The sequence below is a fragment of the Oncorhynchus masou genome, chromosome 1, assembly GCF_036934945.1.
Source record: "Oncorhynchus masou masou isolate Uvic2021 chromosome 1, UVic_Omas_1.1, whole genome shotgun sequence".
Classification (NCBI taxonomy): Eukaryota; Metazoa; Chordata; class Actinopteri; order Salmoniformes; family Salmonidae; genus Oncorhynchus; species Oncorhynchus masou.
The window spans coordinates 47,436,148-47,508,236 of NC_088212.1; the positions used below are offsets into that span (position 1 = coordinate 47,436,148).

Genomic DNA, 72,089 nt, shown 5'->3' on the forward strand with positions numbered 1-72,089 from the left:
AGAGATACCCTACTTATTCCACCAGATTAATAAGATAGAGATTTACGATCTAAATTGTGTGGAACTGTTCATTCTCTGATGTTAGTCCACATCCACATAGTTCAGTGTCCATCACTTCCATGTGGTTATTAAAAAACAAATTGAACTTGAACATTAGCCTACTTTTACCATTTGACATTGCACCAAATACTTTGTTTTTTTCTTTCAATTAATGATTTAATTAACAATATTGCTCCCCAGAGGGGAAACTGAGTTTGACACATGCAGGGACAATACGCACTAGGGCTGGTATCTTTCAAGGGTTTTAGTTAATTCGAAATAATGCCATTGTTCACTAGAATCGTTTTTCATTAATTGGGCTATTTTGTATTTAACAATATGGTCTATATACTAGAAACTAATGGACACATGGACACCGATATAATACATTTATAATATATGAATACAGTTATTAAAATATAAATGATCAAAGTTACAATAGATTGCCATTGATTTTATGTTAATTGCCAAAATCACTGAAGGTTCCAGAGACTTTCTAAATTACTGGTAGCTTTGAAGCCCTAATACAGACAAAAAGTTCCAGTCTTCATGAGTTCTCTACCCTAAATGTAGCTCATTTATATGACCTAAAATATGAACTCAGATATTTAAAACTGCTTTTGACAGTGGAAAATAACTCTTCATTTGCAGGCTCTTCACTGAAGACCCCTGGATCCTGAACCCATTTCACCTAGGAGCCCCTACCCCCACCTTCCTCCTCGCCCCAGCCCCACAGCCTGTGGGTATCTTCCTGTACCTGTGTGTGTACCTCCCCCCTCCTCACCTTCCCACCTCCAGAGCCCATAGTCCACCATGCTGTGGACTGTTCTCCTAGCCCTGCTGGTTCTCCTATTGCTGCAGACCCAGCTATGTGTCTGTCTACGGGTGCTCAGAGTTGCCGGCTATTCTTCCCCCTCATCCTCCCCCTCTCGTAATGCCACCAAGCAGCGACTACCTGGAGCCATCATCATCGGCGTGCGTAAAGGTGGAACCAGGGCCCTCCTGGAGATGCTCAACCTCCATCCGGACGTAGAGGTGGCCAAGGCTGAGGTAATGATAAATAGAAACATCATCATGACCATCTCAACTTAAATTGTACAGCACTTTCACACAATAGACTACTCTTTAACATAATGGTATGAAAATAGTCATGCAGCATAACAGAATGAAAGAACAAGATAAAATCCTAGAATGCAGACTTTACAGAAGGACATTTTTTTGGGGGGGGGGGGGGGGTAAGGTATTAAACAACCCTACATACTTTCTTTTTAGGTGCACTACTTCAACGTGGAAGAGCACTACCGGCGTGGGCTGGCGTGGTATCGTGCCCAGATGCCCTTCACCCTGCCTGGGCAAGTGACGGTGGAGAAAACCCCTGGCTACTTTTCCTCTCCACAGGTCCCTCAGCGGGTCTGGGAGATGAACCCTGCTGTCCGACTCCTGCTGATCGTCCGGGACCCTGCTGAGCGCCTCGTCTCCGACTACACCCAGGTTCTCCATAATAGGGTGACCCGCCACAAGCCCTACAAGTCTCTAGGTAAGTTGCACCAAGGTTAGAGTGGTGACCCAGTAACCGAAAGGTTGCTAGTTCAAGTCCCAGGCGATAGATAATTGGGGGCTGCTTGTGTCAGATCATTACTACCACCACCATCATTCACTTGAGAAATGCAGTTAACAACAAAAATGTAAATCCATCCAGTGCTCCATACCTCAGATCCTGTTCCTCTTAACCTATATGTGTGCTAAAAGTTCGGAAAAAGCAAAGACAATATACATTTCTGCTCTAAATATTATATTATATTCTACTCTATTTCATGTATTCTATTGTAGAAGAGCTGCTGCTCCGCCAGGGCCACATTGACCCGGCCTACAAAGCCCTGCAGAGGAGTCTGTACCACCAACACCTGGACCGCTGGCTGGAAGTCTTCCCCAGGGAGCAGGTCCATGTGGTGGACGGAGAGGCCCTCATCAGAGACCCCTTCCCAGAGCTCCGGAGGGCGGAGAGGTAATGTTATACCTAATGTAATTTTTGGGTGTGTTCCAAAAACACACCCTTTGGTCAAAAGTAGACATTATAAGATTCTGACCTTACGATCACTGATCATCTTCCCTGTAAGGTCGGAACGGCAGGCTGCCCAGGAAACCATGGAGCCAGCATGAGATATAGCTCAGGAAAACATACCTCAATCCAGGGATGGAGATGCTAGGTAGCCAAAGCCACAGCAGATATTTTCAAAGGATAGTCAGTCAATCAGCTCCTTTGTTGTTCAACATGACATTCCATAATGGGATGGCTAGTCAAAAATACTACACTATATAGGAAATAGGGTACAATTTGGGACACAGGCTTATACTTGAATAAAATGGCCTAAGTTACACTTTATCACCACGCACAACCATGCTTTTTGAATACATTTAGCCTCATGTCTATTGTTGCTAAAATTCACAGAGATGAGCACCCCAAACACAACGAACTGGAAGTTCATTGAAAGGACCCGGAAATAGCAGTCTTCTTCTTATTCATCTTATATGTTATTATGGCGTTCCACAAACCCACGTTAGAGGTGCATGCCGCCACCTACTGTACAGGTGGTAAACTATAGAAAAAATATCCATTGTATTAAAGGGGGATAAAAACGATATCATGTAAACAAACAAAAACAGACACAAAAAAATAACATCACATCCATACACAGGCTGAGGGGCACGTGAGGGCAGAGCATCCTTTCACAAGATTTCTTGCAATGCCTCGGCTGTAAACTCACGGAGTCCCAAAAAGCATACTGCTGCACGATAATTCAAATGTTGTCTGATTTCTTCTTTGTTTGTGCTGTGCAGTTTATGACCACTGCAATAAATGCTGCAAAGTCCACCTTTTCTACATGTTATATATCAGGATCCCTTGATTGCCGAGAAACATTCACTGGTGCAGTCTCAATTACCATTGCGTCTTCAACGCCACTCGCTCCTTCAACACGCTCCTTCTCCACCTCCAGATAGGAGACAAGCTGGACAGCCCTTATTCTCCCCACCTCTGTCTCCTTCACCCTAACAGCGCAATCCAGGGACTAGGGCATATGTTCGCCACCACCAGTGGAGGCTCCTGAGGGGAGGACGGCTCATAATAATGGCTGGAACTGAGCAAATGGAATGGCATCAAACCATGTGTTTGATGTATTTGATATCGTTCCACTTATTCCTCTCCAGCCATTACCACAAGCCCATCCTCCCCAAATAAGGTGCCACCAAACTCCTGTGGCCACCACAGTTGCAGCATATAACCTCAGCTGGCATACGATTCCCCCCCCCCCTATCTGCATACACTTGAGGCATGCCCAAATCTTTTGCACTTATTACACAGGAGGAGCTTAAGAACAACAGCTCTTAAAGGATATTGCCTAGCTTTACATGAGAAGGGAGAGACATTATAATGTGGACGAAGTGGGTTTCCTTACTCCATTCGCCACACAGGTCAGTCATCATGCACAAATCACTTCATCTACTTCCTCAGGTATATCATCTGCATCCACTTTATGAGCAACCCCAGAGGCAGGCGCCCTGCTTTGTAAATCCATACACAAAACTGCATTAAAAAAAGTATGTAAAGTATGCAAAGTATATTCCACGGACACATTTGCGGCTGCCACCAACGCCACCTCACCCAATGCACCCATGAAACTTCTTAGCTTCCATCACAACTTTACTTATTTTGTTTCCTTTTTTTCATGACTGACGCCCTCTCATTCTCACTCTCATCTTTATCCGACCCGCCATCAGTTTCGAACAGAACATCCATTTCTGCCATCTTCCTATTGACCTGAATAAAAAATGGCCTCCAAGAGAAGATCCTTTCATGGCCCACCTGTTACTTTTGTCTGTATGTAACTTATATTGTGTAAAATGCTATTCAGTTGCCTCATTGAGGAGATTAAAGTTTTTAATCTAATCTCATCTAATGTAGGCCGTCATCGTAAATAAGAATTTGTTCTTAACTGACTTGCCTAGTTAAATAAAATAAATAAATAATCTATAGGTTCCTGGACCTGCTGCCCCGCATCACTCCCTCCAACTTCTACTTCAACACAACTAAAGGTTTCTACTGCCTCCTCTCTGCTGGGGGCCATGACAAGTGTCTGGATGAGTCCAAGGGGAGGCCCCACGCTCCTCTCAGCTCCCGGGCCTTCAGGAAGCTCTGCCGATACTTCAAAGAACCCAACCGCCTGTTCTTTGAAATGGTGGGACGTTCCTTCTCCTGGTGCTGACTGTGCATCAAGAAACAAAAGGCCCTTTATTGCTCTGATACCAACTTTAATGGGACAGAGAGAGGGGACAGACAGGGCCAACTGGAGATATTGGCCATAATAGCAAATATTTGGGATGCCTTTGAAATGGTCACCTGTTCCCTATGTAGTGCACTACTTTTGGGCAGAGTGGGTACCATTTAGAACGTAATCTTAGAGATTCTTAGAGACACTAAGAGCAGGTCAACAGTGAAAAGACATTGGCCTGTGTGAAGTTACTGTTGATTGATTGGACGGATAGATAGATTGGTGTGTTGACTGTCAGGTAGGCGGGTGGATGGGATGAATAGATTGCTGTGCAGACTGTTGGGTGTGCGGATGGATTCATTTATGTGTTAATTGAAGGGTGTGGGAGGATGAATTGACTGAGAGATGAAAGGATAAAACCACAGATGCACACAGACGATTTTAAAGATCTTTAGAGGTGTTACGTTTTGAATGTTCTCAATTGTCTTACTGTCAATGAGCTGAACCAAGCCAGGCCTGGGAGTGAAAAGCACAACAAGCATAGACTGTATAAGATAACTCTCACTGAGGGAAATTATTTCTAACTACCCATAGAAATAGATGGTGGGTACATTCAATATGGCAGCTGGTCCACCCATCACGGAACATTGACTTGAATGGGAATATCCATTCTAGTGATCTGTTTTTTTTAAATCGTACTACCTACTGGAGAACATGAACTGAAGTGCCCATTCTCTAATACTGTATGCCTGGTGGTCCTAATAGCACCTGATCATGACTCTTGCTGGTGCCTGTCATTGTTGGCCTTGGTTGCACAAACTGGAATGAAATCGAGTTTAAGAAAATAATTACAATAAACTGTGCCATACAATTGTATCGTGAACAATCACGACAAAAACAAATCTTGTCGTTTTGATGGTCATTAAAATGAGTTTCAGAACAGATACCATTGGAGGAAATGTATAAGTGTACAGAAAATAGAGGGTAGAAGAATGCTTTGAAATTAGATGGGGCTCATTGTTGAACTATAACTGAATGCTTAATTGCATAAAAGGTCAGTCCATCTGAAGATCTACTGTCCCCATATGAAGCTATTTCAAACCGAGTCTGAAGATTGATACTGCTTACCATTTTCACAAAATCGTTTACCATTGTAAAAAGTATGCCTGTGAGCTAAAATAATGTCCTCATTTAGATAATCATGTGTACTTATCTTGTTATTATTCTAATATTTTACTATCAAATGTTCAATAGAAATGTATATTTTTGGGATTGTTGAATTTAGATTTTAAGGTGTTTGAGCTGTAATGCATTGTAAGTATGTTTTCTAAAATCTTCTTCAATAAATGTGTACTGTTGTACTTTAACCCAGAGAAAATATTTATATTTAATAGAACATAGCGATGGGAAAACGGAAAGGTGACAGCAATCTGTAAGTTATTGAGAAAGGACATCAGTTATGATAGTGAGTCAAGCAAAAATCGGATTTCCTGTAATCTACCTATTTCCTGATCTCCCGGACAACTAGCCTTTCCCCTGCCTGTACTGTTGCCCTTTTGGACCCTTGTGTATGACCTTCTGCCTGCCCCTGGACCCAGCTACCTGCCTCCTCCTGTGGTTCTTTGCAATAAACACCTGCTGCGCTTAAAACCAGCTCTCTGTCTCCCATCGTGTTCATTACACATATGTCCTCATATGTCTCAGCAGGTCAAATACATAATAACACGTAGGGCTTTAAATACACATACAGTGTGTTGACTTTTAACAGTTGTGTGTAAGTCTAATACATGTATTAGCTCTACACTTACAACAGTTACACGTCAGCACCCTGTATGTGCTATTCTAAAATTAAGTAAAACCACAATCTCTATTATTATTATTATTATTTCTAACTACCCATAGAAATAGATGGTGGGTACATTCAATATGGCAGCTGGTCCACCCATCACGGAACATTGACTTGAATGCTTCAATTATGAATGGTTCATAATTATTGGTAACCTTGAAAAGATTAGCAAAAAAGTATATATATATATATATATATTTTTTTTAAGTGAAATTATATTATTTTACACCAGGGTTGCCAAACTGGAGGCCTGCGGGTGTTTTTATTTAGCCACCCAAGTTAGTGATGCTTAACCAGGGACCCATGACCAGTGGAAGCAAAATAGCCCCATAACATCAAAGAAGCACCACCATATTTCAAGGGAAAGGGGATAACTAGTCAGTTGCACAACTGAATGCCTTCAACCGAAATGTGTCTTCTGCATTTAACCTCTGAATCAGAGAGGTGTTGGGGGGCTGCCTTAATTGACATCCACATCATCAGTGCCTGGGGAGCAGTTGTTATTCAGGGTTAACTGCCTTGCTCAAGGGAGGAACATCAGATTTTTTTCTACCTTGCCAGCTCAGGGATTCAAACCAGCGACCTTTCAGTTACTGGCCCAACACTCTTAGCCACTAGGCTACCGCAGGTATGAGGTACTTTTATTCATATGCTTCTGTTTTATCAACGCCAAACCCACCACTGGTGTGCGGGTGGCCAAATAGCGCTATTTTCATGTCATCTGGCCATACCACCGCCTGGAGTTTGATAAATGGCACTGGCACTTGGACTGGAACCCTGCTTTGGGTAAGATGACCTGAAAATAGAGTTATTTGGCCACACACACACCAGTGCTGTGTTTGGTGTTGAAAAACAGAAGCATATGCAGAAAAGTACAGTAAAATATGGTGGTGGATCTTTGATATTATGGGGCTATTTTCTTTTTAGATAGCAGTGTGTTGTCTGTAACACCAGCAAGACAATAACCCCAAGCACTAATCAAAATCCACAAAGAAATGGTTAATAGACCACAAAATCAACATTTGGCAATGGCCATCTCAGTCTCCGGACTTGAACCCGATTGAAAAGCTGTTTTGAATAGAAGAAGGCTGTCCATAAGAGCAGATGAAGGAGATCAAGGATCTGGAAATATTCTGTATGGAGGAATGGTCTAAGATCCCTCCCATCGTGTTCTCCAATCTCATAAAACAGTTAAGAAAAAGGCTTAGAGTCGTTATCCTCGTAAGGGATTGTAACGCTCAATGAGTGAATAGGTGTGGAGTCAGGCGCAGAGAGCAAAGGATGTGGGAAAAACACGCTTTAATGTCCAAAATAATCACAGGAACAAAGTAGTATACCCAAACCCGATATAACTACAAAACAAAAATGTACCCTATCGTGAAAATATAAGGACAGCGAGAAACCCAACGAAAACACTAACCACTCTAACACATACAGATGAACAAGCCCGCACAAACAGAAGCGGGCTAAACAAACTTAAATAACCCCAACCAAACAAGGAACAGGTGAAACCAATTAGACAAAACCAAACGAACACAGAACAAAGGATCGGTGGCAGCGAGTAGACCGGCGACGACGACCGCCGAGCGCCACCCGAACCAGAAGGGGAGTCACCGTCGGTAATATTCGTGACAGTACCCCCCCACCCCCCCCCTGACGCGCAGCTCCCGCAGCGCGCCGACGCCGGCCTCGGGGACGACCCGGGGGCCGAGGCGCAGGGCGATCCGGATGGAGGCGATGGAACTCTCAACATAGATGGATCCAGAATATCTCCCACCGGGGCCCAGCACCTCACCTCCGGACCGTACCCCTCCAAGTCAACGAGGTACTGCAGGCCCCTCACCCGGCGTCTTGAGTCCAGAATAGCTCGTATCGTGTACGCCGGGGACCCCTCGATGTCCAGAGGGGGTGGAGGGACCTCCAGAACCTCACCTTCCTGCATGGGACCAGCTACCACCGGCCTGAGGAGAGACACATGAAACGAGGGGTTAATGCGATAATACGAAGGAAGTAATAATAGATAACAAACCTTGTTTATTCTCCTCAGGACTTTAAATGGCCCTACACACTGCGGACCCAGCTTCCGGCAGGGCAAGCGGAGGGGCAGGTTTCGCGTCGAGAGCCAGACCCTGTCCCCCGGTGCAAACACGGGGGCCTCACTGCGGTGACGGTCAGCGCTCTTCTTCTGCTGTCCACTCGCCTGGCGTAATGACTCCTGGATGGCCCTCCAGGTCTCCTTAGAGCGCTGCACCCATTCCTCCACTGCAGGATCCTCAGTCTGGCTCTGATGTTATGGTGCAAGGACCGGCTGGTACCCCAACACACACTCAAATGGTGACATGTTGGTAGAGGAGTGGCTTAGTGAGTTCTGGGCCATTCCTGCCCAGGGGATGTATCTCGCCCACTCCCCTGGCCGGTCCAGGCAATTCGACCGCAGAATCCTACCCACCTCCTGGTTCACTCTCTCCACTTGCCCATTACTCTCCGGGTGATACCCTGAGGTCGGGCTGACCGAGACCCCCAGACGTTCCATAAATGCCTTCGGGAGGTAAACTGGGGACCCCGATCAGAAACAATATCCTCGGGCACCCCGTAGTGCCGGAAGACATGGGTGAAAAGAGCCTCCGCAGTCTGCAGGGCCGTAGGGAGACCGGGCAATGGGATAAGACGGCAGGACTTAGAGAACCGATCCACAACGACCAGGATCGTAGTGTTCCCCTGAGAGGGGGGAAGGTCGGTAAGAAAATCCACCGATAGATGGGTCCATGGCCGTTGTGGAACGGGGAGGGGTTGTAACTTCCCTCGTGGCAGGTGCCTAGGAGCCTTACTCTGGGCGCACACCGAACAGGAGGAGACATAGAATCGCACATCCCTCACCAAGGTGGGCCACCAGTACTTCCCCCTAAGACCTCGCACTGTCCTTGAAATACCCGGGTGACCCGACGAGGGTAGACTATGAGCCCATCGAATCAATTGATCATGAACAGCGAGTGGCACGTACCTACAACCCTCCGAACACTGTCGCAAGTTCCTCCCTTAGCGCCCGCTCGATGTCCACGTCCACCTCCCATACTACTGGTGCCACCATCTTAGTCGCCGGAATGATCGATGGACCGGTCCTCAGTGTCATAGAGGCGGGACAGCGCGTTGGCCTTAGTGTTGAGGGAACCTGGTCGATATGAGATTGTAAAACGAAATCTGGTGAAATACATGGCCCACCTTGCCTGACGAGGATTCAGTCTCCTAGCTGATCGGATATACTCCAGGTTACGGTGGTCAGTCCAGATGAGGAAAGGGTGCTTAGCCCCCTCAAGCCAGTGTCTCCATACCTTCAGGGCCTTAACCATAGCCAACAACTCCCTGTCCCCCACATCATAATTCCGCTCCACTGGCCCGAGCTTCTTCTAAAAAAAAGCACAGGGGCGGAGCTTCCGTGGCGTACCCGAGCGCTGTGAGAGCACCGCTCCAACCCCAGCCTCGGATGTGTCCACCTCTACTATGAACGCCAAAGAAGGGTCCCGATGCGCCAACACCGGCGCCTCAGTGAACAGCGCCTTCAACCTACGGAAAGCTCCGTCCGCCTCTGCTGACCACTGCAAACGCACCGTCCCCCCCTTCAGCAGTGAGGTAATAGGAGCTGTTACCTGACCAAAACCCCAGATAAACCTCCGGTAGTAATTGGCAAACCCTAAGAACCGCTGCACCTCCTCTACCGTGGTCAGAGTCGGCCAATTACGCATGGCCTTGACGCGGTCACCCTCCATTGCCACCCCCGAGCTGGAAATGCGATAACCCAGGAAGGAAACGGCTCGTTTGGAAAACTCACATTTCTTCGCCTTCACGTACAGGTCATGCTCCAACAGTTGCCCAAGAGCCTTGCGCAACAGAGACACATGCGCGGTGCGTGTAGCGGAGTAGATCAAAATATCATCAATATACACCACCACACCCTGTCCGTGCAGGTCTCTGAGAATCTCGTCAATAAAGTATTGAAAGATAGCTGGAGCATTCTTTAACCCGTACGGCATGACGAGGTACTCATAATGGCCAGATGTGGTACTAAACGCGGTTTTCCACTCATCTCCCTCCCGAATACGCACCAGATTATACGCACTCCTGAGATCCAGTTTCGTGAAGAACTGCGCTCCGTGAGATGATTCCACTGCCGTAGCGATGAGAGGTAGTGGGTAACTAAAACCCACGGTGATGGAATTGAGACCTCAATAATCAATACACGGACGCAAACCACCATCCCTTTTCTTCACAAAAAAGAAACTCGAGGAGACGGGTGACATGGAGGGCTGAATGTACCCCTGTCCCAGTGCTTCCGTGACATATGTCTCCATAGCCAACGTCTCCTCCTGGGATAAAGGATACACATGACTCCTGGGGAGTGCAGCGTTTACCTGGAGGTTTATCAAGCAATCCCCCTGTCGATGGGGTGGTAATTGGGTCGCTTTCTTTTTACTGAAAGCGATAGCCAAATCAGCATACTCAGCGGGAATGCGCACGGTGGAAACCTGGTCTGGACTCTCCACCGTTGTCGCACCGATGGAAACTCCTACACACCTGCCTGAACACTCATCAGACCACCCCTGGAGAGTTTCCTGTTTCCACGAAATCGTCGGATTGTGAATAGCCAGCCAGGGAATCCCCAGCACCACCGGAAACGCAGGTGAATCGATAAGGAACAGACTAATCCGCTCCCTATGATTCCCCTGCGTAATCATCTCCAAAGGAATTGTGGCCTCCCTGACCAGCCCTGACCCTAATGGTCGACTATCTAAAGAGTGCACGGGAAAAGTGTAAGTCGCTCTGGATAAGAGCGTCTGCTAAATGACTTAAATGTAAATGTAAATGTAAAAGGGGGGTCTACCTTTACTAACGGAATCCTCAACCTCTGAGCGAGTCCGCGATCTATAAAGTTCCCAGCTGCGCCTGAATCGACTAGCGCCTTATGCTGGAGAGAGGGAAAAAATTTAAGGAAACAAATTAATAAAAACATGTGACCAACATGAAACTCTGGGAGAGTGTGGTGCTGACTCACCTGGGGTAACCGAGGAGTGTTCTGCCTGCCCTCTCGACTCCCAGATGAACTCATCCAGCACCGACCTGAAGTGTGCCCTCTCCGGCCACAACTGGTACAGGAGGAGCCTCCTCCTCCGATCTCCCTAGATGCAGCCCCTCCTAGCTCCATTGGGATAGGAGCGGGAGGGTCAGGAGGTGGAACTAACAGGACCCTTTCAGAATGTCCGCGAGCAGCTAGCAGATGGTCTAACCGGATCGACAGGTCTATCAGTTCATCCAGGCTAAGCGTAGTGTCCCAACAAGCCAGCTCCCTGTGGACGTCCTCTCTCAGGCTACACCTGTAATGGTCTATCAGGGACCTGTTGTTCCACCCTGCTCCAGCAGCCAAGGGCCGGAAATCCAGCGCGAAGTCCTGCGCGCTCCTCGTCCCCTGCCTGAGATGGAACAACCTCTCACCCACCTCTCGGCCCTCCGGAGAGTGATCGAACACGGCCCGGAAACGGCGGGTGAACTCCGGGTAGTTGCCCCTCGCTGATTCGGGCCCGTTCCAGACAGCATTGGCCCACTCCAGGGCTCTACCCGTAAGGCAAGAGACGAGGACACTCACGCTCTCCTCATCCGAGGCAGCCGGACGAACGGTGGCCAGGTAGAGGTCTAGTTGAAGTAGGAATCCCTGGCACCCCGCCGCTGCGCCATCGTACTCCCGCATAGGCGTAATGCGCAGAGCGCTGGGACCGGATTCCGCTGGGGGAGATGGTAGAGTTGCTGGTGGGAGGGTAGGTGGGGTAGTAGGGAGACCACTCCTCTCCCAACGATCCATTCTCTCCATCATTTGATCCATTTCTGATCCGATGCGATGGAGGATGGATGTGTGATGAAGGACTCTCTCCTCCATCGTGGGGAGAGGGGTGGTCGCTGCTCTTGCTGACTCCATCAGAAGGGTGCGGGCTTCTGTAACACTCAATGAGTGAATAGGTGTGGAGTCAGGCGCAGAGAGCAAAGGATGCGGGAAAAACACGCTTTAATGTCCAAAATAATCACAGGAACAAAGTAGTATACCCAAACCCGGTATAACTACAAAACAAAAATGTACCCTATCGTGAAAATATAAGGACAGCGAGAAACCCGATGAAAACACTAACCACTCTAACACATACAGATGAACAAGCCCGCACAAACAGAAGCGGGCTAAACGAACTTAAATAAACCCACCCTAACAACCAAACAAGGAACAGGTGAAACCAATTAGACAAAACCAAACGAACACAGATCAAAGGATCGGTGGCAGCTAGTAGACCGGCGATGACGACCGCCGAGCGCCACCCGAACCAGAAGGGGAGCCACCGTTGGTAATATTTGTGACAGGGATATTGAAAACGGGTGCCAATAATTGTTTCCCTTATCCTTTTGAGATTTACTAGGAGGAATAACATTTGCATAGAATAATATAATTTCCCAATTTTTTGGAGCATACAATATAGCTCAGTATTTGTATAATGTTTTTAAAGTATTGTTTGCACATCTTTATCAAGGGTGCCAATAATTATGAACCTGACTGTGGTTGTTCAAGTGCTTTGATATCTATCTTTGTTGTGACAGTCTAACACTGGATAAACATGTAGACTGTAAATGCTGGTTGACAGCAGAAAGTTCATCTCTGGGTCAGACTCAACAGCGAGGAGGCAGCGGTGTAGTGGAGGCTAAACGCAAGTAAACACTTTTTTTTGCGGTACAGTTTACTCACCTTTTGCAGAAAAATGTATTGAAAGTGTAGGAAGTTTACACACCTATTTTTCTTTTTACCACTACCTCACTTTGAGTAGTGAGGTGACGACAAAGAAACAGACCTTGCCTAGGTGTGTGTGTGTGTTTGAGAGAGAAAGAAAGAGAGAGAAAGAGAGAGAGGTGTATAACATCAGTAGACTCCCAGGGGTCTTGTCTTAAACAGAAGAAAACGCAGAAGATGTGTCTCAATTGCCACAGAGATAGGGCTTTCAAAGGCTAGGAGTGAAACAAGGGGAGAGGTTTCCCTTCCCTCTTAGCTCAGTGGGTGTGCCTGCATTCTGCAGAGAGAGAGAGAAAGAGAGAGATGACATCAATATCACAAGTAGGGTTGTACATTTTGGGGAATATTCAGAGGTGGAAACTTTCTGTGGGAATTAACAGGAATATATGGGACGGAAATACATGCAAATGAATATTAATACTATTTAAATGTAGATGTTTTTTGCATTGGATATACAGTGCCTTGCGAAAGTATTCGGCCCCCTTGAACTTTGCGACCTTTTGCCACATTTCAGGCTTCAAACATAAAGATATAAAACTGTATTTTTTTGTGAAGAATCAACAACAAGTGGGACACAATCATGAAGTGGAACGACATTTATTGGATATTTCAAACTTTTTTAACAAATCAAAAACTGAAAAATTGGGCGTGCAAAATTATTCAGCCCCCTTAAGTTAATACTTTGTAGCGCCACCTTTTGCTGCGATTACAGCTGTAAGTCACTTGGGGTATGTCTCTATCAGTTTTGCACATCGAGAGACTGAATTTTTTTCCCATTCCTCCTTGCAAAACAGCTCGAGCTCAGTGAGGTTGGATGGAGAGCATTTGTGAACAGCAGTTTTCAGTTTTTTCCACAGATTCTCGATTGGATTCAGGTCTGGACTTTGACTTGGCCATTCTAACACCTGGATATGTTTATTTTTTAACCATTCCATTGTAGATTTTGCTTTATGTTTTGGATCAGTCTTGTTGGAGGACAAATCTCTGTCCCAGTCTCAGGTCTTTTGCAGACTCCATCAGGTTTTCTTCCAGAATGGTCCTGTATTTGGCTCCATCCATCTTCCCATCAATTTTAACCATCTTCCCTGTCCCTGCTGAAGAAAAGCAGGCCCAAACCATGATGCTGCCACCACCATGTTTGACAGTGGGTATGGTGTGTTCAGGGTGATGAGCTGTGTTGCTTTTACGCCAAACATAACGTTTTGCATTGTTGCCAAAAAGTTCAATTTTGGTTTCATCTGACCAGAGCACCTTCTTCCACATGTTTGGTGTGTCTCCCAGGTGCCTTGTGGCAAACTTTAAACGACACTTTTTATGGATATCTCTAAGAAATGGCTTTCTTCTTGCCATAAAGGCCAGATTTGTGCAATATACGAGTGATTGTTGTTCTATGGACAGAGTCTCCCACCTCAGCTGTAGATCTCTGCAGTTCATCCAGAGTGATCATGGGCCTCTTGGCTGCATCTCTGATCAGTCCTCTCCTTGTATGAGCTGAAAGTTTAGAGGGACGGCCAGGTCTTGGTAGATTTGCAGTGGTCTGATACTCCTTCCATTTCAATATTATCGCTTGCACAATGCTCCTTGGGATGTTTAAAGCTTGGGAAATCTTTTTGTATCCAAATCCAGCTTTAAACTTCTTCACAACAGTATCTCGGACCTGCCTGGTGTGTTCCTTGTTCTTCATGATGCTCTCTGCGCTTTTAACGGACCTCTGAGACTATCACAGTGCAGGTGCATTTATACGGAGACTTGATGACACACAGGTGGATTGTATTTATCATCATTAGTCATTTAGGTCAACATTGGATCATTCAGAGATCCTCACTGAACTTCTGGAGAGAGTTTGCTGCACTGAAAAAAAATACAGTTTTATATCTTTATGTTTGAAGCCTGAAATGTGGCAAAAGGTCGCAAAGTTCAAGGGGGCCGAATACTTTCGCAAGGCACTGCATTTACCTTATAATATGGAGACAGAAACATAAACCTTTTACCTTATCATAAGTAGACATAATTGCAAATGATTAAATCCTTAAATAGAAATAAAAAAAACAATTTAGTTACAAATTGAACTTTAATTAAATGAGCTGACTCTTCACATGGGATGATTTCACTGAACAACAAAAGAAAGGGAATATTGAATGATCCCTAATGATCCATCGCATCTCCCAAAAACGTTTTCAACATAAAATGTGATGGGGTCAAATTGGGGCTGCACTAAATGTTAGATGCATTATAATAATTCATTATTCTTATGTTGTATTAATAGAAGGGGAGGGGCTATGGTACCCCTCCTCATCTACATTTAAAAGTTCCTCGACTACAGATTAATAATACATATATTCATTGTAAGGTCTTAGAATTGTTCCAATCTTTTCTAAGTCTCTGCCTCTTATAAAGAAATGGAGTCTGTGAGAAAGCATTACAAAGATGAACAAAGAGCCAGGGGAGTAGAAGAGATAAGAGGCTAGTCAGACATACCTCTATAAATCAACTTGGGGGGAGTGGACATTTACTGCTGAGGCCTTTAGAAAACACTAACTATTGTATCTCTTGCAAGTTAGTATAGCTGTGTATGCATGGGCTTGGTCTGAGAAGTAGCAGGTAATGACGTATGCAGTGACATCACAAGGGGTTGACTACAGGCATGATAAAAGCAACTTGGACTTTTCCTATGGGGCAGAACTCATGAGAGACATCAGTTGTATGTGTGATGTTTGATCTTTGACCTCTGTCTACAGCTGTATTTTGATTATTGTTATAAATTGTTATAATTTATAAGTGCACATTTTGAGTGTTTTTGGTTGTCTTCCTCTCAGGCTTCCATGTCTTCTCCCTGGACCTCCTCAATGTCCACCTCTTGAACATCAGATTCTGAGGCCTCATCTTCACTGTCACTTTCCAACCTTGTTGAGGATGGCTCGTCGTCAGGCTCAAAAATCCTCAAATCTGCCCAGATGACCACCAATTTTTTAACCCTTATATTGGTCAGCCTGTTGCGTGCTTTGGTGTGTGTGTTTCCAAACAAGGACCAGTTGCGCTCTGAGGCGACTGATGTTGATGGGATTTGGAGGATGTTGGAGGCAACAGGCTGAAAGAGCCTCAGATCCACAAAGCCCCTTCCACTAGGTGGCTGATGAGATATGTTGGCATGACTGCAATACAGCATCTCCAACCCAAAGTCATTGCTTGGAAGTGTACTTTGCCAGACTGCCAAGAACCTTGCCCTCATCGAGGCCAAGGTGTCGAGACACGGTAATGATGACACCATAGACCGTGTTGATCTCTGCACCAGACAGGATGCTCTTGCCAGCATACTTGGGGTCCAACATGTACGTTGCGGCGTGTATGGGCTTCAGGCAGAAGTCCTCACGCTTTTGATGTATTTCAGAACTGCAGTTTCCTCTGCTTGGAGCCACAGTGAAGTGGGCAGGGCGGTACAGATTTCTTCTCTTACAGTGAGAGAAAAAAGTATTTGATCCCCTGCTGATTTTGTACGTTTTGATGCGGTGAAGTTGTCCTGTCCCCTTAGCAGAAAAACACCCCCAAAGCATAATGTTTCCACTTCCATGTTTGACAGTGGGGATGATGTTCTTGGGGTCATAGGCAGCATTCCTCCTCCTCCAAACACGGCGAGTTGAGTTGATGCCGAAGAGCTCCATTTTGGTCTCATCTGACCACAACACTTTCACCCAGTTTTCCTCTGAATCATTCAGATGTTCATTGGCAAACTTCAGACGGGCATGTATATGTGCTTTCTTGAGCAGGGGGACCTTGCGGGCGCTGCAGGATTTCAGTCCTTCGCGGCGCAGTGTTACCAATTGTTTTCTTGGTGACGATGGTCCCAGCTGCCTTGAGATCATTGAAAAGATCCTCCCGTATAGTTCTGGATTGATTCCAGCCTTGTGTAGGTCTACAATCTTGTCCCTGACATCCTTGGAGAGCTCTTTGGTCTTGGCCATCGTGGAGAGTTTGGAATCTGATTGATTGCTTCTGTGGACAGGTGTCTTTTATACAAGTAACAAACTGAGATTAGAAGCACTCCCTTTTAAGAGTGTGCTCCTAATCTTAGCTCGTTACCTGTATAAAAGACACCTGGGTGCCAGAAATCTTTATGATTGAGAGGGAGGTCAAATACTTATTTCCCTCATTGAAATGCAAATAAATTTATAACATTTTTGACAAGCTTTTTCCTGGATTTTTTGTTGTTATTCTGACTCTCACTGTTAAAATAAATCTATCATTAAAATTATAGACTGGTGATTTCTTTGTCAGTGGGCAAACGTACAAAATCAGCAGGGGATCAAATACTTAAATAGTCTGAACATCAAACAGGATGGCATTGTCTCCCTCAATCCAATGGCTACTGCTATAGGTTTCAGGAGTTTCAGGCTGCTTACCACTCTCTCCCAAAATACATCATCCAGGAGGATCCTCTTGATGGGGCTGTCTATATCAGCAGACTGTGATATGGACATTTCTTGGAGACTCCTTCCCCTCCAGGAGACTGTCAAACATGATGACAACACCAGCCCAAAGGGTGTTGCTGGGCAGCTTCAATGTGGTGTGGTCTTATTCTTCTCACTTTGCTTGGTGAGGTAGATTGCTGCTATAACTTGATGACCCTTCACATACCTAACAATGTCCTTGGCTCTCTTGTAAAGCATATCCATTGTTTTCAGTGCCATGATGTCCTTGTGGAGCAGATTCAATGCATGAGCAGCACAGCCAATGGGTGTGATGTGAGGGGTAGGACTTTAGACCAAGCAGCCTTCATGTTCGTAGCATTGCCTGTCACCAGTGCAAATACCTTCTGTGGTCCAAGGTCATTGATAACTGTCTTCAGCTCATCTGCAATGTAGAGACTGGTGTATATGTTGTCCCTTGTGTCTGTGTTCTTGCAGAATACAGGTTGAAGGGTGGAGATGATGAAGTATGCTTTTGTCACTTCTAGGTTAGACTACTGCAAACTACTAAAGCACTAAATAAACTTCAGTTAGTGATAAATATGGCTGCTAGAATCCTGACTAGAACCCAAAAATGTGATCATATTACTCCAGTGCTAGCCTCCCTACACTGGCTTCCTGTCAAGGCAAGGGCTGATATCAAGGTTTTACTGCTAACCTACAAACCATTACATGGGCTTGCTCCTACCTATCCTTCCCGATATGGTCCTGCCCTGCATACCTACACGTATGCTATGGTCACAAGACACAGGCCCACTAATTGTCCCTAGAATTTCTAAGCAAACAGCTGGAGGCAGGGCTTTCTCCTATAGAGCTCCATTTTTATGGAATGGTCTACCTAACCATGTGAGAGACACAGACTCGGTCTCAACCTTTAAGTCTTTATTGAAGACACATCCCTTCCGTAGGTCCTATGACTGAGTGTAGTCTGGCCCAGGAATGTGAGGGTGAACGGAAAGGCACTGGAGCAACGACCCGCCCTTGCTGTCTTTACCTGGCCGGTTCCCCTCTCTCCACCGGGATTCTCTGCCTCTAACCCTATTACAGGGGCTGAGTCACTGGCTTACTGATGCTCTTCCATGCCGTCCCTAGGAGGGGTGCGTCACTTGAGCGGGTTGAGTCACTGATGTGGCCTTCCTATCTGGGTTGGTGCCCCCTCTTGGGTTGTGCCGTGGCGGAGATCTTTGTGGGCTATACTCGGCCTTGTCTCATGATGGTAAGTTGGTGGTTGAAGATATCCCTCTAGTGGTGTTTGGGCTGTGCTTTGGCAAAGTGGGTGGGGTTATATCCTGCCTAATTGGCCCTGTCTGGAGGTATCATCGGATGGGGCCACAGTGTCTCCTGACCCCTCCTGTCTCAGCCTCCAGTATTTATGTTGCAGTAGTTTATGTGTCGGGGGCTAGGGTCAGTCTGTCATATCTGGAGTATTTCTCCTATCTTATCCGGTGTCCTGTGTGAATTTATGTATGCTCTCTCTAATTCTCTCTTTCTTTCTCTCTCTCGGAGGACCTGAGCCCTAGGGCCATGCCTCAGGACTACCTGGCATGATGACTCCTTGCTGTCCCCAGTCCACCTGGCCGTGCTGCTGCTCCAGTTTCAACTGTTCTGCCTGCGGCTATGGAACCCTAACCTGTTCACCGGACGTGCTACCTGTCCCAGACCTGCTGTTTTCATCTCTCTAGAGACAGCAGGAGCGGTAGAGATACTCTCAATGATCGGCTATGAAAAGCCAACTGACATTTTCTCCTGAGGTGCTGACCTGTTGCCCCAACAACAACTACTGTGATTATTATTATTTGACCATGCTGGTCATTTATGAACATTTGAACATTTGGCCATGTGCTGTTATTATCTCCATCTGGCACAGCCAGAAGAGGACTGGCCGCCCCTCATAGCCTGGTTCCTCTCTAGGTTTCTTCCTAGGTTTTGGCCTTTCTAGGGAGTTTTTCCTAGCCACCCTGCTTCTACACCTGTATTGCTTGCTGTTTGGGGTTTTAGGCTGGGTTTCTGTAGAGCACTTTGAGATATCAGCTGATGTACGAAGGGCTATATAAATACATTTGATTTGATGTAGTTAATTATTCCTAGCCCACAAACATTCGACCACCCATCAGAGATGATTGCAATACAGTCTGCTTTCTCTATGATTACTTGACATTCACTTGAACTCGGCATCCTGCAAATGAGTAGATAAATCATGTCTGGTTGGAGGGGTGTATGCTGGGCGAGAAACATTCAGAAATCTCTTCCAATACACATTGCCTGTGAGCATCAGAGGTGAACCAGTTGCATACACAGCTCGAGCAAGACATTCATCATCATTTCTCTGGCTACGTTCCTCCACTGAGTCAAAAACAACTTTGTATTCCAGGAGGACCATGAGCTGTTGCTATCGATAAGGTGTCTGATTAATAATTTTGAGTAAATGAGTAAAAAAAAATACAATTCCATGTACAGATAAATAGTTAAGCAGTTAGATTAAACAACTCCTTCGTAAGATAAATGTATGGAAACAGGTGAATTAACACTCCTCAGTTAGCAGGCTCAAGCAAGCTAAAAACCCACATGGTAGCAAAAACTAACTAGCAGAAATTGTTAAGTTAGAAATAATGTAAACACACTGCCGTAGGCTACTGTTTACTAGTTAACAAAAAAATACTGTATATCATGTAAAATATATTCACCCCACCCAGTATTGTAATCGAACCTTACCCGAAAGCATGTAGTCCTTGGCTCAGACAGTGTAGTAGTGTGGGCTTAATAGAATCTCATTAGTGTGCAAGAATCAGCTGTACATGTGATTGAAGGATGCACTGTGCATGCAGAGGGTTGCAATTCCATTGAATTGGGGATAGTTTAACCAAAAAATGTGTATCCCACAAAAAAAGGTTCAATGTTATAAGCTATCTTTTTAAATTAATTTAAGCAAAATTCCCCAAATTCCCGGGCTTAACTGGAAAATTTCTTACTCTTTGCAACCGTAATCACAAGTCCCTCTAAGCACTGACACAATCCCATTGGTTTATGAATGTAATTAGCCCCACCTGCTATTACACCCCCATAAAGGAAATGAGAATTAACAACAGGTTCAGCCCCTGGTTCGACTGTGATTTACTTCACCTCAAGAATTCCATTTGGCAAATCGCTTAGCACACGCATAACTCAGGCTGACTGGCTCTCTGGGGAAGGAACCAAAGGGAGTGACAAATATAGGGAAGGTAATCCAGGTGAGTCGGGTGACACGCAGGTGCGCGTAACAATGGTGACAGGTGTGCGCCATAACGAGCAGCCTGATGACCTAGAGGCCGGAGAAGGAGCACACGTGACAGTACCCCCTCCACGACTCACGGCTCCAGCCGCAGGATGCCGACCAAAATGATGCCAGATCAGGCAAATTAGAAATAATTGCACTAAGGTTATCCGGAAAGGCCAAAGTTAGTTACTTTAAGGAACAGTTCTCTCACTGTGGGTCTAACCCCAAGACGTTCTGGAAAATGGCTAAAGACCTGGTGAATAAACCCTCCTCCTCACTGCTGCCCATGTCTCTTAATGTTGATGATGTGGTTATTACTGACAACAAGCACATGGTTGAGCTCTACAATCACCGCTTCATTAAGTCAGGATTCCTATTTGACTCTGCCATGCCTCCTTGCACGTTCAACATTTCCTCATCTACTACTCCTTCTAATGCAACTATCCTCAATGCTCCTCATTATTTTCCCCCTGCCCGCTACAAAGTTTCTAACTGCAAGCGATCACTGAGTCCGAGGTGCGAAAGGAGCTCCTTAAACATGACCCCCAAAAAACATCTGGGTCAGATGGTTTAGAGCCTTTCTTCTTTAAGGTTGCTGCCCCTATCATCGTCGAGCCTATCTCAGACCTTTTTAGCCTGTCTTTCCTCTCTGGGGAGGTTCACATTGCTTGGAAGGAAGCCACAGTGTCCTTTATTCAAAGGGGAAGATCAAGCTGATCCTAACTGTTATAGGCCAATGTCTATGTTGCCCTGTTTATCAAAAGTGTTGGAGAGAAAATAATCAACTGACTGGCTTTCTTGATGTCTATAGTATTATTTTGGGTATGCAATCTGATTTCCGCTCAGGTTATGGATGTCTCATTACACCCATAAAGGTCCTAAATGATATCACCACTGCCCTTGATTCTAAACAATGTTGTGCGGCTATTTTTATTGACTTGGCCAAAGCTTTTGACACGGTAGACCATTCCATTCTTGCAAATCAGTATTGGTGTCTCTGGCCTGGTTTGCTAACTACCTCTCTTAAAGAGTGCAGTGTATAAAGTCTGAATGTCTGCTGTCTCAGTCACTGCCTGTCACCATGGGAGTACCCCAAGGCTCGGTCTTAGGCCCCACACTCTTCTCAATTTACATCAACAACATAGCTCAAGCAGTAGGAAGCTCTCTCAACCTTGTTCTGAACACCTCCAAAACAAAGGTCATGTGGTTTGGTAAGGAGAATGCCCATCTCCCCACCGGTGTGATTACTACCTCTGAGGGTTTAGAGCTTGAGGTAGTCACCTCATACAAGTACGGCTAGAGTATGGCTAGATGGTACACTGTCCATCTCTCAGCACATATCAAAGCTGAAGGCTAAGATTAAATCGAGACTTATTTTCCTCTATCGTAATACTCCTCTTTCATCACAGCTGCCAAACTAACCCTGATTCAAATGAACATCCTACCCATGCTAGATTACACATTTATAGATTGGCAGGTAGGGTGCTCTCGATCAGATAGATTGACTTTACCATTTAGCCATCAGGTTTGCCACCATTGCTCCTTATAGGACACATCACTGCACTCTATACTACTCTGTAAATTGGTCATCTCTATATACCCATTGCAAGATCCACTGGTTGATGCTTATTCATAAAACCCTCTTAGGCCTCATTCCCCAATATCTGAGATACCTACTGCAGCCCTCATCCTCCACATGCAACACCCGTTCCACCCGTGTCAATCACATTCTGTTAAAGGTCCCCAAAGCAAACATATCCCTGGGTCGCTCATCTTTTCACTTTGCTGCAGCTAACGACTGTAACGAGCTGCAAAAAAACCTCAAACTGAACGTTTTATCTCCATCTCTTCATTCAAAGACTCAATCATGGACACTTTACTGATAGTTAAAATAAAATACATTTTTTTTGGTCACATTTACATTGTTAGCAGATGTTATTGGAGTGTAGTGAAATGCTTGTGCAGTAATATCTAACAAGTAATCGAACAATTCCACAACAACTACCTAATACACACAAATCTAAGTAATGTGATGGAATAAGAATATGTACATATAAATATATGAATGAGCGATGACCAAGCGGCATAGACCACATGCAATTCTGCAAAGCAGTTGTGGCTGCATTGTATTGGTGTCTCTACCTTCTTGCCCTTTGTGCTGTTGTCTGTGCCCAACAATGTTTGTACCCCATTTTGAGCTACTACCATGTTGTGCTGCTGCCATGTGTTGCTGCCATGTGTTGCTACCATGCTGTATTGTCATGTGATGCTGCCATGCTATGTTGTTGTCTAAAGTCTCTCTTTATGTAGTGCTGTGTTGTCTCTTGCTAAAAGGCCTTGTGCCTTTTGGTTGGCTGTCATTGTAAATAAGAATTTGTTCTTAACAGACTTGACTAGTTAAAGGTTAAAAAAATAAAATATAAGCTACGATATAAGGTCCTAAACTTAGCATGAAAGTGCATCCTTGTAGCTGTGTGGGTTAATATAGCCAAAGCGTTTGCCTGAGCCAATGGCCACAACCCCATACAAAATATGATTCATAACATTGTCATTTTTACACTTAGTATTTTTGCAATGTGTCATGAATATGAACTCAAGATAGCATTTTTATTGGTACAGAGCAGACATAATCATGCCCTATGTGTACAAACGTAAAACAGGCAGGGGTCTAGCCACCCCTTGAAGTTCTTGAGAGAGCAGCCAAGGAAGTGAGAGAAGGGAATGAGTCCATTCGAGCAGCATCAAGTTATGAAAAAAGACGGAATGACACTGAAGAGGTACATTGACAAAAAAAGAAAACAAATGATCCTTCGTGGAAGGAATTTTGGAAGACAATTGGAGGTTTACTTTGAGTTAGTTGCAGCTGCAGTATGTTTAGCAATGCATATAAAACACATAACAGTATGAACATCTCATTCCAAAATCATGGGCATTAATACGGAGTTGGTCTCCCAAGAGGACGTGTTTACACTGCTCCAGAGTCCAATGGCGGCGAGCTTTGCACCACTCCAGCCAACGATTGGTATTACGCATGGTGATCTTAGGCTTGTGTGCGGTTGCTCGAGCATGGAAATCCATTTCATGAAGTTCCCGAAGAACAGTTCTTGTGCTGACTTTGCTTCCAGAGGGAGTTTAGAACTCGGTATCAAGCACTAACAGTTGAACGGGGCAGATCTAGCAGGGCAGAAATTTGACAAACTGACTTGCTGGAAAGGTGGCTTCCTATGAGGGTGCCACGTTGAAAGTCACTGAGCTCTTCAGTAAGCCATTCTACTGCCAATGTGTGTGTATGGAGATTGTATGGCTGTGTGCTCGATTTTATACACCTGTTAGCAACAGTATGGCTGAAATAGCCAAAGCCACTAATTTAAAGGGGTGTCCACATACTTTTGTATATACTGTGTATTATGGTACAGCTACATGGAGAGATGTCAGATATTGATTCTGGTAGTATTGGTAAGAATGGAGAAAGGTTGGGTGTCTAGCAGCTTGGTCATTATGGTACTTTTTGGTAGTACATTTACAGGCATATATTATGGTAAGATTAATTGATACTCGTCCCATCATTGTAAGTGGTGAAATAAGTACAGCTAGTTATAAATGTAATGGTTTAGTAGATTATAATAAAAGACTATCAGTCTTTACCTGGCTAAAAGAAAGTAAATAATAGATATTATATTCATAGGAAACTCACTCTACAATTACAGATTAGGTTGTATTGAAAAATGACTGGGAGGGAGAACTATATTTCTGTTATGGGCAAAGAAACAAAAAAAATAAAATGTTGATCTGAATGTGCAAACACTCCAAACATGAGTTTAAAAAAAAATGTAACTAGGCAAGTCAGTTAAGAACTAATTCTTATTTACAATGACAGCCTGCCAGGGAACAGTGGGTTATAATTACCTTGTTCAGGGGCAGAACTACAGATTTTTACCATGTCAGCTCGGGGATTTGATTCAACAACCTTCCGGTTACTGGATCAATGCTCTAACCACTAAATAGCGGGGTGGTTTGGTATTTTATTAGGATACCCATTAGCTGTAGCAAAAGCAGCAGCTTCTCTTCCTGGGGTCCAAACAAAACAGCAATAGACAAGAACAGCTCAAAGACAAACAGAACTTTTTTTTTTTTTTTTAAGTCACGTAGCCTACATATCAATGCATACACAAACTATCTAGGTCAAATAGGGGAGAGGCGTTGCACCACGAGGTGCTGCCTTATGTTTGGAAACCAGGTTTGCTGTTTGAGCAATATAAGATGGAAGTTCCATGCAACTAAGGCTCTATATAATACTGTATGCTTTCTTGAATTTGGGGACTGAAAACATCCTTGATCTTTTTGGCCTTCCTGTGACATCGGGTGCTGTAGGTGTCCTGGAGGACAGGTAGTTTGCCCCCGGTAATGCGTTGAGCAGACCCCACCACCCTCTGGAAAGCCTTGCGGTTGAGGGTGGTGTAGTTGCCGTACAAGGCGGTGAGACTGCCTGACAGGATGCTTTCAATTGTGCATCTGTAAAGATTTGTGAGGGCTTAAGGTGACAAGCCACATTTCTTCAGCCTCCTGAGGTTGAAGTCTCTGTTGCACCTTCACCACACTGTGTGGGTGGTCAATTTCAGTTTGTTAATGATGTGTATGCCAAGGAACTTGAAGCTTTCCACCTTCATGGCCATTAAAACAATTCCAAATAGAATAAGTCCAGCTTGAAGTCCTAAAAAACAGAAATGAGTCAACTCTGGTTCATTAAGACCGAAGACTGTAGTGGCCAAAAAACGAATTTTAGCATGGGCAGGGACATTGAGGGCGTACTCCATTTTAAAGTAGTCAACCGGGTGGGGATTCCTATGGGTTGTAGCCTCAATGGCGCTGCCCATGCTGTCACAGACACTATAATGGTATAAAGATGAGGCCATCTCTTATGGTTCGGCCATTCCTATGGGGGAAAGGAATTGGGATAAATGCGGAAACATTTCCATGGTTAACAGGCTGAGATCATACATTCTCTTTATAAGATTATCAGTTAACATGACCTTCATGAATTATGAAGCCTTAACGTACTCACTTGGATTACATAAAATGCTTCAAAATTCACAATAAGTGACTAGTTGATGCTCATAGGATTTATTCTAAGCCTGCGTTTACCAGACTATTTTTGTGTAGTTTATTATAAAAAAGCCTTTAATTTCTTAATTGGCCAACTCTTTATAAACCTTGAAATATAAAAAAGGTTTCCAGTAGTATACCCACTCTAGCCCTAGCCATGATAGTCTGTTGGAACTGTTTGCAAATAAAAACATTACAACACTTATCATAGCATAACGTGCCAAAGTTTCATAACGCTACACGATATTCTAAAAATTTAGCTAAACAAACAGAAAACCACAATCAGCTTCGTTTTTATAAAAATGAGTTTTAATTCCATTTCAGTATAAAACACTTATGAAGCCCTGCCAAATCAAATTCAACTGTCACAATCTGACAAAGGTATGATCATTTCCTCTGTCCTGCCCAACAATCTAAAATGGCAGACAAATTAGGGCTGAGCGATCTAATTAATTTGAGCGATATTCCAAAATCGCAAGAATCAAATGTTTGTATTTCTCATTATGAGTGTTATGGTCTGTTTGTTCTTATGTCTTTTTGGTCTCGACTTAGTCACTCCTTCCGACTAACGCCAGAGAACTGTATATAAATGACTAGATGAACGTCTCCACCCTAAAAATGGGAGATGTCCCAAAGGCAGGAAGGCAGGTGACAAGCTTAAATCCAAGCTAAACTCAAACCATTGGGCTCATTTTGGACAGATCTGACAACAAAAAAGTCGCTATTTACAATTAAGGTTTGGTCCATCAAAAAAATAAATAAATTATACGGACACTTTAGAGAAGTTAACAATAACCTTTGTCTGAACTACTGAAATTGCAAACAGAGCAGACACTAACAAAAATGTATGCTCAGTTGGTCACATGCAGCATTGCACTACCAAGTACAGCAAGCAGCATTTTAGCAAAGACGTATAGTAGTGGTCTAGTCTTAAATCTGCAATAAGGACAAAATAATGATTGGCAATGTCTCGTTCTGATTAAGTAGGCCACTAAATTTCAATCTTAACAAAGTACAGGATAGCATGCTGTTTCAACAGTTTAGACAGAAGGGTGTGTTCATAACTCCACTGTTCTGCCTTGTTAGCTAGCAAGTAGATCCAGGTTTGCAAAACTTGAAATATAAAGATTAGCTGGCTACCTACTAGCACGTGGGCTTGTGCTTGAAACTGGTGTTAATTTTCAATGCCTGCGACAATAAGTTAATTATTAGTGAATGTATGTATGTATCAAGCTTTCAAGTTTATGGAAATTGCCTTACAAATTTAACCAGAAGCATACATAATATATGCTTCTGGTTAAATTTGTAAGGGAATTTCCATAAACTTGAAAGCTTGATCAGTGATGGCAAAAAGCATGTTAAACTACTTTGATAAAATAATTAGTGTTGTGGAAGGCTTATATTTAGCCTAGGTATAATTTCACAAGCCATGGATTAGATTGTTGCTCGACTTTTTTTTTTTTAAATGCAGTGTATGACTTAATTGTACATTAACTTTTTTTAATTTACATTTAGGAACCGCCCATAAGTTTGATTTTTTTTTTTTTAACATAACAGATTTTTAGACCATAATCGCCCAGCCCTAATACAAATGTGTTTGTCTTAAGAGTTCTTTCATTATGGGAAATATTACAATAATGAAAAAAAAAGAACTTACGTCGTTAGCTATAATATTAATAAAATATCAAATGTGAAGTTCTGGTCAGTCAAGTCAGTATGAATACAAGTGTCTCCGAACACAGTCCAGTCAGAATACAAGCCTTCACAGTCAACAAGATGGTCTGTCTATGCAGTCTTCTGCTGGCCCTTCTTCCCGATCAAGGACTTATGGATGTGAGGGATCACACCTAGAAAAAGCAGCAAACAAGAATACGATTGAGTGTATGCATGTTACAAAATTAATGTAATTCATTCACACGATGTGTGTGTACTACACAATATAAATGATCCAAAAACAGGTGCATATGTGGTGTTTGTCCGTATAACGGTGTGAGAGCAAGTGATCTAATAAGTGTGCCTTCAACTCACCTCCTCCAGCAATGGTGGCCTTGATGAGGGAGTCCAACTCCTCGTCTCCACGGATAGCGAGCTGCAAGTGGCGAGGAGTGATGCGCTTCACCTTCAGATCTTTGGAAGCGTTGCCCGCCAACTCCAGCACCTGGAAACAAATCAGCAAACCTTAACTCAAAAATAACGATTCAGAGGTCTACTATTCAATAGCACTCTTAGAATATCTTTCCAAACCCACAAATGGATAAATGACATTGTTTACATGACAGCAATAGTCTAATCCAGAATGTATTGGTGTCAGATGGTGTGTTAGGCTCACCTCAGCAGTGAGGTATTCGAGGATGGCAGCACTGTACACGGCCGCTGTGGCTCCTACACGGCCATGGCTGGTAGTACGAGTCTTCAAGTGCCTGTGGATACGACCCACTGGGAACTGGAAGGAAGAAACCAGGTGGAAAAAATTAGGATGAGTGGCTTTCTATACATAGCAGTATTAGGTGAGGAGACAAGCAAGTGGGAAAAACCTTGAAGGACAGACATAGGGATTTAATCTCATCTGTTGGACAGTTGCCACTACACCAAGGCTCTGCGCAGAATGAGTGGTTTCTAGTAATAGGAGCACTGAGAAATGAAGAGAAACAAAAAAAAATGCAAACCAGTTGAATGGAAGAGTTATTTTTAATACCAGGAACATGCAAAACAGCATTGCTACTCTTGCTTTGAAAAGAGACCACGGAAACTCAAGGTCCATTATAAATGAATGACAAGGTGCATATACAGTGCATTCGGAAAGTATTTAGACCCACAATGACAAAACAAAAATGTTGCATTTTTTTTGCACACAAAACCCCCCTGAAATATCACATACTTGTTCAGACCTTTTACTAAGTACTTTGAAGCACCTTTGACAGCCTCAAATCTTCTTGGGTAGAACAAGCTCAGTACACCTGTATTGAGTTTCTCCATTCTTCTCTGTAGATCCTCAAGCTCTGGTTTGATGGGGAGCGTCATTGCACAGCTATTTGCAGGTTTCCTCCAGAGGTGTTCAATTGGGTTCAAGTCTGGGCTCTGGCTGGGTCACTCAAGGACATTGACACTTGCCTGAAGCCACTCCTGCATCATCTTGGCTGTGTGCAAGGTGAACCGTCGCCCCCAGTTCAAGGTCCTGAGCAGGTTTTCATCAAGGATCTCTGCGCCATTCATCTTTCCCTTGATCCTGACTAGTTTCCCCAGACACTGTTGCTGAAAAACATCCACACAGCATGCCGATGCCACCACTGTTCTTTACTGTAGGGATGGTGCCAGGTTTCCTCAAGACATGAGGCTTGGCATTCAGGACAGAATTCAATCATGGTTTCACGGTCTGACAGTCAAACTCCAAGCGAGCGGTCATGTGCCTTTTGCTGAGGAGTGGCTTCCGCCTGGCCACTACCATAAAGGCCTGATTGGTGGAGTGCTAGAAAGATGGTTCTCCTTCTGGAAAGTTCTCCCATCGCCACAGAGGAACTCTGGAGCTCTGTCAGAGTAACCATCGGGTTCTTGGTCACCTCCCTGACCAAGGCCCTTCTCCCTCGATTGCTCAGTTTGGCCAGGCGGCCAGCTCTAGGAAGCATCTTGGTGGTTCCAAACTTACTCCGTTTAAGAAAATAAAAAAATCCATTGTGTTCTTGGAGACCTTCAATGCTGCAGAAATGTTTTGGTACCTTTCCCCAGATCTGTGCCTTGACAATCCTGAGTACTACGGACAATTCCATCAACCTCATGGCTTGTTTGTGCCGACATGCACTGTCAACTGTGGTACCTTAGAGACAGGTGTGTGAGCGCCTTCCCAAATCATGTCCAATCAATTGAATTTACCACAGGTGGACTCCAATCAAGAAATATCAAGGACGATCAATGGAACCAGGATGCACCTGAGCTCAATTTCAAATGTCATAGCAAAGGGTCTGAATAGTAGTGTAAATAGGGATGCACAATTGACTTTTGGCCAGTACCGATGTTCCCTGCCAAAATAACGTTTTTAAAAAATGTACAGCCTTTTAACTGTACTAGAATGCTTAACAAACGTCTAAGGCACTGCATCTCAGTGCAAGAGGCGACCTTACAGTCCCTGGTTTGAATCCAGGCTGTATCACAACCAGCCGTGATTGTGAGTCCCATAGGGTGACGCACAATTGGCCCAGCGTTGTCCGGGTTTGGCCGTCATTGTAAATAAGAATTTGTTCTTAACCGACTTGTCTCTTTAAATAAAAAGGTTACACACACCGACCAAAAAGTAAACATTTACATATGTATTGCCAGTAAAACAAGCAAAACCTATTTCTTTCACTTGCTATGTGGTTTCGTTCAGTCGTTTCATTCTCAACCAGGATTTCATCATACATGTCAATTAGGGGTGAAACGGTTCACAAAAGTCAAGTTTGGTACGATACAGTAGTGGTGTCACGGTTCGGTTTTGATACATTGACAAAATAAATGCCAATTGTATTTAGATTTTCCATTTATTGTAATAGTAAACATAGGTAGCTTGAATACCCAGGAGCATATGGAAACAAAGGGACAAGAAAAGAAAGTGCCTGCCTTAATTAAAACATGAGTCATTTAAACAGGACAGAGTTCATAGTCCAGCAGCAAATATAAAAAAATAAGTCACATAGCAGTGCCTTAAGACCACGACCGGTTACTTGAATTGATGTTTGTTTAAAAAAAGTTTCTTTAAGAAGTTAATTAAGTTCAGCCACATTACCCTGCAGTGAGCACAGATCGGCTTGCTGTGACAATGTCAGCTGCTGTGGAGAATACCCTCTTGCTAGGGACAGAGGTCCCAGGCACAGCCAGGTAGTGCCTTGCTAACATGAGGATATATTAACTCTTGGTCTTCCACCATGTAAGTGGATCAGCATCCAGGGGAATACAGTCCACGTCCCTGAGTGAGATCACCTCCATGACCTTTGACTTGGTTCCCTGCGCCTGGGTCGTGAAAAGCTCAGCCATAGCAGACTTCTGGAGGAGAACCCCTGTCGTCTGCAGTCTCTGGAGAGGGGTTGGCGCCTTTGGCTTGAAACTGCAAAATTATATTATGAAAATTACTACCTCTTAAGTGGCATTAAAAATATGATTGCTGTTAGAAATAAACACGGACAATTACTTTATGTCCAATATACAACAGGTATTTTATTTATAATCTCTGCTGTTAAACAAGCAGCAGCATCCAGGTGCAGCAGGGACTTGAACCGGTCCAAAGCAGTGCTCGTGTAAGAAGTTGACACCAGGGTCAGCATATCTAGGCGCCAAGTTAACTCTGATAGTCTTGACATCCCTTACTGCAGGGATACCACCATTGATTTCTGGATCATTGTTTTCAGGACCATGGAAACTGATGGAATGCTCAGTGCTGTGACTGTTTTGAGAGGTTTGCCCACTGATAAGACTAGCAGAAGAAGTTGTCATTTTTCCACAGTCACAATATCTTTGACATTCCTCCCAGCTTGCTCAGTCAGTGTAGAATACACCGCAACTTTCTGCGTCTCTCAACCATGCCATGGCTTGAATTCCATCTAGCAGGGACATCTTGGATTAATTTATGGTTTGGCAGCTCCAGCATCTCCTGTTGTCTTAAACATGTGCAACAAATGTGTTTTTAATTAAAAGGATACCACCTTCCTGGTCTTTGCTTGGAGGCAAGAGATAGTCTCTCAAAAAGCAATGTCAGTGAATTGTCTAGATTAACCTCGCCAAATTCAAATCAAAAAGCTCAATAAAAATTCCTCAAACATACAAGTATTATACACCATTTTAAAGATAAAATTCATTAATCTAGCCAGTGTCTGTTTTCAAGAAGGCTTTACAGCGAAAGCACCAAACAATTAAGTTAGGCCATCGAAAAGTCACAGAAAAGCAGCCATTTTCCAGCCAAAGAGTCACAAAAAGCACAAGTAGAGATTAAATTAGTCACTAACCTTTGATGATTTCCAGATGACACTCATAGTACTTCATGTATGTTTTGTTCGATAAAGTGCATATTTATATCCAAAAATCTAATTTTAAGTTGGCGTGTTACATTCAGTAGTTCCAAAACATCTGGTGATTTTGCAGAGAGCCACATCAATTCACAGAAATACTCATAATGAACATTGATAAAAAGATACAACTATTATACATGTAACTTTAGATAAACTTCTCCTTACAACCGCCGTGTCAAATTTCCAAAAAACCTTACGGAAAAAGCACACCATGCAATAATCAGTACGGAGCTCAAAGACCAAAACGGCCAAAGAGATATCCGCCATGTGTAGTCAACACTAGTTTCAGAAATATTAACTTACCTTTGATGATCATCATCAGAATGCACTCACAGGAATCCGTTCGATAAATTTCATAATTTATGCCCAAATACCTTCCTTTCTTAGGGCGTTTGGTAAACAAATCCAAACGCGCATGCAAGTCCAGCCGAAAGGTCGGACGAAAAGTCCAAAAAGTTCCGTTACAGTCCGTAGAAACATGTCCAACTAAGTATAGAATCTATCTTTAGGATGTTAACATAAATCTTCAATAATGTTCCAACTGGAGAATTCCTTTGTCTGTAGAAAAGCAATGGAACGCGACCACGAGTCACTCACAAGACCGCACGTCACAAGCTAAAAGCATTCTGCCAGACCTGACTCATTCCCCTCTCATTAGGCCCCACTTTACAGTAAAAGCATCAAACAAGGTTCTAAAGACTGTTGACATCTTGTGGAAGCCTTAGGAAGTGCAACATGACCAATATCCCACCATCTTCAATATTTCCCACTTCTTGGTTGGATTTTTTTCTTCAGTTTCTCATCTGCCATATGAGTTCTGTTATACTCAGACATCAATCAAACAGTTTTAGAAACTTCAGAGTGTTTCTATCCAAATCACCTAATGATATGCATATATTAGCAACAGGGCCTGAGTAGCAGACAGTTTACTCTGGGCACCTTAATCATCCAAGCTACTCAATACTGCCCCCAGTCAATGTGAACAAAGCATCCTGTGGCCCCAATCCAGCTAGTGTAAATGCATTTATAATATTTCTAGCGTTGTCACAGGGATCATTATATTATATCTCCCCAACTTCCACACTGCAACTACTTCCCTTAACTTGAAGAGCTTACACTTATCACTACTCTGAAGGGGACGTGTTTGAAGGACATGGCTTTTAATCTCCCACTGAAATGAGCCGTGACAGTAAGGTAGCTCTCGACGTCCAACTGTCTGTTTCAGTGACAGACCGCGTTTGACAACTCGCTCGCAAGTTGTTCTTTGTAGAAGGCATGTATTAATGTCTGGGCAAAATGTGTCCGGGAAGGAATAGTGAAGTGAGGCTCGACCACTTCAAACATGTTCCTGAAACCCGCATTCTCTACCATAGAGAAGGGTCTCATCTGCCGCTATGAATTTTGCAATCACTGCTTTGCTTTCTTTAGCCATACGGGAGTAAGCCGCATATTGTTGCCTGAAAGCTGTGGGGAGAAGTGGTTGCCGTTTCATTTTTTCACCAAATTGGAAGTTCAGGGTGATGTTGGCAGAAATGAGTAGTCATGTTACTCGCATTGCCACTCCAATAGACTATCAGCAATGATCAGAGCCTACATGTTGTAGACGTTATATCCACCACTTGTTGGCAAGCCCTGTTATAGTTTACAGGGAAGCCGAAATGTTACCAGACCTGAATGATTTTGGCCGTTTTCTAGTCCTGGCTCGCCAATGCGTGCCATGTTGCTCCTTTGCATTTATCTAACTGCTAATTCCTTCATAAGCTAATTGCTGCTACGACGGTCTCAGCTCTGTTATCACTGGAGCGAAATAACTAATGAACGGAGTTGCACACAGCTAAGAGAACTTTAATACTGTGGATATTTTTCCCACGTTAAAATATGCAATATATACTTTATTTTTCTATACAATATATAAAAACGTTCTCACTGTCAATATTTGTATGAACATAGCAAGAACCAACAAGTGAGACAAACAGAGTAAGTTCCACAGACATGTGACCAACAGAAATGGAATAATGGCTCCCTGAATAAGAGGGGGGGTCAAAAGTAACAGTGAGTATCTGTTCACGATGGACCCGCCACATCGATCCAGCTCCAGAGTACAGGCCTCGGTGTAACGCTCTTTCCTTCAACGATAAACACGAATCCAACCATCACCCCTGGTGAGACAAAACCACGACTCATCAGTGAAGAGCACTTTTCGCCAGTCCTATCTGGTCCAGTGACGGTGGGTTTGTGCCCAAAGGCAACGTTGTTGCCGGTGATGTAAGGCAGGTCTTCACCAGACAACAGGCCTACAAGCCTATTGCGGACAGGGAGCACTGATGGAGGGATTGTGCGTTCCTGGTGTAACTCGGGCAGTTGTTGCCATCCTGTACCTGTCCCGCAGGTGTGATGTTTGGATGGACCGATCCTGTGCAGGTGTTGTTACACGTGGTCTACCACGACAATCAGCTGTCCATTCTGTCTCCCTGCAGTACTGTCTTAACCGAAAACAACTACGCGCATCATCATGTATAGAATTCTTTTGTCCCCCTACACCAAACGCGATCACAACAAGCAGTTTAAAATATCAAAAACAAACTGAACCCATTACATTAATTTGGGAACAAGTTAAAAATCATTAATGGCAATTTAGCTAGTTAGCTAGCAAGCTAAGTTGTCTTATTTAGCTAGCTGTTGCTAACTAGCTTTTCCTGGGATATAAATGTTGAGTTGTTATTTTACCTGAAATGCACAAGGTCCTCTACTCCGCCAATTAATCCACAAACAAAATGGTCAACCAAATAGTTTCTAGTCATCTCCCCTCCTTCCAGGTTCGCATCTATGACCTTGCATGGCGATTGGCATCTAAACTTTCATGGAATTACTACAACGACTGGCAACACAGTTCGTCTTGCAATCACCCACGTGGGTATAAGCAATGAGGAGATGGCATGTGGGGAGCTGCTTCTATAAACCAATGAGGAGATGGGAGAGGCAGGACTTGCAGCGCGATCTGCGTCAGAAATAGGAGTTCTAATTTAGCGCATGACAACGCAGACACTTGATGCGCGAACAGTGTGGGTGCAATAATTGAATAACAGATTTCTAAATTTGCAACGCGAGTGGTGTGGTCAGCCTATTTGGCGTCTCAGTACGGACATGGCAATTTATTGCTTGGCCACGTCGGCAGTCTTCATGCCTCCTTGTAGCAGGCCTAAGGCACGCTCACACAGATGAGCAGGGACCCTGGGCATCTTTCATTTGGTGATTTACTGATTCAGTAGAAAGGCCTCTTCAGTGTTCTAAGTTATCATAACTATGACCTTAATAGCCTACAGTCTGCAAGCTGTTAGTGTCTTAACGACCGTTCCACAGGTGCATGGTCATTAATTGTTTATGGTTCATTGAACAACCTGGGAAACAGTGTTTAAAGCCTGTTAAGCCTCAGGACAATACTGCCCCCTTTGGAGGAATTGCGTGCCCATAGTAAACAAAATAAAATCTGTCTAAAATTGCTAATATATGCATATAATAATTATTATTGAATTGAAAACTCTAAAGCTTCTAAAAGCATTCGAATTATGTCTGTATGTAAAGCAGAACTCACAGGGCAGCCATTCTCCCAAACTCTCTCATCAGGAAAGTTGGGCCAACTTTGACGTCATCGCCCCCACCCTTCCCAACCAGCTATGGATCTGGGATCAGTTTGTGTCTTCGGCGGGATGGGTTCTTTCAATAGAGCGAGTAATGGAGAAAATCCCGCGAGCTTTGATCCGTTGGCAGGCAAAATACTGAAGTGTCGTGAGAAAATAGCTGTGAGTCCTGGCGCAATTGTATACAGGTCATTCCTTTGTTCCAGGTCGTCTGAGAAGAGTTGCGTTCTTTGTATCGAATCGCCAATTCTTTTGTACATTAATAACATCCTAAAGCTTGATTCTGCACTAAGTTTGACCAGTTTAGTCGACATATAATATGTAATTTTGAAATTTTGATGCGCAACTGTTCGGGACCAGAAGTCATTTTGGATGCATTTCAACTGGAACTTGTAGCATATGCTAATACAAAGACACACAACTTGAAACCAAACGATCTATTGGGTAAGTATGACTCCTTCACGACATTCTGATCGAAGACCATTAAAGGTAAGGGAATATTTATGTCGTAATTGTGTTTCTGTTGACTCCAACATAGCCGAGAAATATTGCTTATGTCTGAGCGCCGTCTCAGATTATTGAATAGTGAACGATTTATGTAACGTGAAAAAGAAACGTGACAAAGCGATTGCATTAAGAAGCAGTGTATCTTTCTAACTATATGTAGAACATGTATATTTAGTCAAAGTTTATGATGTGTATTGCTGTTATCTGGCGGAGTTATCTATAATTTCTCTGTACATTTGTAGCATTTTTTGAACATGGCTCAATGTAAACGGAGATTTATGGATATAAATTGCATATTGTTGAAAAAAACAAAATGTACTGTGTAACATGTCCTATTATTGTCATCTGATGAAGATTTTCAAAAGGTTAGTGAATTATTTCTTTTAATCCTGCGTTTGTGATTGCATCTTTTGTTTGACAAAATGGCTACATATCGTCTGTGTCTTTGTGGTGTTTGATATACATATGTGCCATGTTTTCCCACGTAAAACATTTTAGAAATCTGACTCGCTGGGTAGATGAACAAGGTGTTTATCTTTCATTTGAGCTATTGGACTGGTTAATGTGTGAGGGTTAAATATTTCTAAGAATATTTTTGCATTCTGTGCACCACGGTTTAAGTTGAGTGGGGGGGGGGGGCGTGGTTCCCCTAGGGGCACCTGTAGCGTGAACAAGTTAAACCCTTTACAATGAAGATAAAATTGATTTAAAGACAGGGTCCTGCTGAGCATATGTGTGATGTGTAATATATAGCCCCCCCCCCATGGACACTGTACCGAACCATTCAATAAAAAAAACGCAAATACCATTTCACCCCTGAAGTCAAGCAGTGAAGTTCCAGCTGTCTGTCCATTTCCATCTTGTCCAGCTGTGTACGCAACATTTCACGTAAACCCAGTTTAAAAAAATCTGCATCGAAGTAGCGGTCCTTGTAGTGTCGAGCATGGTGGCGACACAGGCTCAGAGAAAACGCTAATCACTTGTTCACAGCCTTGAGTACATATCTAAGTGTCAGCAGTTTTGTTGAGCAGGCGTTTCATTGCCATGACAGAGGGTATCACGTCTGCTGCAGATGCATTTGATTAGCTTATTTCTTGAGTCAGTTGTTGGATTGGCACTAGGAACATGTTCCCAAGTTAAACGTTCTCAAATGCCATTGAAATGGCAGCAGTGGTACGAGAACCAGCACTTTCTTGAGCGAGCAATACAGCTTTCCTCTGTACGAAATATTCATCGACCCACTGTGCCGCCAGACTCAGCATGCTCATGGGGCTGATGTCGCTGGTCCAAATGTCAGTCGTAAAGCTATAGATGTGCATTTCAACAATACTGTGCAACTCTGGTAGAGAAACATCTGGAAAATAGCACCTACTTTGTAGTGTGTACCGGGGCTCGAGGTGCTCGACCAGTCGGTGGAAGCCAACATCAATGACAGAACAGTTGATTGTAGTAAAGGGCAATGAATCCCATTATCTTGGCGTTAATGGATTTCGCCTTTAAATTCTCACTGAAGTTCTTACTCTTTCAAATGACTGCTCAACTTGAACTTGTTAGAAGTGTGCGCCAAGCATTTCTGCTTTTTTTCTGTTTAGCACTATTTTTCATGGCATCATCTACCTACGTTATATAGGTATGCGCCTAAGCTTTGACGCGGGGCCGATGCTGGCATTTTTAGCTAATATCGGCCGATTACGATATATCTTGCATCCCTAGTAAATAAGGAGCTTAATAAAAATATATATAAAATCACATTCGCAAACATTACTAAAAACCTGTTTTCGCTTTGTTATTATAGGGTATGGTGTAGACTAACAAGGAAAAATAACTATCCATTTTGGATAAAGTCAGTCTGAATTACTATCCCAATCTGCTGTACATAGAGAGAACAATATAAAGGCAACAATTTCAAAGATTTCACCGAGTTACAGTTCATAAAGGAAGTCAGTCAATTTAAACATACTGAACAAATATGAAATGCAACTTGTAAAGTGTTAAGCAGTGCTTCATTTGTCAAATCGTGAGGTGCCGGCCCAAAGTGCGCATGAGGGGAGGGGGGTGACCTGGGGAGTAAAATGTTTATCAGCTTTATAATAAAGCATTGCATGCATAGTCACATTTGCGTCATGGTATAGATCGGTAGAGGGACTTACAAGATGTGGCACAAATGGGAGTGTTTTTAGTAGCCTAGGGTCCAGGAAAAATGTGTTCTTTTATAAACGCATTTCAACATAATTTTACATGACTGGAGACTTTAGCAGAATCTTTTTTAATACCGCACAAATGATCGGAATGGCAGGGTACTTTAACACTGTCAAACAGATCAATAAAAACTACCATGCCTTGATTCCATCAATAGACTGTGTATGGAGACGTACTGTAGGCTACAATAAGAGGGGGAAATTAAGCTGTAAACGATTTTTTAGGATTAACCAATAATGGGCAGCTCACTCGCTGGTGATTGTCAAAGCGCTCATGCCAAAAGCCTCTCGTTAAACAATATTTGGAAGTGGATCAAATATTTTAGAAGCCAACAGCATAGTCTTCCCTTTACAACGCGGTTTCCCTTAATTGTATTTGAAATCTTGTGAATGGGCTGTTGTCCGCATGGTTCACTGACAGATATGCCACACATTCCTGACTGTAGGCTATTCCTTGTTATTGGGCTACAATACAGCTAGACCATTTCCAAAGAATATATCTATTAATCCCCTGTGGCTAAATTATAGGCCTCATGGTGTAGTAGGCTATTCTGAATGATTTAATTTCTCAACAGACATCAGTAATGCTATAACTTTGGCAAATGTGATTACAATTAATCGGGGTGCTGCAGTTCGTTCAGAACCCGTCACATGGCTATCATTCTATAAGGAAATAAATAAGGAAATGCAACGCTAAAGAGACGAGTTGCAGGCTCACGTCTAGCAGAGTAGAGAAATCATAGACAGTGAATTTCATTCTATTTCTGAGACATACTGGAGTGCTTCACACAGCCACACGTTGGTCTCAAAAACAAGTTACAATGTTGTGCAAATCAACCCAAAAACTTAGAATATTGGGCCCAGCTTGAATTTTTTTTTTTTTTACTTTCTCAGGTGATTTGAGTGTGTGTATTAATTAACAGAGGCAACTCAAATGAGCTTTTGTTAGAATCGACATATTGCAAAAAGTGAAAATTATTCTTCATGCAACGAGAGGTTCCAGATCCGGCCAAATGCAGAACAAAACAGCCCCAAACTGAGAGGTGCCAGATCCTGTTCCAGCAGGATCCGGCTCATATTAAGCACTGGTCCCATGTTTCAAACTGAAATAAAAGATCCCAGAAATGTTCAATATGCATGAAACGGTAATTGCTCTCAAATTCTGTGCATAAATGTGATAATCCACCCACCTGACAGGTGTGGAATATCAAGAAGCCGATTAAACAGCATGGGGACAATAAAAAGCCAATAAAATGTGCAGTTGCCACAAAATGCCACAGATGTGTCAAGATTTTAAGGGAGTGTACAACCGGCATGCTGACTGCAGGAAAGTCCACCAGAGAAATCCACATTCAAGTCTTTGGCAACAGCTCTGATGGCCATACCTGCAGTCAGCATGCCAATTGCACACTCCCGCAACTTGAGATATCTGTGGCATTGGGTGACAAAACTACACTTTTTAGAGTGGCCTTTTATTGTTCCCAGCATAAGCTGCACCTGTGTAATGATCATGACATTTAATCAGCTTCTTGATATGCCACACCTGTCAGGTAGGTGGATTATCGTGGCAAAGGAGAAAGTCTCATCAACAAGGATGTAAACATTTGTACACAGATTGAGAGAAATAAGCTTTGATTATGGAACACTTCAGGATAATTTCTCAGCTAGCGCAACCAACACTTCAAAGTTACATTTTTGTTCAGTATATAAGGTCTATGTAGTGGTATTCAAATCTTACCTGCAGTCCAGCTCTCTGAGAGCGCGACACCGCTTTCGCCTTAGCTTTGCCACTGTCTTTCCCTGCCTTACCACCAGCCTGGAATAGATGGTGCAAGACACAGCATTACAAAATTAACCAGTAGAATGAGACTTGAAACCATGCGATTTGCATGCCTTCTGTTTTAGTCAAGTACCCCTTCCCCAAATGACCAGATAAATCCCAACTCTTGTTAATTGGCCCACATGACCTCTTCAGACAAAGTAAACATTTTGACATATACATTTTACACACAGCATTTCACAACAAAACAAAGTTATGCACACATGTATACCGTAAATGTCTTAGTGTTACCAGTAATAACCATTAACCTTGAGCTTTTTAATTCCAGCCCATCTACCTCTGTAGACCACCCTCTTGATTTCCATGTGCCAACTACTTTACCTGTTAAATTCATTTCAAGTCTTAAAAAATGGCATAGTATCCAGTGCGAGTTAAAGATACCTTTTCCGATGAGTATTATAATATTTCTCAGCGAACGCAACCAACACTTCAAAGTTACGTTTATATTTTTGTTCAGTATATAAGGTCTTTACCTTACTGACGATGCTTTCCAAATCATCCAACACTGCTATTTGTAGGGTTCTTTTTAAAATGAGTGTTTTTCAGCCATTCCTCAAGCTGTGATGAAAATCTACATTTGGGGAATAACAGTAAATTATCTAATTGTCGGCGGCAAGAATTTTGAATTATAATTTAAATAGAAACTTTTGAATCAATCATTGTTCTGTTTATCAATTCCTACACCATCAACCATGGAATTCGTACAGCGATAATCTCTTCACAGCTATTTTGCACGTCTGTCAACATTTGTCATCAAATGTCAGTGTTTCTTAAATCCTTGGGACCCAAAGGGAGCCCAAATAACCTGACTGTGTCCCAGGTCAGCAATCTTCACTTGCCTGGCTGATATAGTTAACGTTACCTAGACAAAACTTAAGATTGATTCATATGTCCATATATAAATAACTAATGATGAAGATGGTTAACTAGAAAGCCAGGCGAATCACCCCATTTTGGTTTACGTTTCCCGCCAATTCTTGACAAGCAACAACTCAACTGGCATCAAATGAGAAAGCTAACTAAGCTGGATAACACTATTGCAAAGTGGAACGTTACATAAACTCATTGAATTAGCCATTTGCTGAAATGTACTGCAATGCTAAATGGCTAATTATTAGTATCTAGTTAGAACACCTCGACAGATTTTGCAATATTGACATGATACAGAACTGCCGCGGAGCAACCGGACCAGCCAACACGAAAAAAAAATAGCTAGGCTAACGTTAACTATTGAAATTAGTTAACGTTAGTAGCCTACTTGCCACATTATTTGCATGCAGAAATAGCAGATGTGATTCATGTGGGAAATGTAACACCAGCAATTACTAAACAAATAAAGTTAAAAAGTAACTCTTAACTAGCTACAGTAACGTTAGTAGCTAGGAACCCGACCTTGCTAACTTAGCTGGTAAACGCTAATTTAGCGTTGCTTTTCAGTCAATTTGAAGAAGTAGTACGTAATGCTAGCGAATGTACAATTAAACCATAAACAAATCATATACGAATCTGTAGTTAATAAAAGTATCGCTACAGATAATAAACACATACCATTTCGTTATTTGGTTGTGGAACTGAGGAGATCGGAAACAATTTCGGTTCAAGACCGAGAGAAAAAAATAAAGCCTATAACAATACTATACCCGGGACTCCTTGCGAATGGATGTTGACCAATGGGAATTCCTGTTGTTTATTTTAATATTTTCTTCTGACCAATCACAGTGCTGCTTGTACAGATTTCTACCCCCCACCCCCCAAATCGGCGTGTCTTTCTTTGCCTACGAGCCCAACAAGTAGGCGGGTTCGTTGTAGCTAGTAAATGCCACTCAAAATGTATGCTTCAAAAAATTGATGTTCAATATAATTCACTTGCTTGACTAATACAATTCTGAAATATACTACGTGCATGTGCATAACTGGAGATTGCATACACAACTCGTCTTTGATAACGCATGCATATATGTAGCCTAGGCAGCCGATAGCGTCCGTTAGATCTACACCACAGCTATTAACAATGAGTTAGTTATAACATCTTTCTCTGCATCTAGTGTTGATGTGCCCAGCCGGTATACCACAGACAGAACAATGAGACAGATAATTCACGGATGTGTAAAAGTGAAGCTACCGCTTGACGTTTCCACTCAGTGAGAAAAGATGGATTTGTCTTCCCTACGGGAAATATGCAGATGTTGCTAGAACGCGCAAATAAGATCTCGCGAGCTCGAGCTTGGTTCTGCCCACTTTGACTGATTTGTTTCAATTTGAAACGACAGGCTGTAGTCTATATTGGTTGAGTTATACATTTTCGGACAATTTATGATGTTGCACATAGCGTTCAGCCAAGATTGTATAACATCCAAGATTGTCCGAAAATGGTGGTGGAAAAATGTGTTTTATTAAGACAGTACACATTTCTCCATTTTTTTTTTCCTACGGCCCGCCATTAAAGCTAGTTAATGAGAGAAATGACGCCTTTGCAGCCTTGTCTACAAGCTGGTGCACGGGGGACACGTGTATTACTGGGCACATCAACCCTAGACCATAGTGCAGATCTAGCGACCACTATCCGCTGCCTCGCATAGACACAAAGTTGCAAACTAACTGCTTGACCGAAAATATAGATTTGCCTCACAAAATAAATTGGTATCTAATTAGTACACAATTAACTCAATACTTAGCAGTATGTGCTAGTTTAGCAGAGTATCATATTTAAAAACAGACCAGGTTTTCCAACGCAGGCAATTGGCATGTTGACTGCAGGAATGTCTACCAGAGCTGTTGCCAGAGAATGTAATGTTTATTTCTCTACCATAAGCCGCCCGCCAACATCGTTTTAGAGAATTTGGCAGTACATCCAGCCGCCTCACAACCGCAGACCATGTGTTACCATGCCAGCCCAGGACCTCTATATCCGGCTTCTTCACTTGTGGATTGTTTAAGGAGGGGGAGTGGGGTGCTGTGGAGTATTTCTGTCTGTAAAGGGCCTTTTATGGGGAAAAACTCATTCTGATTGGCTTGGCCTGGTTTCCCAGTGGGTGGACCTGACTCCCAAGTGGGTGGGCCTACAATGAATTCGTAAAGTATTCAGACCCCTTGACTTTTCCCACATTTTGTTACGTTACAGCTTGATTCTAAAATTGATTTCAAAATTTTCCCCTCATTAAGCTACACACAATACCCCATAATGACATAGTGAAAACAGGTTTTTAGAAATTATTGCAAATATTAAAAGTAAAAAAACAGAAATACCTAATTTACATAAGTATTAAGACCCTTTGCTATGAGACTCGAAATTGAGCTCAGGTGCATCCTGTTTCCATTGATCATCATTGAGATGTCTCTACAACTTGATTGGAGTCCACCTGTGGTAAATTCAATTGATTGGACATGATTTGGAAAGGCACACACCTGTCTATTTAAGGTCCCACAGTTGACAATGCATGTCAGAGCAAAAACCAAGCCATGAGGTCGAAGGAATTGTCAATAGAGCTCTGAGAGAGGATTGTGTCGAGGCACAGATCTAGGGAAGGGTACCAAAAAAATGTCTGCAGCATTGAAAGTCCCCAAGAACACAGTGGCCTCTATCATTCTTTAATTGAAGACCACTTGACTTTTTCCATATTTTGTTATGTTACAGTTTTATTTTAACATGTATAAAATAGTATTTTTGTCCTCATCAATCTAAACACAATACCCTATAAGGACAAAGCAAAAACAGGTTTGTAGACATTTTTCAAATTTATTTAAAAAAAAAATATATATATATATATTACATTCAGTAAGTATTCAGACCCTTTACTCATTACTTTGTTGAAGCACCTTTGGCAGCGATTATACCCTAAAGTCTTCCTGGGTATGACACTACAAGCTTGGCACACCTGTATTTGGAGAGTTTCTCCCATTCTTCTCTGCAGATCCTCTCAAGCTCTGTCAGGTTGGATTTGGAGCCTGGCAGCAGAGCTATTTTCAAGTCTCTCCAGAGATGTTCGATCGGGTTCAAGCTCTGAACGCTTCGAGAGGGAAACGCTCTCAATTTACAATGCCCAGAGTGCACTCGGGCACTCCAGATTGAATTTAATAACACACCCGGGCTGCTTTCCAAATACTTAACAGACACACCCTCAGCCTTCAAATTTAGTGCCCGGAAATTCGTCACTAGTTCGTCCCGCGATGATTGTGTTTTCAGCCACCAATAGCTTATGGGTGTTTTATATGCATTACAGTCAGTTATGATTACATGTCTACTTATATTAACTATATAATTATTCCTTAATATACGCCCATTGTATGATAGCTAGCAAATGAATTAGCTAACTAACGTTAGACTGCCTAGCTACTTCTGAAGAAGGAAAGAAAATATTTCTACAATTTCCAAAAGCTAACCAAACAAACACATCGTTACTTTTATGAGACGTGTTTGTGCATTAGTAGCACAATTTCTGACTTATTTACATTCTCTATATTGACGTTGAGGTTAATTTTTCGCAGACTTTTCTTTGCGGTGGTACAATCGTCGCAAATTTAATTATAGGGAGTTTCAATCCCCGAAGTGAACATAAATGTACACACGCAAACTCCATTAAAAACGAGGGCTGAGGGGCTTGGGTTGCAAACTTCCCTTGCTTGGCTCAAGTACGCTCAACTGAAAGGATACCATTCATTTACAGTAAATATAGTATATATTCATTCAAGTATGTAGTATGTTAGTATGGGTATTCGAACTCAGGTCTTTGGTGAATTATGTTGCCTCTGCTGCCCCTCTATCCATTGGACAGAGAAAAGTCTAGTGGCAGGAGCAGGTACCTTTGCAGCTCACGACTTCTGATCTTACAGTATTTATTAAAATCAAACATAAAATGGGAATCTCTCTGTGATTAAAATTACAACACAACAACATTGTGGTATGTACCCACAATTCAACTGCCCTAAAAATATACTGGGGAAATGGGAAGAAATATCACTTACAGCAACATGTTGAAATTATAATGCTGTGCGATAATGAGCTTCTCAAAGCGCCTCCTCAAATGCCACCCATACTGCATCACGCTCTTTGCTTAAGCTCATTTCTCTATTTGGTAGAACATAAACATTATTGTATGTTAACATAGAAAAACAAGTACCAAAATGTGATCATATACTGTGAGACACAATCAAATACTTTGCATATTCACACATGACAAAAGTAAATTGGTATACATTGTGGATGGTTGATTTTAATTATCGTGGGAATTGCTGTCACGCTCTGACCTTAGATATCTCTGTTTTCTTTATATTTTGGTTAGGTCAGGGTGTGACGAGCTTGGGTATGCTAGTTTTTTAATGTCTAGGGTTTTAGTATGTCGAGGGGTTTTGTAGGTCTAGGTATTTGTATGTCTATGGTGGCCTGATATGTTTCCCAATCAGAGGCAGCTGTTTATCGTTGTCTCTGATTGGGGATCATATTTAGGTAGTCATTTTCCCTTTTGTTTTGGTGGGTTCTTGTCTATTTGTAGTTGCCTGTCAGCACTATTTTGCATAGTGTCACCTGTCATTTTGGTTAGTTTGTTCGGTGTTCATTCTTAATATAATAAAGAATATACGCATACCATGCTGCGCCTTGGTCCGATTCATACGATGAACGTGACAATTGCGTTATATTCAGTAGCGGAAAAAGTACCCAACTGCCATACTTGAGTAAAAGTAAAGATACCTTAATAGAAAATATCTCAAATAAAAGTGAAAGTCACCCAGTAAAATATTACTTGAGTAAAGTCAAAGTATTTGATTTTAAATATACTTAAGTATCAAAAGTGCATGTTATTTCTAAAATATACTAAGTATCAAAAGTAAAAGTATAAATCATTTCATTATCCTTATATAAGGCAAACCAGATGTTTGTTTTTTTACGGAGTCAGGGGAACACTCCTACACTCAGACATAATTGATAAATTAAACATTTGTGTTTAGTGAGTCCCACAGATCAGAGGAAGTAGGGGTGACCAGGGATGTTCTCTTGATAAGTGAGTGAATTGGATCATTTTCCAGTCCTGTTAAGCATTCAAAATGTAATGAGTACTTTTGGGTGTCAGTGATTTTCTTCAGGAATGTAAAAATGTAAAAGTACAAGTTGTCAAAAATATAAATAGTAATGTACAGATACCCCCCAAAAATACTTGAGTAGTACTTTAACGTATTTTTACTTAAGTACTTTATACCACTGGTTATATTGTTCAAAATCAAAAGGCAAAGCCTCTACAGTTAGCTAACACTCAAAGGTTTTTGCTATTTATCTGCTGAAATTCATTAACATCTCATGTGCAAACATTTCTGGTGTTATTATTTATGAACTAGATTTGTATATTCACATTTACACAATTGGTATACAGACAGCAAAATGACAACAGTTTACAGTTTAAAATGTGCAGACACCAGTGTTATCATATTTCTATGGGACACATACAGGCCATACATAAACTAGCCACGCCATCAAAGATCAAATTGAAAGGCAAAATTGTTGTTTATATGCAGGGCAATTGTTCATTTTAAATTGGATGCGATATTCAGTACAACCACAGCAAGCGGGTAGGGTAAACACACGCGAGGGAGGTTCAGAACGTAGGAAGGAGAGAAGCTGGCTGGTGGAGAAGATGGCGGATGGGGACAATGGGAGTGAACGCGGTGGTGGCGGGTTTCAGCACTACTAGCGGGATCAGGAGACCCAAGATCTATCCTCGAAGCGGCTGGACATCCAGAACAAATGATTCTACCTGGATGTAAAGCAGAATGCGAAGGGCAGGTTCATCAAAATCGCCGAGGGGGGCTCGAAAAGTCGACCGACCCTATCCATGTCAGTCGCGGAGTTTTTTTTATTTTATCTTTATTTAACCAGGCAAGTCAGTTAAGAACAAATTCTTATTTTCAATGACAGCCTAGGAACAGTGGGTTAACTGCCTGTTCAGGGGCAGAACAACAGATTTGTACCTTGTCAGCTCGGGGGTTTTGAACTAGTAACCTTCTGGTTACTACTAATCCGAAATTCCTTTTTGATACTGTCGCAAAGCTAACTAAAAAGCAGCATTCCCCAAGAGAGGATGACTTTCACTTTAGCAGTGATAAATTCATGATCTTCTTTGAGGAAAAAATTATGATTATTAGAAAGCAAATTACAGACTCCTCTTTAAATCTGCGTATTCCTTCAAAGCTCAGTTGTCCTGAGTCTGCACAACTCTGCCTGGACCTAGGATCAAGAGAGACACTCAAGTGTTTTAGTACTATATCTCTTGACACAATGATGAAAATAATCATGGCCTCTAAACCTTCAAGCTGCATACTGGACCCTATTCCAACTAAACTACTGAAAGAGCTGCTTCCTGTGCTTGGCCCTCCTATGTTGAACATAATAAACGGCTCTCTATCCACCGGATGTGTACCAAACTCACTAAAAGTGGCAGTAATAAAGCCTCTCTTGAAAAAGCCAAACCTTGACCCAGAAAATATAAAAAACTATGGGCCTATATCGAATCTTCCATTCCTCTCAAAAATCTTAGAAAAGGCTGTTGCGCAGCAACTCACTGCCTTCCTGAAGACAAAAAATGTATACAAAATGCTTCAGTCTGGTTTTGAACCCCATCATAGCACTGAGATGGCACTTGTGAAGGTGGTAAATGACATTTTAATGGCATCGGACCGAGGCTCTGCATCTGTCCTCGTGCTCCTAGACCTTAGTGCTGCTTTTGATACCATCGATCACCACATTCTTTTGGAGAGATTGGAAACCAAAATTGGTCTACACGGACAAGTTCTGGCCTGGTTTAGATCTTATCTGTCGGAAAGATATCAGTTTGTCTCTGTGAATGGTTTGTCCTCTGACAAATCAACTGTAAATTTCGGTGTTCCTCAAGGTTCCGATTTAGGACCACTTTGTTTTCACTATATATTTTACCTCTTGGGGATGTTATTCGAAAACATAATGTTAACTTTCACTGCTATGCGGATGACACACAGCTGTACATTTCAATGAAACATGGTGAAGCCCCAAAATTGCCCTTGCTAGAAGCATGCGTTTCAGACATAAGGAAGTGGATGGCTGTTCTAGGTCCCAAGAAACAAAGAGATCTTCTGTTGAATCTGACAATTAATCTTAATGGTTGTACAGTCGTCTCAAATAAAACTGTGAAGGACCTCGGCGTTACTCTGGACCCTGATCTCTCTTTTGAAGAACATATCAAGACCATTTCAAGGACAGCTTTTTTCCATCTATGTAACATTGCAAAAATCAGAAACTTTCTGTCCAAAGATGATGCAGAAAAATTAATCCATGCTTTTGTCACTTCTAGGTTAGACTACTGCAATGCTCTACTTTCCGGCTACCCGGATAAATCACTAAATAAACTTCAGTTAGTGCTAAATACGGCTGCTAGAATCCTGACTAGATCCAAAAAATTTGATCATATTACTCCAGTGCTAGCCTCCCTACACTGGCTTCCTGTCAAAGCAAGGGCTGATTTCAAGGTTTTACTGCTAACCTACAAAGCATTACATGGGCTTGCTCCTACCTATCTCTCTGATTTGGTCCTGCCGTACATACCTACACGTACGCTACGGTCACAAGATGCAGGCCTCCTAATTGTCCCTAGAATTTCTAAGCAAACAGCTGGAGGCAGGGCTTTCTCCTATAGAGCTCCATTTTTATGGAACGGTCTGCCTACCCATGTCAGAGACGCAAACTCGGTCTCAACCTTTAAGTCTTTACTGAAGACTCATCTCTTCAGTGGGTCATATGATTGAGTGTAGTCTGGCCCCGGAGTGGGAAGGTGAACGGAAAGGCTCTGGAGCAACGAACCACCCTTGCTGTCTCTGCCTTTCCAATGGGATTCTCTGCCTCTAACCCTATTACAGGGGCTGAGTCACTGGCTTACTGGGGCTCTCTCATGCCATCCCTGGAAGGGGTGCGTCACCTGAGTGGGTTGATTCACTGATGTGGTCATCCTGTCTGGGTTGGCGCCCCCCTTTGGGTTGTGCCATGGCGGAGATCTTTGCGGGCTATACTCAGCTTTGTCTCAGGATGGTGAGTTGGTGGTTGAAGATATCCCTCTTGTGGTGTGGTGGCTGTGCTTTGGCAAAGAGGGTGGGGTTATATCCTTCCTGTTTGGCCCTGTCCGGGGGTGTCCTCGGATGGGGCCACAGTGTCTCCTGACCCCTCCTGTCTCAGCCTCCAGTATTTATGCTGCAGTAGTTTATGTGTCGGGGGGCTGGGGTCAGTTTGTTATATCTGGAGTACTTCTCCTGTCCAATTCGGTGTCCTGTGTGAATCTAAGTGTGCGTTCTCTAATTCTCTCCTTCTCTCGGAGGAGGACCTGAGCCCTAGGACCATGCCCCAGGACTACCTGACATGATGACTCCTTGCTGTCCCCAGTCCACCTGGCTGTGCTGCTGCTCCAGTTTCAACTGTTCTGCCTTATTATTATTCGACCATGCTGGTCATTTATGAACATTTGAACATCTTGTCCATGTTCTGTTATAATCTCTACCCGGCACAGCCAGAAGAGGACTGGCCACCCCACATAGCCTGGTTCCTCTCTAGTTTTCTTCCTAGGTTTTGGCCTTTCTAGGGAGTTTTTCCTAACCACCTTGCTTCTACACCTGCATTGCTTGCTGTTTGGGGTTTTAGGCTGGGTTTCTGTACAGCACTTTGAGATATCAGCTGATGTACGAAGGGCTATATAAATAAATTTGATTTGATTTGATTTGACTAGTCTAACGCTCTAACCACTAGGCTACCCTGCCACCCCAGTTCAGTGACTACCTGGGGGATTTCATAGATCATTACACCCAACTTGGGCCTAGAAGCCCCGAGCAATTCGCTCAGTCATCCGGTGGTGGATGACATTGAGCCTTTAAGAGTCAGTTCCTGGTTCGAGAGAACAGAAAATACTACCCTGATCTGAAAGAGAACCAAAGGGGGAGGGGGGGTTCTCCGGATCAGGCAGACCATCAACCAAGGACCTGGGTTCAGAGTAGGATGTGGCGGAGACCCCGGTGGCATGAAATACAGACAAACCATCACCCTCCCGGCAAGGGTTAATAGACTTCCGTGACGCGCTTGCCAAGCATATAGACAATGATGAGGAACTCGCCTATGGTGAAGGAGCAGGGGACTACAGCGAGCTTCCGGAGGGCACCTCTATCATGGTGGACTCCAAACGGTTCTTCTTTGATATGGGATTCAACAAATACTGAGTTTTTTGGAGGGTGAGTGAAGTCAAACCCAGCTGTAGAAACTCTATCACTATCCCGTTCAAAGCGTGGGGCAAGTTTGGAGGAGCATTCTCCCTTTATGCAAAAGAGATTAAAGACATACAGCAGAGACAGAGGGATAACATGTTTGAAAAGAGACCAGGAGGAGCAGGAGGAAAGTCAGAGGTAGACTATGCAGATGACGATTGATTGATCAAGCCGGCTGTGCAGTCAAGCTGTTAACGTGAAGCAAAGCTTGGATAGAAGAACTACTACTTTGTGCATGACAAATTTAACTTAAATGATAAAAAACAACGTAGTAAAGTATATTTAACTGAGAAATACTGTCTATATTAAGAGAGATGATCAATATTTGTGTTGTAAAATGTTTAGATCCATGGGTTTGTGCTAGCTAAATGAGTAAAGACTACAGCTCATATAACGTTAGCTTTTAGTCTTGACTATGAGATTTCCAATTGATAAAATGAATAAAAATTGTCCATGTAATAACTTCACTCGTGTAGCCCAGCAAATCCAGTCTCACAATGTTTCACAACATGACATTTGCCTACTGGTCTCATTTACCAAGTAGAATATCTATTTTTAACACTGAAGAACAGACTTAGTTCATGTCTATGTGCGAAATATGATAAGAAAGTGAGAAAATGTGGTGTGTTGCACAGCAAAGAAATGTGAAGTGTCAGGATTTGGCCAGGGTTGTTCCGGTTTTTGGTCACTAGATGCCCCCATTGTGCTTTTTGACCTTTTGCTTTCCCTTGATCCCCATTATTATTTGCACCTGTGCCTCGTTTCCCCTGATTGTATTTAAACCCTTAGTTTTCCTCAGTTCTTTGCTCTGTGTTTGTATGTTAGCACCCAGCCCTAGTATTCTGTGTACTCTTGTTGATCCCGGTGGACGCGCTTGTGGAATTCTGTTTTTTGTTCTTGTTTATTTATTTTTGAGTATCTTTTGAGGCTTTTTATGCTTTACCTACCACCTTGTGGATTTACCTTTTGTCTTGGAGGATTACCTTGTGGATTACCTTGTTCTTGTGGAATTCCTTTTGAGGTTGTGGAGTTACATGTTTTCCTGAAGGACTTCACTTTTTACTTTATTAAATACACCGTCTCAAGTACTGCTGTGTCTGCCTCATCTTCTGGGTTCTGCTGACTATTCGTGGCTCAGTTGGTTAAGTGACTGTTTCTCACTCCAGAGACCTGGGTTCGTAACCAGGTCCTGACAGAAACACAGAGCCAAAAATGAACCCAGAGGCAGCCAGTTCCCAGGACCTTGTTGCCATGCTGTCCCACCACCAGGAGACTGTCCAACACCACGAAGCCGCCCTGGTTCAGCAAGAGGCCTTAATGGCTAGACATTCTCATCTTCTGTCGGAGATTCTGACTTCCATAAAGCAGATATCTGATCGATTACCCCGGCAACAGTTCCCGTCCCAGTACCTCAGATTCACGTACCCATGGCAGTTAACCCCCTGGCTGAACCTCGTCTTCCACCTCCCCAACGGTTCTCAGGTGATCCAAGTGCTTGTAAAGGGGTTCTCACCCAATGTTCTCTCTCCTTCGAGCTGCAACCCTCGTCTTTTCCCACCGACCGGTCTAAGATCGCATATATCATCACCCTGCTGTCAGAAAAAGCCCTGGCCTGGGCTACTGCTGTGTGGGATGCCCATAGTTCCTGCTGTGCCAGCTACTCTGCCTTTGCTGAGGAATTCAAACGAGTGTTTCAAGGCCCAAGCAGTGGTCCTGACTCAGCCAAACAGCTCCTGACTCTCCACCAAGGTCGGCGCAGCGTGACGGACTATGCCATCCAGTTCCGCACGGTGGCAGCAGCGAGTGGCTGGAACAACGAGGCGCTCACGGTGTGCTTTCTGAAAGGCCTTTCTGACACTATCCAAGATGAACTGGCCACTCGGGAACCACCGGACAATCTCGAGTCCCTGATCAAGTTGGCCTCACGCATTGACCAGCGTTTGAGTGAGAGAGAACTCAACCGTAGACCTCTAGCCCCTATCAGTCCCAGCTCCGAGTCCCCACCTTTATCCTCGCTGGCTCCACCGGAACCCATGCAGATTGGACGCATCTCCCAGGAAGAGAGAGACCGCCGGATGAGGGAGCGACGCTGTCTATATTGCGGCAAACCGGGCCATTTCCGTTCCACGTGTCCCGGGCTCCAGGGAAACGCTCTGTCCCGTACAGACCGGGAGGAACTGTAACGGGAAACATAACCTCCTCCCATCCGTCCAACTCCCGTCTGCTCATTCCAGTCATCCTTTGCTGGGACAACCACAAGCTTCACCTTCAAGCCTTGGTAGACTCTGGAGCCGCAGGTAACTTCATGGATGGTGTCTGGGCGAAGGAGAATGGCGTTCCCTCTGAACCTCTAAGTGACCCCATGAGGGTTACTACATTGGATGGAAGCCCTTTGGGATCTGGACTTGTCACTCATGTCACTACCTCCTTGCGACTTTCAGTTTCACAACACCAGGAATTGATGAACTTTCATTTGATCTCCTGTTCCGAGTTCCCTCTCGTCCTTGGATACCCCTGGCTTCACAGCCATAACCCTCACATCGACTGGTCTGTGGGCACTATCAAGCAGTGGGGTCCTACGTGCCAAGTTACTTGTATTTTCCCGAATTCCCGAGTTCTACTCCCGAGTCTTTAGAATCCATCGACCTGACCCGAGTTCCCGAGTGTTACCATGACCTCAAACTGGTGTTTAGCAAACAGAGGGCCACCATGCTACCACCCCATAGACCTTATGATTGCCCCATCGACCTGTTTCCGGGCACTTGCCCCCCCAGGGGTCGGATCTTTTCCCTATCTCCACCCGAACGAGCTGCTATGGATACCTACATCAAGGACGCTCTGGAAGCAGGCCTCATGCGTCCATCCACCTCCCCGGCGGGAGCAGGGTTTTTCTTTGTGGCCAAGAAAGACGGTGGATTACGTCCCTGCATCGACTACCGGGGACTCAATGCCATAACCATCCGTAACCGTTACCCGCTACCCCTTATGGCCACAGCCTTCGAGCTGCTCCAGGAAGCAGTTATTTTCACTAAGCTTGACCTGCGGAACGCATACCATCTTGTGCGGATCAGACCTGGTGACGAGTGGAAGACCGCTTTCAACACGCCTACTGGTCACTATGAATACTTGGTGATGCCCTTCGGCCTGACCAACGCCCCAGCGGTGTTCCAAGCGCTCATAAACGATGTGCTTAGGGATATGCTTAATAACCTCTTGAAACTCCCCATCCCGGATCCGGGATTGTGACTAAGCCTCAGGCTCATTAGCATAACGCAACGTTAACGATTTCTGAAAATCGCAAATAAAATTAAAATAATGCGTTTGCTCTCAAGCTTAGCCTTTTCTTAACAACACTGTCATCTCAGATTTTCAAAATATGCTTTTGAACCATAGAAATTGACTAATTTGTGTAAGAGTATGCAAAGCTAGCATAGCATTTTGTGTAGCATGTAGCACGCAACATTTTCACAAAAGCCAGATAACCAAATAAATAAAATCATTTACCTTTGAAGAGCTTCTGATGTTTTCAATGAGGAGACTCCCAGCCACATACCAAATGCGCAGTGTTTCCTGAAAGCGTCTGTGTGTAGGAGAAATCGTTCCGTTTTCTACATTGCGCCTGGCTACCGAAACGAACCGAAAATGCAGTCACCTACAACGTGAAACTTTTTCCGGATTAACTACATAATATCGACCGAAACATGGCAAACGTTGTTTGGAATCAATCCTCAAGGTGTTTTTTCACATATCTCTTCATTGACATGCAGTTCTTGGAAGCTTGCTTCTCTCTCTCTGCCCCATGGAAAAATACTGGCAGGTGACTTTTGCGCACCAATTTTGGCGCAGGACACCGGGCGGACACGTGGTAAATGTGGTCTCTTATGGTCAATCTTCCAACGATCTGCCTACAAATACGTCACAATGCTGCAGACACCTTGGGGAAACGACAGAAAGGGCAGACTCATTCCTCTTGCGTTCACAGCCATATAAGGAGATCATGAAAGACAGAGCCTCAAAAATCCTTGTCATTTCCTGGATGCCAAGTCATCTTGGTTTTGCCTGAAGCTCACGTTCTAGGGCACGCACAGAGAAGATATTTGTATTTCTGGACACGTCAGAGTGTTTTCTTTCGAACAGTAGCAATTATATGCATAGTCGAGCATCTTTTTGTGACAAAATATCTTGTTTAAAACGGGAACGTTTTTCTTCCAAAAATGAAATAGCGCCACCATAAGTGTAAGAGGTTAACATATTTGTTTTCGTTTACTTGGATGACATCCTCATCTTTTCGAGCTCCCTTCAAGAACACACAAAGCATGTCAGACAAGTACTCAAACGCCTCCTAGACAACCATCTGTACGTTAAGCCGGAAAAATGTGAATTCCATTCATCCCGAGTACAATTCCTGGGATTTGTAGTGGAACCCGGTCGAGTCCAAATGGACCCCAGGAAGGTAGGGGCGGTAGCAGATTGGCCCACTCCCAAATCCATTAAGGAAGTTCAGCGTTTCCTGGGCTTCACAAACTTTTACCGCAAGTTCATCAAGAACTTCAGCTTGGTGGCAGCCCCTCTCTCAGCTTTAACCAAGGGTGGCAATGCAAGGTTTTTGTGGGGAAGAGAAGCTGAGACGGCCTTCCAAGGACTCAAGCAGCGCGTCCTCTCTGCTCCCATCCTGATACTACCGACTACGGATGAACCGTTTGTGGTGGAGGTAGACGCATCAGAGGTTGGTGTTGGAGCTGTCCTGTCTCAGAGGGGTGAAGACAAGAAGCTTCATCCGTGCGCTTTCTTCTCACACCGGCTTACCCCGGCTGAGTGGAACTACGATGTGGGGGATCGTGAACTCCTAGCGGTTAAGATGGCATTGAAGGAATGGAGACACTGGCTCGAGGGGGCTTCTCACCCGTTTCAAGTGCTTACGGACCACAAAAATCTGGAGTATATACAGCAGGCGAAGCGGTTGAACTCTAGACAAGCTAGATGGTCTCTCTTCTTCAGTCGATTCCAGTTTATCCTCACCTATCGGCCCGGGTCTAAGAATCTCAAACCGGATGCCCTGTCCCGAGTCTACGCTCCTGCCATTCGAGATGACATGGACATGCCTGTCCTTCCTGCTGCTAAGATCGTCGCTCCGATCTCGTGGCAAGTTGAGGATACCGTGAGACGAGCTCAAGCTATCGAACCGGACCCGAAAGGAGGTCCTGCCAATCGGTTGTTTGTCCCCAAGGCAGTGAGGACTCAGGTCCTTCTGTGGGGGCACTCCTCTCGCCTCACCTGTCACCCGGGCGTAGGTCGCACCTTGGAGTTCATCCAGCGTAAGTTCTGGTGGCCTACCATAAGAGAAGACGTTGCCACTTTCGTCAATGCCTGTCCCGTGTGGTGCCAGGGCAAATCTTCTCACCTCCGCCCTCAAGGACTCCTTCACCCTTTACCTGTTCCCCACAGACCCTGGTCCCATATCTCATTGGACTTTATTACTGGCCTTCCTCCATCCCATGGCAATACTACTATCTTAGTCATAATCGACAGGTTTTCAAAGGCGGCCAGGTTCGTCCCTCTGACTAAGTTACCTTCTGCCAAGGAAACGGCTGAGTTAGTAATTAATCATGTGTTTCGAGTCTTCGGCATTCCTCAAGATATGGTTTCTGACAGAGGTCCCCAGTTCGCCTCAAGGTTTTGGAAGGCCTTCTGCCAACTCATGGGAGCTTCTGCCAGTCTATCTTCAGGGTACCATCCGGAGTCCAACGGCCAAACAGAGAGGATGAATCAAGAGCTGGAAACCACCCTCCGATGTATGACTCGTAACAACCCGTCCACATGGTCGTCCTTTATTGTTTGGGCCGAATACGCGCACAACACCTTGCGCTCCTCCTCCACTGGTATGTCCCCGCACGAGTGTCAGTTTGGCTATGCCCCTCCATTGTTCCCGGACCAGGAGGCAGAAGTCAGAGTGCCTTCAGCCTTGAAGTTCGTCAGACGCTGTCGGCTTATGTGGAGGAAGACCCGTCTTAATCTTATGCGTTCCTCACAGAGGTACCAACAACAAGCCAACAGACGTCGCCGTCCCGGGCCTACCCTGCGCCCCGGCCAGAGAGTCTGGCTCTCCACAAGAGACTTACCACTACGGGTGGAGTCTCGCAAGCTGTCCCAAAGATACATCGGTCCCTTTAAGGTTGCCAGGAGAGTTAACCCAGTTTCTTATCGCCTACACTTACCCAGATCCCTTAAGATTAATCCCACGTTTCACATTTCCTTATTAAAACCTGTTGTTTTTTCTCCCCTTGTCCCGGCAGACAGACCTCCCCTCCGCCTCGTGTCATTGGAGGCCAGCCGGCTTATACCGTCCATCGGATACTGGATTCCCGCCGGGTGCAGCGGTCCTGGCAGTATCTGGTGGACTGGGAAGGCTACGGTCCCGAGGAGCGCTCCTGGGTTCCTGCCAAAGACATACTGGACCCTGACCTCATTCGTCAGTTCAGGGTCCTCCACCCCGAGAGAGCTGGTAGGAACGTCAGGAGCCGTTCCTAGGGGGGGGATTCTGTCAGGATTTGGCCAGGGTTGTTCCGGTTTTTGGTCACTAGATGCCCCCATTGTGCTTTTTGACCTTTTGCTTTCCCTTGATCCCCATTATTATTTGCACCTGTGCCTCGTTTCCCCTGATTGTATTTAAACCCTTAGTTTCCCTCAGTTCTTTGCTCTGTGTTTGTATGTTAGCACACAGCCCTAGTATTCTGTGTACTCTTGTTGATCCCGGGGGACGCTCATGTGGAATTCTGTTTTTTGTTCTTGTTTATTTAGTTTTGAGTATCTTTTGAGGCTTTTTATGCTTTACCTACCACCTTGTGGATTTACCTTTTGTCTTGGAGGATTACCTTGTGGATTACCTTGTTCTTGTGGTATTCCTTTTGAGGTTGTGGAGTTACATGTTTTCCTGAAGGACTTCACTTTTTACTTTATTAAATACACCGTCTCAAGTACTGCTGTGTCTGCCTCATCTTCTGGGTTCTGCTGACTATTCGTGGCTCAGTTGGTTAAGTGACTGTTTCTCACTCCGGAGACCCGGGTTCGTAACCGGGTCCTGACAGTGAAGCTCATTTCCCAATACATTGCTGTGTGTTCTATGGCTCTTATTGTTGTATAAATACCCACTGTATTGTTTTGGAAGAATCTGAATCATTGTCCCAACACCAGCCTGGGACACAGAATTGGGCAGACAGAATAGTGAGCAAAACAGCATGGTTTTAGACCGGTTTGTGCTGTCAGTGTCTTGCCAACTCCTCGGTCCAGGCTAAGCAAAACAACTACCGGTACTCAGACCTGGTTCAGTGACATATACAGGTGAAGTCGGAAGTTTACATATACCTTAGCCAAATACATTTAAACTCAGTTTTTCACAATTCCTGACATTTAATCCAAGTAAGAATTCCCTGTCTTAGGTCAGTTAGGATCGCCACTTTATTTTAAGAATGCGAAATGTCAGAAAAATTGTTGAGAGAATGATTTATTTCAGCTTTTATATCTTTCATTACATTCCCAGTGGGTCAGAAGTTTACATACACTCAATTAGTATTTGGTAGCATTGCCATTAAATTGTTTAACTTGGGTCAAATGTTTCAGGTAGCCTTCCACAAGCTTCCCACAATAAGTTGGGTGACTTTTGGCACATTCCTCTTGATAGAGCTGGTGTAACCGAGTCAGGTTTATAGGCCTCCTTGCTTGCACATGCTTTTTCAGTTCTGCTCACATATTTTCTATAGGATTGAGGTCAGGGCTTTGTGATGGCCTCTCCAACACATTGACTTTGTTGTCCTTAAGCCATTTTTCCACAACTTTGGAAGTGTGCTTGGGGTCATTGTCCGTTTTGAAGACCCATTTGCGACCAAGCTTTAACTTCCTGACTGATGTCTTGAGATGCTGCTTCAATATATCCACATAATTTTGCTCTCTGATGATGCCATCTATTTTGTGAAGTGCACCTGTCCCTCCTGCAGCAAAGCACCGCAACAACATGATGCTGCCACCTCCGTGCTTCATGGTTGGGATGATGTTCTTCAGCTTGCAAGCCTCCCCCTTTTTCCTACAAACATAACGATAATCATTATGGCCAAATGGTTCTATTTTTGTTTCATCAGATCAGAGGGCATTTCTCCAAAAAGTATGATCTTTGTCCCCATGTGCAGTGGTGATCCTAAACTGCCTAAGACAGGGAATTTTTACTAGGATTAAATGTCAGGAATTGTGAAAAACTGAGTTTAAATTTATTTGGCTAAGGTGTATGTAAACTTTTGACTTCAACTGTACATACTTTATTAATGTAAATTGTAAATAACTGGATAGGTGTAAACAACATGGCTATAGCTGCAGCTTGCCTTCTGGTATGCTAGGTGGAATATTCAACACTGCTTATACCTATTCAACAATTTCAGATCTACAGTTCCTAGACTAGGGGGAAGCATCTAGGGGTTGTTTCTGAACAATAGTGACCATCAGGGTGTCAGAGGCAAAGGGTGTGTGTAATATGGTTGTCAGGGTATGTGTGTGGTTGTCTGGGTATGTGTGTGGTTGTCTAAGGTGTGGAGGAAATCGAACAGCAGGCAGCTGTACTTCTCCCTTTGTCAATGTGTGCGTCCCAAATGGCACCCTATTGCCTACCAGGTCACATAGAGCTCTGGTCAAAAGTAGTGCAATACATAGGGAATAGGGTGCCATTTGGGATATTCTCAGTCGGCGTCAAGCAGATGGAAGGTGAAGTGATACTGCTGGGAGAACATAAATAAAAGCCCATAAATGTGTCCCAAATTCTATTCCCTATAGTGTACTATTTTGACTAGAGCCCTATGGCTCTGGTCAGAAGTAGTGGACTATATAGGGAATAGGATGGCATTTGGGCCATCCCCTGTCTTGACATGATGACTGTAAAGGCCGTAAAGTTGTGGAATCAAGTTGTGGTTTAATAAAGTACAGTCATATTTGACATGTTTTATGTAATGTACTTTAACTCTCATTGATATCAGAGAGATAAGTGATGGTCAAGCAAAGGATGATTAGGGCTGTGTCCCAAATGGAACCCTCACTAGGGAGCCATTTGAGACGCACACTAGATGCTCATGACAGAGTGAGCGGGCCAGGTTAGGAATTTAAAGTCACTGCATGGTCAATCCGACATCTGCATTGGCTGGGAAACGTCCTCTGCAGAAGTCAGGGCATTCATACTTATTGTACTTTGTGAAGCAGTGCAAAGCTGTTGTGTAGAGCTGTTGTCAAGGAAGTGAGTTTGTATTTATACAGGACCTCCCGCCCCACCTACCGCTAACCAGTCATGTCAATACGGAGCCCTCTGCATTTTTTTTTTACAAAATTTGGGAGGAGCACGGTGTTGTGAAGCGGAGCTTAACTTGGACTCTGCATTCCTCCGTAGGCTCCTCAATTGCGTAATACCGTCCTTACGGAACCTAGAGACACTGGGGTTAACACTTATGTATTGACAACTGCCATGGGAAGTTATTTCAGTGGGAGTAGAGTGAAGTCAATTTAGCAATTTCCCCACTAATGGTTAAAATTAGGGAATGGGAAGCTGATCGTAGAACTTTACCTAGGGGAACAGCTTGGAAATATTCCATTGTGACACAATTAGCAGATTTGTGGAATTTTAGCAGCTTCTGAGAAAAGTGCTGTTTTTAGCACTGACACTCACAGTTAGTGATATATTTATTGATGACAGCTGTATGGGAATTAATCACAATCAAGAATAAGAAAACAAGTTCTCTTTCAACTACTTGTTTCGATGTATCCCTATGGGAAATAGTTATATTTGACTAAGTTCAAAGAACCAATCACATACAGTACCAGTCAAAAGTTTGAACACACCTACTCATTCCATGGTTTTTCTTTATTGTTACTATTTTCTACATTGTAGAATAGTTGTGAAGACATCAAAGCTATGAAATAACGCATATGGAATCATGTAGTAACCAAAAAAAGTGATAAACAAATCAAAATATATGTAATATTTGAGATACTTCAAAGCAGCCATCCTTTGCCTTGACAGCTTTGCACACTATTCACATTATCCCAACCAGCTTCATAAGGTAGTCACCTGGAATGCATTTCACTTGTGCCTTGTTCATTTGTGAAATTTCTATCCTTCTTAATGTGTTTGAGCCAATCAATTGTGTTGTGACAAGGTAGGGGTGGTATAAAGAAAAAATACCTATTTGGAAAAAGACGAAGTCCATATTAGCGCAAGAACAGCTCAAATAAGCAAAGATAAACTTTAGTCCATAATTTCTTTAAGACATGGTCAGTCAATGTGGAACATTTCAAGAACTTTTAAAGTTTCTTCAAGGTGCAGTCGCAGGATAAGTTCATTAGAGTTACCAGCCTCAGAAATTGCAGTCCAAATAAATGCTTCACAGAGTTCAAGTAAAAGACACATCTCAACATCAACTGGTCAGAGGAGGCAGTGTGAATCAGGCCTTCATGGTCAAATTGCTGTAAAGAAACCACTACTAAAGGACACCAATATGAAGAAGAGACTTGCTTGGGCCAAGAAACACGAGCAATAGACATTAGACCGGTGTAAATCAGTCCTTTGGTCTGATATGTCCAAATGTGAAATTTTTGATTCCAACCGCTGCGTCTTTTTGAGACGCAGAATAGGTGAACGGATGATCTCGTGGATACAAGATGGCGCCGACAGATAGGGCAGATCTGCTTCAAGCTCCTAAGCAACTTTGCAGTATTTAGTTTATATATATATATATATATATATATATATATATATATATATATATATATATATATATATATATATATATATATATATATATATATATCAGCCCAGGAATAATTTTGTGTTATTACATACAGCCGGAAATAACCTTTGGATATCAAAGCGGCATAACTCACCAGCATTACGACCAGGAATATGACTTTTCCGAATTGATCTTTGAACTGATTCCAGAGGCTGATCCAAAACACTGCCGGCTGAGAAGAGATATTCGGAGTGGACTTCTTGTCCGACTCAGGAGGCACGCACACTGGAGTATATTACTCGTTAATGTTCAGTCTCTGGATAATAAAGTAAACGAGCTCAGGGTGATAATCTCCTTCCAGAGAGACATGAGGGATTGTAACATACTCTGTTTCACGGAAACATAGCTCTCTCCGGATATACCGTCTTTGTCCATACAGCCAGCTGGGTTCTCAGTATATCGCGCTGACAGGAATAAATTACTCTCCAGGAAGAAGAAAGGTGGGGGTGTATGTTTCATGACTAACCACTCATTGGGTGATTGTGATAACATACAGAAACTCAAGTCCTTTTGTTCACCTGACCTAGAATACGTCACCATCAAATGCCGACCGTATTACCTCCCGAGAGAATTATCTTCGGTTATAGTCACAGCCATGTATATTCCCCCTCAAGCAGATACCACGACGGCCCTCAAAGAACTTCACTGGACTTTATGGAAACTGGAAACCACATATCCCGAGGCCACATGTATTGTAGCTGGGGATTTTAACAAAGCAAATTTGAGGAAAATGCTACCGAAGTTCTGTCAACACATTGGCTACTAAAACTTCGGATCACTGCTACGCCAACTTCAAGGATGCCTACAAGGCCCTCCCCCGCCCTGCCTTCAGCAAATCTGATCACGACTCCATTTTGCTCCTCCCTTTCTATAGGCAGAAACTCAAACAGCAAGTAGCTGTGCTAAGGACTATTCAACGCTGGTCTGACCAATTGGAATCCACGTTTCAAGATTGTTTTGATCACATCTTGCTTCCAGACAAGCTAAACAACTTCTTTCCCCACTTTGAGGATAACACAGTGCCACTGCACACTGCCCTATCCCATCTGGACAAGAGGAATACCTACAGTACACGGATGAATATACACAAGATATACTAAGAATTATATGTACAGCAGTGGATACACTATATAGCCAAAAGTATGCCGATACCTGCTCATTGAACATCTCATTCCAAAATCATGGGCATTAATATGGAGTTGGTCCCCACTTTGCTGCTATAACAACCTCCACTCTTCTGGGGAAGGCTTTCCACTACATGTTGGAACATTGCTTCGGGGACTGGCTTCCATTCAGCCACAAGAGCATTAGTGAGGTCGGGCACTGATGTTGGGCGATTAGGCCTGGCTCGCAGTCAGCATTCCTATTCATCCCAAAGGTGTTCTATGGGGTTGAGGTCAGGGATCTGTGCAGGCCAGTCAAGTTCTTCCACACCGATCTCGACAAACAATTTTTGTATGGACCTCGCTTTGTGCACAGGGGCATTGTTATGCTGAAACAGGAAAGGGCATTCCCCAAACTGTTGCCACAAAGGTGGAAGCACAGAATCATCTAGACTGTCATTGTACGCTGTAGCGTTAAGATTTCCCTTCACTTGAACTAAGAGGCCTATTCCTCCTCCACCAAGCTTTACGGTTGGCACTATGTATTCGGGCAGGTAGCATTCTCCTGGCATCAGCCAAACCCAAATTTGTGCGTAGGATTGCCAGATGGTGAAGTGTGATTCATCACTCCAGAGAACGCGTTTCCACTGCTTCAGTCCAATGGCGGCATGCCACTCGAGCCAACATTTGGCATTGGCTTTTGTGCAGTTTGCTCGGCAATGGAAACCGATTTCATGAAGCTCCCGACGAACAGTCATTTTGTTATGCGCTTCAGCACTTGGCGGTCATGTTCTGGGATCTTTTGTGGCCTATCACTTCGCAGCTGAGCCGTTGTTGCTCCTAGACATTTCCACTTCATAATAACAGCACTTATAGTTGACCGGGGCAGCTCTAGCAGGGCAGAAATTTGGCCAACTGACTTGTTGAAAAGATGGCATCTTATGACTGTGCCACGCTGAAAGCTCTTCAGTATGGGCCATTCTACTGCCAATGTTTGTCTATGGAGAATGCATGGCTGTGTGCTTGATTTTATACACCTGTCAGCAACAGGTGTGCCTATAATAACTCAATCCACTTATTTGAAGTGGTGTTAACTGTCAAGGCTGTGGGTAACTGGTGAAAGGAGTCAGGCGCAGGAGAGTTGAGATGCGTGGACAAGTTATTTAATTCAAGAAAACACCAGTATTAACACAATATTATGGCACTGGAAAAATACCGGTACCACGAAATAAACGGGCAACGATATACCAGCCATCAGACACAACCTTACAAAAATAAAAAACATGCACACAAACATCGGAGAAACCAGAGGATTAAATAATGAACATGTAATGGGGGAATTGAAACCAGGTGTGTAAAAAAACAAAGACAAAACAAATGGAGAATGAAAAGTGGATCGGTGATTGCTAGAAGGTCGGTGACGTTGACCGCCGAATGCTGCTCGAACAAGGAGAGGGACCGACTCCGGCGGAAGTCGTGACATGAACATACTTTTGGCCATAGTTGAGGATATTTGGGATCTTTCCCCAACGGCCCTTTCTCCCACTTGATTCTATGGCATTCCAATGTTTTGGTTGAGTTCAATTGATTTATTTACCGCATATATGTGGACAATTACCTGGTTTGCTCCCCCACTCGGGAACAAGCAGTACGAGACACAGCTTCTCGTGTAACCCACCTCTCCGAGCTCGGGTTTGAAAACTAGATAAAGAGCTGTTTGGTGCCAGCACAGAGAATAGAATATCTAGGTGTTATGCTAGACCCTCTCTCATCAGGCATCTCTTTCGGACAGGCGCATCGCATCATCCCAACAGTGCCTCTCCCTGTTTCACATGGGCACTTGGTCACATTCCGAATGTGTCTCCGTGTGCTGGAGTTGATGGCTTCCACCATTTCAGTAGTACTGTGGATGAGAGACTTCCTGCATGGGTATCCTCCCCACGTCTGTGGTCCCGAAGTCACCTTAATCATAAAGGTAAAGGTGACCTCAGCATGTCTTTCGGCTCTCTGTCATTGAAGGATTCCTTCGCTCTTTGTTTTTGGACCACACTCAACAAGCTATGTAGGGCCATAAGCAAACAAGAAAATGCACATCCAGAGGCAGCATTTCTGGTGGCCGGTGATTTTAATCCAGGGAAACTGAAATCCGTTTTACCTAATTTTTACCATAATGTTACCTGCGCAACTAGAGGTTACATTTACTCCACACACAGAAATGCATACAAGGCCCTCCGTTGCAAATCAGACCATAACTCTATCCTCCTGCTTCCTGCTTACAAGAAAACACCCAAACAAGAATTACCAGTGACTCTCTCAAAACGGAAGTGGTCCGATGAAGCGGATGCTAACCTACAGGACCGTTTCGCTATAGCAGAGACAGGAATATGTTGAGATTCATCTGATAAAATTGAGGAGTTTACTACATCAGTATGTATTTCATTCCTGTAAAATGAAAAATGAAGGATGGCACGTTGCACAAGCCCTGCACTTTTAAAATGTCTGTGTTCCTATGGAATTTGCACATGTTTAGAGCGCCACCATTAGGTGAAGAATTAGACAAATTGTTATAAACAAATCCATTTGGAACAATAAATTGGTGACATATGTTATTTTCAACCTAGACTTTCAAATATCTTAATCCCCAACACAGGAACATTTAGGGGAACATTTCAGCTGTACTACTCTGTAGTAGTCACATTGTTTCTGACTCTCAGAATCCCACAGTTCTTATACTTCTAACAGTACTAAGCATGTGTTTGTAGGACTTGTGGGACAGTTTTGTAGGACAGTTTTGAAAACCGAAATGTACTTCATGAGGGCAGTATACAATATTACGTGTCGTTTAGAAAATGCCACCAGAGGGCATCAGATTTTAAAAGGTTAATTTCAAGATCCTTTAATTCATTCATTCACATTATGGTTCATAAATCCACCCTGTCCCTTGGCAGCCAGTAAACTTCTGGAGGTATTCAAACACCTCTCTATTAGTATCTCTTGTATGGAAGAGCACAACTTGATACCTGGTAACTACAGTATGGTACTAGCTATAATACATACTGTAAAAGTCTGCTCTTGAGCGGGAATCAACAACCATATCTGCCCTATAAGACTTGAAGTCTCATACGTTCTCTCTTTCTTACACCATGATCACTCTTATAGAGCTTTGGGAGTCTTGTGCTTTTCAGTGGCAATTATTTATTGCTTATGAGTACTTGCATTTATAATGCACATCTACATATTTGTACTTAGTTTATTATCACATGTTGGCTAAATACTAGACAGATCTTCATTGTAAATAAGTAATGTAGAAGTTAAAACTCATATCTAGGTTTCCAAGGCTGGACCCCATACTGAAGTCAATGTTTCGCATGGATGGACAGTATGAGGTACCTGCATGTAAACAGCAGCCCATGGGTCTTGGTTTGTCTTGGTTTGTCATTACAGTCATTGAAGCGACACACCTATGATTAATCTGAGTCTGGAATATACATTGCAATGTAAAGTGCATATGTTGGTTTGTGAGAACTCCCTATAATTAATTATGTTTGGATTAGCACATCTACTTCTTTATCCTCACCTCTCCAACTTGGACATTGATTTCTGTTTCAACAGTCAGTCTGGTTAGGACGAGCTTCAGCGGTCACTCATTGTGAGGTGAAAGCATGTGACATCGGTCAAGTATCTGTGGCTCTATTCTGTAAAGGTGAAGTGTTACAGATTCCGCCAAAAATGTAAAGGCAATTTCTGATTGAGCGGACATATGTAGAGTTAAGCGTGAATGCGGTGAGCTGCTAAAGCGGTGTTGTGGCAGAATTGGGGTGAGCTTTTGTAACTTGAAGATGTATGCTCTGTTCTGTGTTGAACTGTGATGTTGTGCATTTCATAGACTCCTGTTATGTCTGCACCCTAACACAAGGCCATTGTGTTCTGAAACTGTTTCTTGTACAAACATAATTGTGGTGTAAACAATATGATTGTATTATCACCTACCACTATATAAGGGACATGTAGCCTGACCATTTTCTCTCTGAGCTCCTTCCCTGACCGCAATCAGAGGGATCTACCTTGTAGCTGCTCATGTCTTACAGATTCACTATTATAATTATAAATTAGATTCTCCTTAATATTCGGATTGAGTTTACCACAACAGAGGGAACATTACCTTGAAATTTCGATCACGCTGTCAAGCTGAAATTCCACCCAAAGTCAATGGACGCTCTTGTTTGACATACTGTACAAAAGAATAACTGTACTCCAGACAGATAGAGGTCCCCCATTCACACAGACAAATGGATAGACAGGTTCTTCCTGCAGGATTCTGTAGGCCTACAGAAAGTCAAGATGTATAACCCATCCCCCTAGGATTTCAGGACATTTCAAGTGGCTTCATCTCCTCGCATCCTCGCTTTCATCTGGCTCCTATTCACTAGAAAACAAGCATAAGGAAACAGTCTGAAACAGGGAAGCACTGACAGAAAAACACCTAAACAAATATCCCTGTATTTAGCGCAATCTACCATTCCTTCAGTTCTGACCAGTTTCCCAGTCCCCGCTGATGAAAAACATCCCCAATGCATGATGCTGCCACCACCATGCTTCACTGTGGGGATGTTGTTCTCGGGGTGATGAGAGGTGTTGGGTTTGTGCCAAACATAGTGGTTTCCTTGATGGCCAAAAAGCTACATTTTAGTCTCATCTGACCAGAGTACCTTCTTCCTTGTTTGGGGAGTCTCCCACGTAGCTTTTGGCAAACACCAAACATGTTTGCTTATTTATTTTTAAAGCAATGGCTTTTTTTCTTGCCACTCTTCCGTAAAGCCCAGGGTTACCTTTGTTGCCTCTCTGATTAATGCCCTTGTCACGCCCTGACCTGACCTTGTCACGCACACGGGGAGATTGGCGGAGTCAGAGTTTAGACCTGAGCCAACTCCCTGTGTTTACCGTGGGGAGCGTGTGACTGGTCAGGCACCGTGTTATGCAGTAATGCACATGGTGTCTCCAGAACGCATTCATAGCCCGGTGCGCTCTGTTCCAGCTCCCCGCAGTTGCCGTGCTAGATTGGGCATTCAGCCAGGACTGATTGTGCCGGCTCAGCGCTCCTGGCCTCCTGTGCGTCTCTTCGACCCAGGATATCCTGCGCCAGCTCTACGCACGGTATCCCCAGTGCGCCTTCCCTCCGGCTGGAGTGAGCATCCAGTCAGGAAGGGTTGTGCCAGCTCTGCGCTCTAGACCTCCAGTGTGCCTCCACAGTCCAGTGTGTTCTGTGCCTCCTCTCTGCACTCGCCCTGAGGTACATGTCATCAGCCCGGTGCCACCTGCACCGGTCCCACGCATCAGGCCTCCAGTGCGCCTCCACAGTCCAGTATGTTCTGTGCCTTCTCCCCATACTCGCCCTGAGGTGCGTGTCATCAGCCCGGTGCCACCTGTACCGGTCCCACGCATCATTCCTCCAGTGCACCTCCACAGTCCAGAGCTTCCGGCGACAGTTCCCGGTCCAGATCTTCCGGCGACGGGCCACAGTCCGGAACCTCCAATGACGGGCCACAGTCCGGAACCTCCAATGACGGGCCACAGTCCGGAACCTCCAATGACGGGCCACAGTCCGGAACCTCCAATGACGGGCCACAGTCCGGAACCTCCAGGAATAGACTGACGAGTTTCAGAAGAAAGTTTCAGAAGAACTTTAAAAGTTATTTGTTTCTGGACATGTTTCTGGACATTTTGAGCCTGTACTCGAACCCACAAATGCTGATGCTCCAGATACTCAATGAGTCTAAAGAAGGCTAGTTTTATTGCTTCTTTAATCAGTACAACAGTTTTCAGCTGTGCTAACATACAGTTGAAGTCGGAAGTTTATATACACTTAGGTTGGAGTCATTAAAACTCGTTTTACTCGACACATTTTTTGTTAACCAACTATAGTTTTGGCAAGTTTATTTGGACATCTACTTTGTGCATGCCACAAGTAAGTATTCCAGCAATTGTTTACAGATGGATTATTTGAATGCATCATAATTCCAGTGGGTCAGATGTTTACATACACTATGTTGACTGTGCCTTTAAACTGCTTGGAAAATTCCAGAACATTATGTCATGGCTTTAGAAGCTTCTGATAAGTTAATTGACATAATTTGAGTCAATTGGAGGTGTACCTGTGGATGTATTTCAAGGCCGACCTTCAAACTCAGTGCCTCTTTGCCTGACATCATGGGAAAATCAAAAGAAATCAGCCAAGAATTGTAGACCTCCACAAGTCTGTTTCATCCTTGGGAACATCCTTGCCTGAAAGTACCACGTTCATCTGTAGAAACAATACTACGCAAGTATAAACACCATGGGACCGGGCAGCCGTCATACTGCTCAGGAAGGATACGTGTTCTGTTTCCTAGAGATGAATGTTCTTTGGTGCGAAAAGTGCAAATCAATCCCAGAACAACAGCAAAGGACCTTGTGAAGATGCTGGAGGAAACGGGTGCAAAAGTATCTATATCCACAGTAAAACGAGTCCTATATCGACATAACCTGAAAGGCCACTCTGCAAGGAAGAAGCCACTGCTCCAAAACCACCATAAAAAAGCCAGACTATGGTTTGCAAGTGCACATGGGGACAAAGACCGCACTTTAGAGAAATGTTCTCTAGTCTGATGAAACAAAAATAGAACTGTTTGGCCATAATGACCATCGTTATGTTTGGAGGAAAAAGGGAGAGGCTTGCAAGCCGAAGATCACCATCCCAACCGTGAAGATCGGGGGTGGCAGCATCATGTTGTGGGGGTGCTTTGATGCAGAAGGGACTGGTGCACTTCACAAAATAGATGGCACCATGAGGTAAGAAAAATTGTGGATATATTGAATCAACATCTCAAGACATCAGTCAAGAAGTTAAAGTTTGATCGCAAAGTGGATCTTCCAAATGGACAATGACCCCAAGCATACCTCCAAAGTTGTGGCAAAATGGCTGAAGGACAACCAAGTCAAGGTATTGGAGTGGCCATCACAAAGCCCTGACCTCAATCCTATAGAACATTTGCAGGCAGAACTGAAAAAGCATGTGCGAGCAAGGAGGCCTACAAATCTGACTCAGTTACACCAGCTTTGTCAGGAGGAAAGGGCCAAAATTCACCCAATTTATTGTGGGAAGCTTGTGGAAGGATACCCGAAACGTTTGACCCAAGTTAAACAATTTAAAAGTTAGTGCTACCAAATACTAATTGAGTGTATGTAAACTTCTGACCCACTGGGAATTTGATGAAATAAATAAATAAATCATTCTCTCTACTATTATTCTAACATTTCACATTCTTAAAATGAAATAAAGTGGTGATCCTAACTGACCTAAGACAGGGAATATTTACTAGGATTAAACGTCAGGAATTGTGAAAAACTGAGTTTAAATGTATGGGCCTCTGTATGCCTATGTAGATTTCCATTTTAAAAATTAAGTCATTTACAACATTAAACAATGTCTACACTGTATTTCTGATCAATTTTATATGGACAAAAAAAATGTGATTTTCTTTGAAAAACGAGAACATTTCTAAGTGACCCCAAACTTTTGAACAGTAGTGTGTGTGTGTGATATATATATATATGTATTACACACACACATTTTTTATCAGGCTATTTTCTACCTGAAGGCTGCAATGTTTTTATTTGTTGGCTTTATGTAGGTTATTTTTTACTTTAGTTGGCAATAGAAGTTACTTTTTAGGTTTGTATCATTTTTATTTATATATAATTCTGATTAACCACATGACAATCATTGAGATATGAAGATGCTATTATAAATGAAAAACCTGTTCCACGAAAATGTGCATATAATAACTACAACTGGTACGGCGATCAGTAGAAATGGTAACATTAATTGGCAATACACGAGACAGGTTGCGGACTCCTCGTGTAGCCTATTACCGGCAAATTTGGAGAGTAATGACAAAATCTGCGAAAGTCAGCAGGAGCAGGAGGAGAATAGTTACATTTTTTTTCTTCTGGTTATCTAGATCTCTGGCTCCGTCTTGAGTCACTTGTGTCTTATTTCATCAAACAGTAAGCTTAAAGCATCAGACAAGCTCAATGCATATAGTTGATTTTAAAACACATAGGGTATCTATATTATAGAAAAAATACACATTAAAAATGTCAAACAATCGATTGGTCGAAAGAACAGACGACTTTCGGTCGACCAAGATTTTCTGTCGTCGGGGACAGTCCTAGTAATAATCGTGCCGTTTAATCAGCTTCTTGATATACCACACTTGTTAGGTGGATGGACTATCTTGGCAAAGGAGAAATGCTCACTAACAGGGAAGTAAACAAAAAAGTAGTATATTTTTTTCAGTTTAGAATAGATTCTCTCTACTTCTTATCTAATATACAATAAAAAACAAAAACTCACATCCTTTCCTCCTGAGCAGTGGTCATCCTCTGTCTGGGGCATGATTCTGGCCTGGTCTCTGGGTGTCTTCAGGCCAACACCAGCCGCCCACCCCACCTCCACCTGGTCTTGGCTGGATTCTCTGGCAGAGCGAGGAACCGCCTGGGGAATCCACACACCATTCACTGTGCTCCTGTTAGGCCAACACGCTGGTGTAGGAGCTTTATGGACGGTGAAGGAGAATTTGTGTCAGTTGCAGTCTGTCGAATCTTAGCCACAGCTGCATGCATGGCCCTACTCAGAGCCTTGGCTTGCCTTTGGTTCCCTGTTATCCCGGTAGAGGCTTGACAGGCAGGCTTACATGTCCGAGTGGTGGCCCCTTCGGCTCCTCTAACCTGTGCTTTGGTGGAGCCCTCTTCACAGGCTCAACCACTTGCATCGAATCGCTGGCTGCGTTTTTCCCTTTCTCCCCTGGCTTCATAGCTGCAGTCTTGGATCCAGGTAGACCAGTAGGGCTTTGGATGGTCGGTTTAGGCCTAGTGACAGGTTGCCTCAGCCCTGCTGGTTTACTGGTTCTCCCTGGAAGTGGTTTAGAGTCAATTCTGCTGAGAGCTTGGCTCCTCCTTTTCCCATTGTCCACAGCTGAGGCACCTGTCCTCTGGTTATGTTTACTCACGGTAGTGACACGATTCGTTCTCCTCTGAGTAGTAACTGGCCACTGGGATTGTGCTTGGGCAAACTCTGTTTAAGACAAAGGTGGTGGTGGGGGTTGCATCAGGTGCAGGGATGGTGGCTATGGGGTGTGTGTTTCTAGGCTGTACCTGAGCAGACATGAGGCCTGTCTTGGTTTTAGCCGCTGTACTAAGACTCATTCTCACACTGCTAGATGTGCTGGGGCGGGTGCTGGCTGTATTGGAGTGTGTGCTCGCTGTATTGGGGCGTGTGTTGGTGTGTTTCCCAGCAGTGTTTGGCAGTGGTCTGGTTGTGTTGGCAGAATATGTCCTAACAGTGTTGGCCAGAAGTTTGGCAAAGTTAGGGCATGTATTGCTAGCTTTAACAGCTGGTTTAGGCTCAGTTCTGGGGTGGTTGGTGGTGCCTGGGCATGTTTTTGTAGGGAGAGTGGAGTGTGGTCTGGCTGGCACTATTTTCATGTGGGCAGGGTGACAAGTGAAAAGCATGAGCTGGGGCATACACAAAAAAATTGGTAGAGGTGCTGAATGACGGCGAGTAAACTGTAGTCTATAAAAAATAAAGAGTTGCACACTGAGTGTACAAAACATTAGGAACACCTGTTCTTTCCATGACATAGACTGACTAGGTACATCCAGATGAAAGATATGATCCCTTATTGATGTAACCTGTTAAATCCACTTCAATCATTGTAGATGAAGGGGAGAAGACAGGTTAAAGAAGGATTTTTAAGCCTTGAGACATTGTGCATGCGTGCCATTTAGAGGGTGAATGGGAAAGACAAAATATTGAAATGCCTTATGGTAGTAGGTGCCAGTCGCACCGGTTTGAGTGTCAAGATCTGCAA

At 43.6% G+C, this 72,089-nt stretch overlaps 2 protein-coding genes and 1 pseudogene across 3 annotated transcripts in view; 2 read left to right on the forward strand and 1 right to left on the reverse strand.

The window, feature by feature from the left end:
* Positions 1 to 5,954, forward strand: part of hs3st1l2 (heparan sulfate (glucosamine) 3-O-sulfotransferase 1-like 2) — a 22,854-nt gene extending 16,900 nt beyond the window's left edge. The window contains exons 2-6 of one of the 2 annotated variants that reach the window (XM_064973349.1): positions 691 to 1,089; positions 1,312 to 1,576; positions 1,870 to 2,044; positions 3,817 to 3,916; positions 4,073 to 4,228. In XM_064973349.1, the coding sequence (XP_064829421.1) occupies positions 853 to 1,089; positions 1,312 to 1,576; positions 1,870 to 2,044; positions 3,817 to 3,916; positions 4,073 to 4,129 (834 nt within the window). In that variant the 5' untranslated portion in view covers positions 691 to 852 and the 3' untranslated portion in view covers positions 4,130 to 4,228. Of the gene's footprint in view, positions 1 to 690; positions 1,090 to 1,311; positions 1,577 to 1,869; positions 2,045 to 3,816; positions 3,917 to 4,072 lie in introns of both variants that reach the window. The other variant, XM_064973338.1, reaches the window with a different exon arrangement.
* Positions 5,955 to 26,073: 20,119 nt separating this feature from the next.
* LOC135545616 (histone H2A.V) lies at positions 26,074 to 41,664 on the reverse strand. Its single transcript, XM_064973360.1, has 5 exons — positions 41,550 to 41,664; positions 39,900 to 39,977; positions 28,116 to 28,229; positions 27,815 to 27,944; positions 26,074 to 27,633 (listed from the first exon to the last, which is right to left on the reverse strand). Exons 1-5 carry the CDS (start codon positions 41,550 to 41,552, stop codon positions 27,572 to 27,574), a joined length of 387 nt encoding a protein of 128 aa, XP_064829432.1. The 5' UTR covers positions 41,553 to 41,664; the 3' UTR covers positions 26,074 to 27,571.
* Positions 41,665 to 46,618: 4,954 nt separating this feature from the next.
* On the forward strand, positions 46,619 to 50,423 carry LOC135555040 (transcriptional regulator protein Pur-beta-like; annotated as a pseudogene).
* The last annotated feature ends 21,666 nt before the right edge of the window (positions 50,424 to 72,089 follow it).

What these genes read in the sequence shown, in the direction of transcription:
- LOC135545616 (XM_064973360.1), bottom strand. An exon ending in CTCAGAGAGCTGGACTGCAG is followed by an intron (nt 28,230 to 39,899) that starts GTAAGATTTGAA and finishes TCTTCCTTCCAG; the next exon opens with TTCCCAGTGGGTCGTATCCA. An exon ending in GGCCACCATTGCTGGAGGAG is followed by an intron (nt 27,634 to 27,814) that starts GTGAGTTGAAGG and finishes TGCTTTTTCTAG; the next exon opens with GTGTGATCCCTCACATCCAT.